Source organism: Aptenodytes patagonicus, chromosome 3 (assembly GCF_965638725.1).
Source record: "Aptenodytes patagonicus chromosome 3, bAptPat1.pri.cur, whole genome shotgun sequence".
Taxonomy (NCBI): Eukaryota; Metazoa; Chordata; class Aves; order Sphenisciformes; family Spheniscidae; genus Aptenodytes; species Aptenodytes patagonicus.
Genome location: NC_134951.1, coordinates 119,137,366 through 119,208,603, shown reverse-complemented (window position 1 = coordinate 119,208,603; position 71,238 = coordinate 119,137,366). Strand labels below are relative to the sequence as shown.

The 71,238-nt window shown below is 45.7% G+C and overlaps 1 protein-coding gene and 3 pseudogenes across 2 annotated transcripts in view; 2 read left to right on the top strand and 2 right to left on the bottom strand.

The window, feature by feature from the left end:
• Nucleotides 1-7,603, top strand: part of LOC143158685 (U6 snRNA (guanine-N(2))-methyltransferase THUMPD2-like) — a 9,173-nt gene extending 1,570 nt beyond the window's left edge. The window contains exons 2-8 of one of the 2 annotated variants that reach the window (XM_076334932.1): nt 261-338; nt 1,694-1,746; nt 2,066-2,153; nt 2,775-2,846; nt 3,373-3,487; nt 5,090-5,207; nt 6,772-7,603. In XM_076334932.1, the coding sequence (XP_076191047.1) occupies nt 261-338; nt 1,694-1,746; nt 2,066-2,153; nt 2,775-2,846; nt 3,373-3,487; nt 5,090-5,207; nt 6,772-7,114 (867 nt within the window). In that variant the 3' untranslated portion in view covers nt 7,115-7,603. The remainder of the gene's footprint in view (nt 1-260; nt 339-1,693; nt 1,747-2,065; nt 2,154-2,774; nt 2,847-3,372; nt 3,488-5,089; nt 5,208-6,771) is intronic. The other variant, XM_076334933.1, reaches the window with a different exon arrangement.
• Nucleotides 7,604-19,538: 11,935 nt separating this feature from the next.
• Nucleotides 19,539-33,630, top strand: LOC143158683 (U6 snRNA (guanine-N(2))-methyltransferase THUMPD2-like; annotated as a pseudogene).
• An 8,363-nt stretch (nt 33,631-41,993) lies between these two features.
• Nucleotides 41,994-56,267, bottom strand: LOC143158684 (U6 snRNA (guanine-N(2))-methyltransferase THUMPD2-like; annotated as a pseudogene).
• An 11,675-nt stretch (nt 56,268-67,942) lies between these two features.
• The window catches only part of LOC143158682 (U6 snRNA (guanine-N(2))-methyltransferase THUMPD2-like), a 13,755-nt pseudogene continuing 10,459 nt past the window's right edge, over nt 67,943-71,238 (bottom strand).

Here is a 71,238-nt window from a genome sequence, read left to right as displayed (position 1 = left end):
CAGGACTTGAACTTCAGCCTCCCGCGCTCCAGCTGAGCGATAGTCATTTTGTCCTGCGGTGTGTTTGTTCTACCCCTGGCTCGCTTGCTGTGCCCTGTTGTACCTCTTCTGGCCTTTGTACGACTTGTTCTCCTAGCGGGGGTAAAGAGGGACTCTTTCTTTTCCCGGGTATTCATGAGGGTTGTGCAGTCAAGGCTGTGACATGTGGTTTTCTTAAGTCTGTTGTTTTTACTGCCTGTGACTGTTCTTTCCCCTTGCAGGAGATCGGAAGAGCCCTTGGCATAGCGCTCATGAAGCAGTTTGGGTGGCGGGCTGATCTGCGGGACCCCGATCTGGAGGTAGTGGTGCTTGTCTGCCAGGTGGCCTGTTGCTGCTTCCAGAATTGCCCCCGGTATCTTTTGTTTTGTTCTCTGCTCCCGTTGCACTCAGGACCGTGGCCTCTCCCTGTTTGTCTTTCTGCCGCTGAATTTAACTAGAAATCATCTGGTAGCGCTGAGCAAAGCTTTTTGGTAGCCACTGTGCGCGTGCCTTCCAGAGCGCTTAAATAAATACCAGCATGGCCAGCATGGGCCTGTACGTGAGGGGAAGGAGCCATACGGGCGATGTCTCAGGATCCAGCACGCTTACACACTGCTGGACTCTGACTCTGTTGAAAATGGAGATCACCTGAGCCGTTGGGCAGGTAGTTTAGCCTCTGTAGGGGAAGAGAGCGAGCGGCAAGGTTGTGTTCTCGAGGAACTCGACTTGAGAATGCCGTCTATGGAAGAGCCCCCTCCTAGACCCTGTCCCTGACAAGCAGCTTGCTTAAGGCACCCTCCATGGTGCGAGCTGTCTGGAGACCTTGGAAAGGACTCACTGCTCTTGACAAGCTGTTTCTCCATCCCTGTGCTTGGCGTATGGCAGCTGCTCTCAGCGCTGACGCTGGGAGGTCTGAGGCCTTCTGTAAAAGCTCCGAGTTCATCTACTGGCTCTGGTTTTCCCAGGCTGTCCATCAAATATGGCTTTGTTGAGCCTCAGGTGGGGCTCTTGTTCTGGTCCAGATTTTTTGCTCTGAAACCATTCAAGTGCTGAGGACTGGGATATTTCAAAAGCATCACGTTTCTCGTTGGGCTTCCTGGGGAGGGACTGCAGCCATGCAAGACCTGTTGGGGAGCTCAGTCTTCCTTTGGCATGCTCTCTATGGGACAGGAGGACAATTTCTTTGAGCTGCCTATGCTTCTGGAAGGACTACCCACATTTGCCTTCCATCTGAAATACTGCTTAGCGGCACTTGTTTGTTTTGGTTTGTTTTGTTTTGTTTTTAAAAAAAAAAAAAGTGTGTGTGTGAGTAACTGAGTGCTAGTATGCAGTGAATAATCTTCTCCTGCTTAGAGTAAATGGTTTCATAATTAAAAATATCCATTCAGCGTTACAAAAATTGGTTCCCTTAAAGATTCAAGTGCTTGCTGATGGATTCCTGGCTGACAAAATTGCCCTCCCAGCTTGCTTAAATATTAAATCCTCTTTAAAGTGGCATTCAGATGACCTAGTGTGATTTCTTCCAATGAATCATAATTGTCTAAAGCATGTATTTTTGTTCTTAAAATCTAGGATCGGAAGTTCGTAGAAACATCTTCTGTGTCTGGTTTAAAAGAGTTAAAGCTATTGTCGTGTCAGGTTGAGAGCCTGTAATGTAATTTTTTTCCTCTTTCAGGTCTTTGTACATCTTAATGACATTCACTCTGTGGTGGGGATTCCTCTTTTCAGGTAGGCATTCTGCTCACCAGATTTGTCTTGGCAGTATCAGAACAGGCATAGCTTCTAAATAGTCTTGCTGTCCACTGTGAGTATTTATCTTCTGGTTGAAAGTTCACTGGACTGTCACATTAGTCTTGTGGTCTGTCTGGAGCTTACCTGAGCACGTAGGCCAGACTTTGCAGTGAGTTATGGATAAAAGCAGACTGTGGTTTCTGTCCGTTTGTCTGTCTGTCTGCAGATCTGTCCGGTTCATTTGTTCTTTCATTTTACGTGGGCTTTTCTGGGTGGCTGTACCATTATCTTAGGTTGATTTTTTTGCTGTCTGCAGGCTTCCGTTGGCAAACAGAGAGTATATCAAAACAGCAGGACTGCGGTCAACAATTGCGTGGGCCATGGCATCTCTGGCTGAAATCAGTGTAAGCGAACGTTCGTGGCAAAGATGTAGAGTCCTGAATGAAGCGGGGGGGGGTTGCTGCTCGTCAGAGATGGAGCTGGAAGCTTTGAAGAGGTGTGGTGATTTCAATGCTCCATGCTCTAATGCATGTGGACGGGGTTTGCCTTATCTGTGATCAGAGTGCACTGTCACCTGCTGTTCAGCCAGGTCCCTGCTGTAATCCCAGGTCCTTCTCAGCAGAGGTGTTACTCCTTGTACAGATATATGTCTAAATGGCAAGATTTTTTCACTGTCCAGGCTTCAAACCTTGTTTGGGGTGGTTCTCCCAAGGGAAAACAGAAGCAAGGGTGATGTTTTCCACAGATTAAGTTGGTACCAGTATCTGTCTGCAGTCCACTCATCGTTTTTTCCCCTAAATGTCCCCTCAAGGCTAGATGCATTGATGCATTGTCTTTAGTGAAACTACTAATGCTTTTTAACTATATTCTCTTACAAGCAAGTTTGGCCTGGTAAACCAGTGATCATTGTTACCTACACTGGAGTCAGTGGGAGTATGTAGGTGATGTGTACATCCCCGAGTAAGCTTTGTCCTGGGAGAGGAGTCTGTCTTGCTTGGGATGCAATAACCCCTTTATGTTTGCAGGCGGGGGCCTTTGTGCTGGATCCCATGTGTGGGCTAGGAACGATACTGCTGGAAGCTGCCAAAGAGTGGCCCGTGAGTATCACAGCCGCAAGAGGCAGGACCTTTGCAAGACGGCTTGTAGTTGCATCAAGAAAAATCTGTCGCGCAGTTATACCAAGGTCCATTACTGGAAAGCTGGAACCAAACTGATCTTTCTAGGCAGTTGCTAAAAGTGTTTTAGTACAAACTTTCCTCCACAGGAATGTGAAACCAAGTTCTACGTACTTGTGCAGGTGGGTGCTGTATCAGTATAAATCAGTAGTAGAGGCAGCGTGGCTGTCTGTAGCTAGCTAGGATCTTGTTGTTAGGACATAGCCTCAATACTTCTGTAAGTTACAAGTGTCTTGAGCAGAACGTGAAAGCAGTGAAGACAGCACAGGCTTCCCCCATTCTTCCGTCCTCGGGGTCTAGGTGTTGCTCTGCGTAGCGGTAGTAGATCGCCCAGCAAGGGGTTTGTCCTGGAAGAGTCGTTCTTCCAACAAGGCAGTTCTGAGAAGGGTTTATGAAATAAATAGACCTGTTTGTCAACCAAATGGCTTTTCTCTTTTTCTCTGAACAGGAAGCCTGTTACTGGGGTGCTGATATAAGTGATTCACAGCTGGAGGGTGCAGCTGTGAATATTAGGACTGCAGGCTTGATGGATAAGATTGAGTTACTTAGAGCTTCTGTGAAAGGTATGTCTGTAGGCTTTCCAAGTGAGACATGTTTGAAGTTTCTTGTGGTTCTGGGATTACACGGGTAGTGTAGGTTCTCTTGGGGGGATGTGTAGTAGAACTAACGCTCAGCAAATAGCTGAGTAGCGACTCTGTAGTGCTAGCAAACGGATAATTATTTGTTCTCCCCTCTACCCCCACCCCCACCCCCCCCATTTGGTAACTTAAATGTACCAAATGAGTAATAGTGGGGACCCATTAAGCTCAGTGTTGAATTGTTAATGTTTTGCAGTAGGTGTATTTTAGATGACGATGCCTTTTTCCTGGAGAGGGAATTTGTTTGCTCTCAGTTCATGAGCTAGTCTGGGGAAAAGGTAATAATTTTATGACCTTATTCTGGGCCTCAAAGCCCGAGTCTAAATTAGTCCTTTATGAAATTAATGACAGACGAAAGCTGGGTGTTTTTCCCTGTGCATGGGTGATGAAGCGTATGCATATTTTCTTACCTTGCAATGTCTACTTCTTACCAGAATGGTAAGAAACATTACTATTTCTTTTTCTGTAAGAATATAGAGAGCGAGCTTTATTTCTTACTTAAAAGCTGCGACTGGCCCCGGCTTCTAGGGTAATGGAAGGTACTTTGATGTCAAGCTTTTCTAATACTGAACAAGTAATTGGTGTCTTTGTCGCTGGTCAGAAGCTGTTACTTCTGCATGTTTTGAGAAGGACTGTAGGTAACTTGTCCTTCCACTTGTAGATAAAAATTGTTATAAAATTGTTGTGCTGCAAGCGTTGCTCCAAGGGTGGTCCAAGAACCCTCTCCAGCCAATTCTGGAAAGGCTGGCACAGAATCACAGCTGGGTTTGGGTGGGAAGGGACCGCTGGAGGTCTTTAGCCCTGTCATCTGCTCGGAGCAGGGCTAAGCCCAAAGCTGGGTCAGGTTGCTCAGGGCCTTGACCAGTCGAGTTTTGAGCATCCTGAGGGATGGAGAACCCATAGTCTCGTCCTTTCACATGCTGGCTACGCTCTGGCCAGCACAGCCTGGTACGTGGCCAGTCTTCATCACCACAAGGGTGCAGTGCTGCCTCATGGTCAAGAGAACTGACTATTCCCAGGATGCAGAAACTCCAGGGAGATACTTCAAAGACATTAGCTCCAACGGAATCCAAGCGATTGTGGCTGTAACCAGATTCTTGCGGGGGGAGAGAAGGGGGGGGTGGGGGGGGGTGGAGGGGTATTTAACGTGTGGTTCCTTGCCATTCATACGTGTGCGTCTGAACATCTGCGCCAAGTAAAGTGCGTGCAAGGTTAGCTCTTCTTTTGCATTTTGCTTGTAAAGATGTACTGTGAGTCGAGAAGCATCAGTTAGTTTGGACCCATGCAGTCCCCTGTTCGGAGAGTCTTGCTATTGGGGCAAACGTATTGCCAGTAACAGGGACTCTGCAAGCTAAACCACGCTCTCGTGCATTTGTCTCTTCCCAGTCTGCATTGGGTTGGTAGCTTCGTAGTGCCGTTTGTGAGGAAGGGTCCAGAAGGATCTTACAGTTTTGTAAGGTGAATGAGGGCATAGCTGCTGTTCATTTTTCCGATAGTTGGATGTAAAGACCTGCCTTTATTCTGCAGCATTGCCGTTGCCTTCAGAAAGCTTTGACACTGTGATTTCGGATATTCCGTTTGGGAAGAAGTTCAAGATCACAAAAGACATACAGCTCCTTCCGGATATTCTCCAGGAAATGGAGAGGTACGTGTGGCCTTTGACGTGCTTGGGGCTTGGTGTAAATGTCATGATGGTTTGCGATCCGAAGCGTTTAGTCAGCTTCAGGTTTGCTTTATTCCAAACACTCTCCAGCTCTGTAATCTGAGCCTGTGCAGGCTGTGAAAGTCTGAGTCCTTTGCTTGTCCCGTAAAGGCTGTTGTGGCTTGTCTTGCAAGCTGTGGAAGTGCTGATGGCAGCGCAAGCTGACAAGGAATGAGCTGCTTGTGTGAGCCACGCTCACAAAGGTCCTTTACAAGGCGTGATGGTGACAGAAAGGAGAAAGAGAAGAGGCTGACCTTGACAAACTTAAAGCCTGGCCAGGCAAATAAAGCATTAATCCTTTCTCAGTTGAGGACTGCTTGTGTATAAAATCATAGGCTTTCCTTTTGGGTTCACAACCAAGCTTTTACCAGCCTGCCTTGTCAGGAAGGATCTCAGCCCAGAAAAAGGGGGTATGCATTTTCCTTTCTGTCAGCGTGTACTGGCATGTCCAGCTAGCCACCTGGTCTGCTTTTAGATGCCTCCTTTCATCTCTCGCCCTGTCGTTTTGTGGCAGAGTTGAGCCAAGCTAATGGCGGGCCGCTTCTAACGGGCGGTTCAAACCATCTGCCCCTTTCTTTCTTTTTTTGGCTGAAAACAAGCCCTTCCTGTAGGATGGGTCTTCAGCGGGTGTTGGTCTCGCTCACCCGATGCAGGAATGGGGTGGGAAGATGGTGAGGAAGGTGAGGTAGCGCCACAGAACGGCAGGGCAATCTTAGGTCAGCTTACGCTGACCATTCCTCCCTTTGGCCGTGCTTGTCTTCTGGTCTCATTTGCTCTGTTGGGCCATCCTAAGCAAAGTATTTCCTTGGGAAGGTGGGGGCGAGGAAGGGACCATTACCAGGAGAGCCCCACCAGTAAGACTGTTCAGTCCAGTTGCTGTGAACAGAACCAGGATAGTCTTCCCCCCGCCCCCCCCCTTTCAAAGCCAAGTGTAACGTTTCCTCATGTACAAGGAAAAACGGATTGCAAACAATGGTAAATTTTCCTCTGTTTCCTGAGTTTGAAAGCCATTAAGGATCAGTGGAACATGGAAAGGTCAGACCTTTTAAAGTTTCCAAAGGGAAAGGCCAGCTTCAGGATTGCCTTATCAACCTGAAAAGCTCTTGCTGCCCTGGGAAGCTGTTCCTTTGCAGACTGGTGGAGGCTCATGCAACCCAAAAACGGGGTTTGAAGGTGATACTCTCCTCAGTCCTTGGAAGAGTACTAAGAGTGAAAAAACACATGGTCCATCTTCCCTGCTAACACAATGGAAAGAACTCCCGAGGTCGGAAATGTTTGGGAGTCAGGATAGGGCCCAGTTCTCCCATTTAGGAAGAGCTATGAAGATAGGGCATTTAAATTCCATTTGGAGACGTAGCTTACTGAGTTGAGCCATGACCCTTGACGTCTTTAGGTGTTTTATCGAACGCACCTGGCATCTGAAGTGTCAGCAGTGTCGAGTTCTGCACGGGTGAATGAATGCCAGGCAGGATGAACACCTAACCTTTATTTTTCCTGCAATTGCCAGAGTACTTCGTGTTGGAGGCACTATTGTATTGCTGCTGAGCCAAGATCTCCATAAGCGCATGGATGGCATTACCAAGAGTGCTGAAAATGCGTCTCCTAATGCCATTTCTGATGGCGCAAGTGAAGCCGCCACTGCAAAAGCCCTGATTGTTGATGGGAATTCTTCCTCCTTGGGGAATGGTGTTGAAGAATCCTTTCCGAGCAGCCGACAGAGACGTTTTGGGTCTCTGGTGCCAGATGGCGTCTATGGGGTTAGTCTGGGAAAGACTGATGCTTTCATATACAAATACAGGAAGATCTCTACTGCTGGGAATCAGCAGCTTTCCTGCACTGTGCCTACGTGAACCTGAATCCTGCTACACCTGAAGAGCGGCATGGCAGTGATCCGGTGGAGCCCTGCTGATCCGAACCCTGTGCCATTTGTTGGCTCACCTCACTTTCTTTGGATGTCCTAAGGTGTTGCTTCTCTCTCTTTGGTTTTTAGGAGAGGTGGAAGATGCCTACTAGTGTTTCAGATGTTTTTACCATAAAATACTGTAATGAGACACAGCCTCTCAGTATCGGGAGGAGTTTCTCTGGGAGGGAAAGACTTCATTTGCAGAACTGCAAAACCAAATGCGGTAGTATTAACTGTAAATGGATTTCCACCTTCAGCAATGTTTTTAGGAAGCACATCTTGTCTGAAGAAGTCCCCAGCTCTTTTTGAGGGCTGGATGTTTGCTTTACCATGCGCCTTGCAGTCTTGTATTTTATTTTAAAGCTTGTTTCCGATGAGTTTGAAATGTCGCTATTGAGATCTCTTGGAGTGGAAAATAAACTATTTTCTGTATTAATTCTTTGCAGCGTTTGCATGTGTCTGAGGGGTATGCTTTAGGTTTTTAGGGTGGAGAGACTTATTTCTATCAAAAGTAATGCTTTTCCTCACGTGATAATGTTACTCCAAGGGCACAATGTAGAAGATGGAAAATCTTGCCAAGCGGATGAACGATTCAAAGTGACTTCTGCCTGCAAAGAACCATATGGAAAAATTCTGCTGGAAAGAGAGAGGTCTTAGCAATTCTTTTAGTCTATGCAAAAGGGATTTGGGGAGGAATAAGTCTAATTCAAGGCTTTCCCGTGGCTGCTGAGCTGACAGGGAAGTATTTTTAGAGGGAATGACTGCAAATTGCTTTCAGATGTTATTTTGGACAAGCATTTGCAACTTGGCAAGCTGGGATGGACTCGTGCAGTGTGTTCCTCTGCCGGGATTAGTGTGGAGATAACAATTAGTAGTGTGTTTGGGCTTTTTTTTTTTTTCTTCTTTCTTTTTCTTTTTTGAAGTTTGTTGTGTGTAGCCTGTTGGAAGCATTACTTTATCCGTGTGCTTTCCACGGCAGAGCCTCTACTCTGGCAATCTTAGAGTTTGAAGTAAGAGCCTGTGGTGCGGACTGAACTACGGAGGCTCGAAGGGTATGAGGGTATGGGGCAGATTGATATGATCCTGCTGCTGGGAGTCCTGCTGTTTAGCTGGTACCTGGAAACGTGCTAGTGCACCGCAAGTACGGATTTGGGGCTTAAAGCAGTATTTTTATCATTATCTGCCCTCCCACCCAAGTTCAGCTTCCAAAGAGGCCTTGGAGAAGACAATGACGAATTCATCACAAGAAAGGTAACGGGTAACTTGTGCATGCCATTAGCTCTTTATCAGATACGCACAGTCAACAATAACGTGTCTCTTCTAACTAGCACCAGTGCAAGTTTGTTGTAGGAGATGAGGCTTCCTCTGGGTTGCTTAGGTCTTAAGGTATCCCAGGGACATAAACGCTGGCCGTAACACTGTTTTCAGTGCGGGTCTGAAAGAGAGATGAAGTTTGGGTTTTGAAAATTTTTTTCAGTGAAGCTATGTTGCCATGGTAGATAGCTAAAAAGTTCTTACTAGAAGAAAACACAGGACTTATCTCTGGACAAGGGAACAGAGTTTGTCTCCTCTCAAGACTGCTAAAGTTAGTGGTGAAACTGAGTTACTACTTTGTCAGACAGTTGATGTGTCTGTAACAAACCACAGACAGACGATCTGCTGGTAGTGGTTTTCTTGGGGTTGAGTATTCTTGAGTGTTGCATATCACGTATTCATTTGCACGGTTTTGTTTTCTGTGTCTCTGTAAACTTACTTGTCAACTAATTTAGCTTTGTCTAAAGTCTAGTTGAGAGACTGATTGCAAAATTGCTTTTCTGATTGCAGTGACGTGTCAGGAAAATTCTTGCATTTCGCCTTCTGTTTCTGTCAAACTTTCTCACGCAAAATGACACCTGCTAGAAAGGGTGAAAACTAGTTCTGCTGACGTACAAGTCATTTCTGTCTTTTGTGGTTTTGTATTTCACTGCTGCAGAGAATTTAGTTGTGTAGGGTGGTCAGCGAAGTGTAAAAGAATAGTTGTGGGTTTTTTTGGTTGTGAAAAAGAGACGCTGTCCTGTCCTGCTCAGTTTCAGGAAGTGTTTCTAGAGTTAAATGAGGTGGTTGCTTAATTTTGTTTGCTCTGTATTTACTTCATCTCTCATTTAGAAAGACTTCTCTGTGTCTTGGCATGAAATTGCCATTCTAATTGTGCCTGTTCCCAGGACCTCTGGGAATTTATGCCATTCTTGCGGGGTTTGAGTTCCAAGCGCTGCACGCGGTATTCTGACAGAGACCATGTTAATGATTTGTCTTGTTTGCCCCCATCCTAATACCTTTTGGTTTTGGTGGTAGCTGCACATTGATTTTAAGTATATTCCGAGGCGATTGTAGGTCCACTTCTTTTGTTCATATGATTAATTTATATCACAGCGTATCTTGGGGGGGGGGGAGGGGAGGGGAAATCATTGCTTGGGTTTAATAAAGGTTGAACTTCCTTTGCCGTCTGACAGGTCATTCATCTGGTGTGGGTGGACCCTGCCAAAGATTTTCAGCATCTTACAAAACGAAAGGCCCTTCTTTTACTTTCCTCTTTACTGAAATTCAAATAGTTGTGATCATTAGTGAGATTATCGTTCCTGCAAAGGTATCTGTTACACCATGTCTGCCTTGTTTCAGTTCTTTTCGTCATTTATGGCTTCAGCCAGTTAACAAATGAAGACACAGAGCTCCGTAGGGTGCACTTTGCTTGAGGTCTCATTTTAAAAAAGAAAAAGCCCGATTGTCTGCTCCCCAGCCTTTTGGCATGGGCATTGGTTTTGGTGAGGGAAGCCGTGTATCTTACCAGCTCAGCTGCTTCACGCGGAAACTCTCAGATTCCGTGGGTATCTCTGGGGAACACCCGGTGACTGCTAGTGCTTTCTGCTGCCAGCTGTGTTTCGGAGCGTCTGGTTTCTGGTAGCGCTCCTGTATGTTGCTGGAAGGGAATGCGTCCAGAACAGATGAACCCGAGGAGTCTCCTGTTTTGCAGAGTCCTACGAACAAATCTCTTCTCTCTGCATGCGTGCCCTTGCTCTCCTCTTTCCTGGGGTGATCCAGTAAGGCATCAATTCTTCTACAGCTTTGCTGCTTCTGAAATATTGAACCTGTGCCTTTTAGTTGTGTGCTTTTTGATAGGCGTTTTAGTCTTCCTTTCTTCTTGATTGACCTTACAGCTGTTGAAGCTCCTTTTGACTTTGCTAGGAATAAAAGTCTGTGCTTTGAAGGCTCTCTATTTCGGCTTTAATCGTCTTCTGAAGCTTGTCAGGCAGGCAGAGAGGGAGCATGTTTTGCCATCCCGTTTTCACTGCGCTGAGTAAGTACTACCGGGTTTAGTTTCCGTGACTGTGGTTTCCTTAACCAGGAATCCACGCCTTGCGTAGGGATTTTTGTTTGCCTTCGTTTCGCATCTTTTTGTTTAACATGACCTCTATCAAAGCATTGCTTTCTAAAATTGTAGCTCTGTCGGGTTTTGGCATCACGCCTCCTACCAGAATGCGGAACCTAATTCTTTTTAGCATAATTCTTAGTAGTTCAATTCCCGTTACTTACAGCTGTGACGTCGCAGGATGGACTGAACCGATACAACAGCTCACTGTTGCTCGAGAGGGGCGATTCCCTACCCTGCTCCTGGCTGTCTTGCCGCTTACCTCACGTTAGCTCTAGCGCTCAGCATGATGCCAGGGCTGGTGCGGTTAACTAACCTGGCAGAAAACTAGCCAAAAAAAGGGAGGCAGGTGGGTTTCTGCTGGCTTGGAGAGTTGAATCAGCTCCTGGGGGAGTCGTGGGGGTTTGAGAGAGGCTGAAGGGGAGGGCTGTAGGGCAAGGCGGTTGGGAAGCCGTTTGGGTGAGTTTTCCTGAAGAGCGGAGCTAGTCCGGGTCAGGAAGCCTGTCTGTGCCCTGGGTCCAGTTATCCCGTGAAGTAGCAACTTGTTTAGAGATCACTCGTCTGCATTTTGGTCAACAATTCACATAGGAAGTAGTCAAAACCAGAAGGGCCCTGTTGTTACTGTCTTAGACTTTGCTTTCTGGCCTAGTTTTTGTTGCAGCATTATACGCTTTATATTACCAGCTTCCATCTGAAGGACAAATATAAACGGGGCAAGAGATTTACCTCCTTGGACCTTGGGTTTTTCCGTCTACGCCGATTCAACTGCACGGACCTCTCCTTCTCATGAATCTGCTGCTGTGGCATATATTAGGGGCAGTGCTAAATACTAGCCTTCCTCCTCCTTTTCTTCTTTCCCCTCCTCTTCTTTTCAGACACACACCACGCACATCTCTTGCTCGGCTGGTGTTTCCCAGTGGAGCCCATCCGAGCACTGCCCCGCTCCATTGCTCTTTCCGTCTCCATTTCAGAGTAATAAGGTCTTTCCAGTTGTGGGGCATTTTGGTTAATGAATTTTTGTATAATGCAGTAACCTCCAAACCTGGATTTTTCTAGCTTTTATTTCTAGTGGGTGGCAGTTTTCTAGGTAACGTTTTGATCTGATATCCTACTGTTGTCACAGAGGCACTAGTAATTATTTCCTGTTTAATTAGGTAGGGCTTCTCCAGCTTGACTTAGCGGTTGGTGGATTTTTTTAAACGCCTCCCCAGATGTGGCAGTCCAGATCTCTGGAAGAGTATTGTTCTTTTAGCTACTGGCAGAATGAGGATCTCTATATGGTTTTCCAGAGCAGACATTGTATAAAAGCTGCACACATTTAGTAAAGTGTCTGCATGTAGATGCAGGCATTGTAGGCCAATCTTTGCTTCTGGAAAACCTGTGTGATGCATTCCCATTGACATAGTGAAATCTGCATGTGAAGGAATTAGTTTCAGGCTCCTGCTCATGGAAACATGGATGGGAGGGAGAACTTGGCTTTTTGCTGTTAACCTCATCATCAGAAAGGCTGGGAGTTAGAGCGCTTGTGGGGCAAGTGGAAACAAGAAATGAACGTGTGTTTTCTTACACGAGCCTCTTTGAAATTTTTGGTTGCATTTACCAACTCAAAAATACTCGTTTGAAGTTGTTCTTCAGCCCTCATTTATGCTCCTTATTAGTGCCCCAATCTCAAAACCCGTAAGTAACTTTAGCATAATCACGCTAAATGAAAGCATAAGGCGGCGTCCTCAACATACTGAGCTATTGTATGGTACGTGCGCACGCACCCTCAGTGTAAGAGTCGGAGCCAGCTCCAACCTGTCTTGACAAAGACTGAAGTACCGTATGTTTTTTTCAATCTCTCATTCCTCTGCAGAGCGTAGTGACCTACGGAGCCATAGCCAGAGCAACAAATTCCTGACAGCTGGGGACAATATTGTTAAACATAAATAAAATAAAATAAATTACCAAACTTTTTTTGCTAGACTAGCACTGTCCCTGAAGCCTGTGAAATTTTTCCAGCTTGGCTTCCACATCCCAGCTGAGTGCAGGCTACATAACTTCAGGATCTCCTCACTTGTATCCACTACAGTCGTGTCTCATTGATTACCTTACTAGTACATGTTGTCCCAAAACAGGTCTTCAAGTATTAACGAGACTCCCTGATGATCTCAGGTCTTCATGAAAGCTTCCGTAATTTTTCTTGTTAATCTTGGAGGTTGAAAAAAAAATGCTGACTTTGATGTGTTTGTTTCTTGCTATGAAAAGAATGTGTTGGGAAAAGAAATAAGGAACAAAAAAAAAATCTTAGTGCATGCTTCGGTGGTGCCACTTTCTCATCTGTTGCCTTCATTCTCTGGTACAGGTAAAAGGAACTCCTATTTTTGCTGTTCTTAATGTCTTTAGCGTCTTTGTTCCAGCATACGGTGATGAGTGGAGACCTTGCTACCATCGGTGGGGTGGGCAGATAATGACTTACAAGGAAGGCTGCCAGAGGAAAATTTATTTTTTAACTGCTCTTTCCATGGTCTGTCAAGTTTGGGCTAATGACTTGTATAGGACTCCCACTGGTCTCGGGATCTCTCCATAACCGCCTGCCTGGAAATTATTTGCAAATGCCAGTACTCCCAGCGCTGCAGAAGAGCATCGCCACACCAAGGAACAGTGGGAGGTTTGAGATCGGCTGTGCTAGGAACGGCCTGGGTAGATCTCTAAACGCAGGAATACACACTGCATTTATTTCCAGACTCTATTGCTGGCTATTTCTTATAGCCTTAGGGTTAGTTTTTCCCTCCACTTGTGGTTCCATAACCAGGTCTCAAGATGCCACGTTAAGAATCAATACCTTACAGTATTTGGCGAGTCTCGTGGCCAGTCATTAGAAGGTGTGAGCCCTTGAGCTCCTAAAGTGACTTAAATGAGACTATTAGCCACTGTAAAGGTGGGCACCTATCTGCATCATTAAATTCTGTAATCGTGGCCTTTTTTGATTTGAAAGTGGATGAGGGGAAAAGCAAAAGCAGGACTGGTCTCGCCTTCTGTGCCCTGTGTAGGGGAACGGCGGGCACGGCATTCAGTGCAGGGGTGGTCCAGCACAGTGCAGCTCTGGGTACCAAGACTGCCCTGGGGAGAGGAGAGGCTGTAGCTGAGCATCCTTCAGGAGCTGCTGCTTCAGTGCTGGGGAGCAGCTTTGCTGCCCTCTCCCCATAGCTGGGTACAGGGGCACGGAAGTATCCTGAAAGTACGGGGCAAATGGCTCCCCCGGTTTTCAGCTAGTAGTCAAATGCAATAGTTCTAGCAGAGAAATCATTATCATCATAATTTATGTTGCTTCTTAATGGCTTTTTAAAAATTCAGCTTCCTTGGTTGCTCAGTAGAACGTAGGCTTTAGCCTGACAGAGCCCCGTACAAAATGCAGTTTAGCTGCTGCGTAATTGCTGCTGAAGTTGGCCACAGAGCTGCTGTGTAGAAAACAAATTCAGGATGAGAAGTTTTGGTGGAAGACTGCTTCCTACAAATGTGTAGTGGAGAAGAACATGCTAGCTACAGAGTTCTTGCTGTTTGGTTCACTGGTGGATTATTTTAAATAAGTGTTTTGGATATAACAGAACTCCGTAATGATGCTTATCTCATGAAAATATATTGGGCTTGCAGCATAAAAAAAAAAAATGCATGGTGTATTTGGGAAAAAAAAATTCTGACCTTATATGAAACATCAACATACAAGGTGTTTTAATTTATTGGCTCCTCCTGAGGCTGTTTTTGCTTAATAAAAAAAAAAAAAAAACAAACCAACAACCAAGCCAACAAAACCCCAACAAGTGGTTTCACTGCTTTAGACCTTTGTGTATCATCTCAGTTGCTCTTTGAGTCCATGTTGTCAGAGAATGTCAGGTTGAGAACGCAGAGCCGATTGCTGTGTTCTGCTCTCTAAATATTCTTTTTTTTCTTTTAGGCTCGAAATGTCAACAGGGGTGAGCTAGCAGCGATTAAAGTAATAAAACTAGAGCCAGGTGAGTGTTTTCTAATTGAAATAGGCCACGGAACCGAAAATACTTTCATCCTTAAGATACAGTTGTACAAAATCAGTTGAGTCCACTTACTGAAAAGAAAGGATAAGTGTTGCCTTTTAGTATAGGACAGAAATACTTTCTTTCCCCCATCCCACGGGGGTGTGGGAGGAGCGAGCAAGTGGCTGTGTGGTGCTCACACCACTGATTCACGGATGGTGGCAAATGCCCTGTGGGGGTGGTCGCAGCAATGGAAGCGGAGCAATTGGCAGTGCAGAGGCAAACCCATCTGGGCTGCCGCACTGTGGCAAGGTATTGCTGCCCGGGTGGAGAACCTGGCTGTAAAAGTCCGTCACGTAGATGCTCACATACCCAAGAGTCGGGCCACTGAAGAACATCAAAACAACCAGCAGGTGGATCAGGCTGCTAAGATTGAAGTGGCTCAGGTGGATCTGGACTGGCAACATAAGGGTGAATCATTTCTAGCTCGGTGGGCCCATGACACCTCAGGTCACCAAGGAAGAGATGCAACATACAGGTGGGCTCGTGATCGAGGGGTGGACTTGACCATGGACACTATTGCGCGCAGGTTATCCATGAATGCGAAACATGCGCTGCAGTCAAGCAAGCCAAGCAGTTAAAGCCCCTCTGGTATGGAGGACGATGGCTGAAATATAAATATGGGGAGGCCTGACAGATTGATTATATCACACTCCCACAAACCCGCCAAGGCAAGCGCCACATGCTTACAATGGTGGAGGCAACCACCGGATGGCTGGAAACGTATCCCGTGCCCCCTGCCACCGGCCAGAACACTATCCTGGGCCTTGAAAAGCAAGTCCTATGACGACATGATAGACATGACGACAGAAAGAATTGAGTCAGACAACGGGACTCATTTCCAAAACAACCTCATAGACACCTGGGCCAAAGAGCATGGCATGGAGTGAGTATATCTCATCCCCTATCATGCACCAGCCTCCGGGAAAATTGAACGATACAATGGACTGTTAAAGACTATGCTGAGAGCAACGGGTGGCGGGACATTCAAACATTGGGATACGCATTTAGCAAAGGCCACCTGGTTAGTCAACACGAGGGGATCTGCCAATCGAGCTGGCCCTGCCCAGTCAGAACTTTTACGTATTGTAGATGGGAATAAAGTCCCTGTAGTGCACGTAAAAAAATATGTTGGGGAAAACAGTTTGGGTTATTCCTGCCTCGGGCAAAGGCAAACCCATCCGTGGGATTGCTTTTGCTCAAGGACCTGGGTGCACTTGGTGGATAGTGCGGAAGGATGGGGAAGTCCGATGTATACCTCAAGGGGATTTGATTTTGGGTGAGAACAGCCAATGATCTGAATTATGTGATGTTAAGTACTACATAATATTATATGCCACACTAATGTTATTACAGTAAGAATCGCCCAGATTAATGAAGAATAACTTCAGTGAAACCAAGCAAAGCACAGTGATCATGGTACCAGAACTGACTTCAACATGAAACAATCCAACACCACATACCGTCTCCATCTTTCCTGCCCTGGAAGATTATTACGACAGATGGAGCCCAAAGTCATGGACTAAATGAACACACCGAACACTTTAGAGGGATGGCCTGTAGACTAAGGGAATGATATCTCTGTGTATATATCAAAAAACAGGAAAAGGGGTGGTGATTAATGGAAATGTCTTGGAAAGTGGGGGACCTGGGCATGACGTGGATGGCATAGAATCAAGGGTGGATACTGTCCTGGTTTTGGCTGGGACAGAGTTAATTTTCTTCCTCGTAGCTGGTACAGTGCTGTGTTTTGGATTTAGTATGAGAGTAACGTTGATAACACACCGATGTTTTTGTTGTTGCTAAGTCGTGCTTATGCTAGTCAAGGACTTTTCAGCTTCCCATGCTCTACCCACTGGGAAGGCTGGAGGTGCACAAGAAGCTGGGAGGGGCACAGCCAGGACAGCTGACCCAAACTGGCCAAAGGGACATTCCATACCATGTGACGTCATGCTCAGTACATAAACTTGAGGGGAAGCTGGCCGGGGGGGGGGGGGGGGGGGGGGGCGGGTCGCTGCTCGGGGACTGGCTGGGCATCGGTCAGCAGGTGGTGAGCAATTGCGTTGTGCATCACTTGCTTTGTATATTCTTCTTATTATTACCACTATTAGTAGTATTTTATTTCAATTAATAAACTGTTTTTATCTCAAACCATGAGTTTTCTCGCTTTTACTCTTCCGATTCTTTCCCCATCGCACCGGGGGGCGGGGGAGGTGTGAGCGAGCGGCTGTGTGGTGCTCAGTTGCCGACTGAGGTTAAACCACAACAACTTCTAATTTAGATTATTTCTCCAACTTGAGGTCATTCCAAGACCCTGCTCTGTCCCCTCCAGGGCACTCTGACTCCTCCCACCCACACACTGTAATACCACTGCAACAGCCATACTCGCCGTTCCCTGCGCCACGTTTTCAGGCACGATGTTCACCCCCATCTCTAACCATCATTCTTCAGGAACTGTCACAGATCCAGGCTGGTTTCATATGACTGTAAGCACAAGCAACGTTTTCTGTTAGCACTTGGAAAACAGTATCGGGCCTCCCCATTCCCAAAGCAGACTTTAAGCTGATTAGTACACCACCCCCGGCTTCTTCCTTTCTCTGGTCTCTAGGACTGCATCCGGTAGACAGGATTTTCAAGAGCCACGTACACCCTGAGACTGGCTCTTGGCGTGTGGAAACTTCCAGGTGCTCCTTCAACTGTGCTCTTCTTGAAGTCCCAACCCCTTTGGCACCGGCCTTAGTGATACCGGTGAGCCATCTAATCGGAGTTGCCTTCTAAGCAAAAGCAGACGAAAAACAACTAATACACAACACAACCTTTTTTTTTTTTAAACGTCTTCTGAGAACTCTCCTTTCCTTAAGAGGAAATTTACAATTCTACACAATTTTCCTAGTTGTCTTCCTGCTACTTCTGCACCTAAACAATACATCCTTCTTGCCATTTAGCCTCCAGCTATTGCTAGATGACTATTTTGAGCCCAGCTTTTCTGCCTTTGTCCATACATACTTACTTGGGCCATTTTATACTCCTACTCTTTGGAGACTGACATGGCTTTTTTTTTTTTTTTTTTTTTCCCTCCGTTCACTTCTTTCCTGAGCCTCAGGTGCTAGAAGGGAATCTGCTAGATCACTCACCTCCTACGTTCTCAACTTGGATCCATGCTGTGCTTCCTTTCTGAAAACAGCTTAAGGAAATGACACATGATGAACAACGTCTTTCCTGAGCTGGGTGCAGCCTACCCGCTTCCCAGTTCAGCCTATTCTAGCACGCTGCTTTGCAATCTGCTGTCCATCCATCTTCTTCAGAGCCTAAATTTTGTGATCAAATTGCCTTCTGCCTTCACAGTATTGCCAACGCTCCGTATTGCCAGGAATCAAAGCCTAAGAAACCTCTATTGACAAGAAACGGATGCTGTTTGCAGCATGTCCCTAAACTTTTTTTAGATACCTTGTCTTGCAGCACTCTCTTAATTGTTCAAATAAGTTGGCACATTTAAACCAAATCCCAGATGCAGGGTAATTTTGCGATTTGAAGACGCCTTATCGTATCTGACTAGGTAGTGTCTGTACAAAGCTACTGCCGTGGCAGCATTGCCTTCTTTTATTTATCAACAGCTCTGCCGTTTCCACATGTTTATTTCCGCTGCTTTCTGATTTTGGCGAGTGTGCGTAACTGTTGCTCTACAAGCTTACACTGTCTCCCTTTGTCTTACACGTCCACAATTCCTGACTAGCCACATTCTATTAATATTCCAATCACGTGTTACTCTGCTCTTAAGTCGTACCTCTGAGTAAAATCATGTTCTTTCCTTTTCTTCCGAACCTCCAATTTTTGCATTCTTACCTCATCCAGAGATAACCTGACAGTGATTTCTTACAGATAATTGATCTTTTGAGCAATTCTTGTCATTATCTTTCATATGAAACTATAAACATATATTTTTTTTCCTCAGCTACAGACCCCAGTCCAAATCAAGCAGCGTTTATCTTAGCCATAAGCATTTCTTAGCAACCTCAGGTCAGAGCCCCAGGCACTCAAGCTATGCGCGGGGTGAACAAGCAAGAACACCAGTACCTGATGTGCTCCGATCACGTCTTCTATCAATTGCATTTTTCCACTAGCAGGAACGCTACTATTCCAAAATTATCGTAAGATTCACATTTTATACTCTATAGCAACTTTCACCCAAAGTTTTCAAAAACATTTACAGCATTAGTCGAGTTTCGCAAAGACAATTGACTTTTCTGGGTGAATTGTGCTACAGAGACACTGAACGACCTCCTAGAATAACGTCAGCCACGTGTGACACAGCCAATAATATAACTGAGAAAAGTGCTATGGCTGGCAATCGAAATGCTTTGCAGGACCGACCTAGCAGAAAAGCCTGAAAATGCCAACTGTCGATTTGAGCTGTAATCCACTATTATGCTTGCTAGTTTCTTGCTTATCGAACTTTGGGGAAAATTAATTACGTCCACGTTTACCCGTACCAGCAGAATTTCTTATCAGAATCACAGACTATGGTCCTGCAGAATGAATTATCTCTTGGAGGGGAGAGGTAAAAACAAAGATGCTAAATACGCTAAGAACAAAATCCCTCTTCTCAGACTAAGCTTACAAGAATAATAAGCTCAAGACCCGCTTAGCAAAGAAAAGCTGCTCTTCTTTCTTTCTTCACGGCACCATAGGTGGTATTTTGCAACAGAAGTAGGACTCCGGCAAAACACTGATTACTTCCGTCAAACTATATAGAGACGGTTATTTTTCCTACAGATGTAGGAGGGGCATACTATGTTTTTCCTCCCTGTACATTAATGCTTTTAGTGATGACACTTCTTTCCATGTCTTCCCACTCCAGCTCTGTCCGCTACGGTTTAATTCAGCCCCACAGCTCCAAAAGCTGCTCATTAAGCACAAGTCTGCCTTTTCTCCGGCGCTGTATTTATCAAGATGACCTTGAAACTTTCTCTGAAACCGTCTGCTCCATGTGGGGAGAAAAAGCTTACTGACCACCTCTTTCAAAGAGTTGTATTTGGAAGTGAGCTGATCAGCTTGCTAGAAAACCTACAAAGAAGTGTGTAGGAGAAGCCTGCGTAGTCCATAGCCGCAGCAGGTCATTCATCTAGGTAGCAACAATGTAGTGACAATTTAATGACAGCATAACTCTGACCTTTTCTTTTGCTTCCTCCCTTACAACCATCCCCGCCCCCCGGTAATTAGCCTCAGCTGATTTCTCAGAACACAGAGCACAGTCTCTCCAGGCAACTTGCAATCCTTCTGGTTAGCAATTAGACTAAAGATGTTAAAAACTAAACACGTCAAATGTGATGTAGACGGTACTCTTCCTTTCTTGGCTGGTGGAGTTTAAATACACTTTTATTAGAGGCAGCTCTCTCTGTTTGGAGGATTTCTTTACGAAATGCCCAGCCACACCTCGGAGACCTCGAGGAAGACAAGCCAGCTCCCCTTTCCACTTGATACGCAGCAATTCCACGTATTCATGCCTTGTTCAGGCCAGTGGAAGTGAAGACTGCATATCGCCAGACTTCAGCCTGCTCTGAAAAGCTCACTTTTAAATTGTTTTAGAAAGACTAGGAAGCTTCACAAGCGGAAGCTGAAACACAAAAGAAGGCTGGAAACAGGCCTGAAGGCTATTTAGAACTGGAGTCTATGCACAAACAACACATGCTGTTGACAGCAGCAAAGCAAGCTAGGTGCGCCTCTGGCTAGTGGAGGAGATATTCATACACAGTATTACAATTTACATTGTCAAAAGAGACTACAGCTTGCCTGTGCTACTACGTAATCCCCACTGAAGACTTGAAAATGAAGTAAGATGGCTACATATGTAGCTGACAGTGAAAGCTTCCCCCAAGTCAAACGCATTAACCTTCTTCTAGCCTTTGGTCCAAACAAGCCAGTATCTTATCTGAAACGTCGTAGTAAGTGTAAGACAAGCTCATCAGCACATGCACAGCTGTTCCTTGGAAGTTATTTAAAAGTCAATGCACTGCAGAAGAAATCTCTCAATCTTTCAAGAGCAATCAATCTAACTTTATGGAGTTACCTTAACCAGCTGTGGATGAACTATTTGGTCCTTTCATCCTATTACGACCCCTGCGTAAGGAAGGAGTAATCGATTTAGCCACATGCATCTTTCTTTAAAACATTTCTTTTCATGTCTGCTTCCAGAGAAGTACAGGTATGCCGACCCAGGAAGCCTGCAACGAATTTGATTCTAGCACTATCACTTGTAAAAAACCAAGCAGAGTTCTACTAAATTGAAATGACTACTGTCTCCTCAGGTGAGTACTATCAAGCATCTCCAACACTCTCAAACGGCCAAAACCAAAGCCGATCAGCTATGCCCATGCTGATTTGCCCACTCATCACCTAAGAACATACTCACCGTTCTTTGAAGTTTGCTGTCGGGTTCCTCTTTTGGTTACAAAAGAAAGGAAAGTTATGAGTCAGGACGGGGTACAGCCCAGCAGACGTGTTACTCATAGAGGGCGCTACAGTGAAAGACTGACCTATTAAAATAATTGCTGCAATGATTGTGCCGTATTTACAAGGATAAAAACTATCCTCCCACCCCAAAAATCCCTGTTTTGTATTGAATGCTTCCTGAAAGATTATCCAGATAAACTGTTCTAAATAGAATTATGAACGATTCCTTCCCTAGAAAAATGTCATCAAGGCTGGTATTTTTATTTTTAAACAGAAAATTGCCGTATTTCAAAGCATTTAATTATTTTACACCCTCGTTCCCATAAAGGCACTTTCTCCTTAATAATCATAGAATCATAGAATAGTTTGGGCTGGAAGGGACCTTTAGATTGGTCATCTAGTCCAATCCCCTGCAATCAGCAGAGGCATCTTCAAGTAGATCAGGCATTATAATGTCATAGCTTGTAATGTCAGAGATTATAATGTCATAACCCTGATTCTTTGAAGTAAATTATGGCATTGCGAGTTAAAGTGGAAAAAATCTCCAAGTCCAATAATCAAGAAAAAGTACCAAAAATGCAAAGTATCTCTTTGAATTCTTGAAGAACGGACAAAAAGTAAACAGTACAGCCCCCTCTGTTTTTCAACAAGTCTACTTACTGGAATACGAAAGACTAGAAAATTTTAGAATTAAAACCTCAGATTCAGCTTTAATTACTATTCCCTCCAATCCTCAAGAGAACACACAGGCAAAAATTTGTTCTCTCGGTAAGAAAACCAGTGGTCCAAAGAAAGATTAAAAAAAAAAGATGACAGGCATGCTTGCCATATTTGTTTTAGAGCATCCCGAGAATTTAAAATTGTATGTTACTTAAGGATTTCCTATCAAAAGAAAAATAAGAATAAATATTAAGTAAGAAGTCTTAAGATCTAAATCTGTACAGTTAAAACATAAAACGTTTCTGTGCGCACAGTTTGCTACGGGGACGGGAGAAAAGCTATAGAAATAATTTACTGTGGTATCCATTCGAAATGCTAAGAAACACGGCAGTAACGCCTAAATATATTCCCCGTTTCCATTGTAATGCTCCGGCTCTGAACGGGGCAAGCAGAATACAGAGAGCCAGTAATGCCACACTATAACATGTTTAATTCTAAATAAAAAAACTACTAAACTCATGAAAATATCCACTTGCCATACAGAATTTTTGTCAATATGGAAGATAGAGGAGCATACCAACCACATCAATTGTGTCTCACTTCAGCTGAAAAACATTTGACAGAATGAGTGCCATTCTGCAGTGGCCAAGCAAGCTTATCACAGAGGAGGGCAAGACCTCAAGCACAAGAAAAGCAAGAGCGCAGTGTAATACACAGCAAATCCAGTTCACCACCGTGTTCCACACTTAAAAAGCTCTGAACACGTTGTATTTTATGGATAATTTTCATTTCTTTTTTAAAATAAAATTCTGTGGCCGGTGCCTTACCGCAGTCTCTCAGCTTATGGACTGTAGGGTGGAAAAAACAAAGCAGGCCTATTGTTTCATCATTAAAAAACTATAGATGGCTGATCAAAACTAAGAGATGAGACAGCTTCCAAAGTTGTAAGATGATACGTGTTCCCCTCCTTCAGGCTGTGATCCAGGTCCTTAACACACCGATGGATCCTCCTCCTGCAGTTATCCGATGCTGCTCGACTGCTTTAACTTAGTCCAACTTCCATTGTGCTAATAGGCCTTGTCAGTAATCGGAGACTTTTCTCAGGGCTGCATGTTACAGTACTTTGAACCGGATTCATTTTTCGTGCAGAAAATTTAAGAAATTTCTCACTTTGGAAGAAAACCAGTTTGGTTATGCTGACTAGGCTTTAACAAGCGCTTCGGCTGTGTCACTTCTTAGAGCTGAGCTCGCAGCTTGGCCACACGCAACGGCTGTTCTGCCACAGCCGACAGGGCAATGCAGCAGGGATATAGGGAACCAAAGGGCAGGGCTGTGGGAACTGGCGGGGGGAGGTTATGTTCAACTAATATCCTACCCAAAACCTCCTCTTGTAAGGAAATGCTGCGGTGACAAGCAAAGAGGGGAGCGTCCACCCGTATTGCTCTGCGGGTGTCTATCAGCTGCTGGTAAGCTTTATGCTGAAATGGCCAGGGCTGAGTTTTATGAGCCTTCGTCTGAGGGGAAAAAATGATTCCTGAGAGAGAAGGTGAGAGAGACTCGCCTTGTTGAGCGTGCAGCTCTTTGAGGAAAACTCTGTGGTGTGGCCAAAGAGGATTTTCGGTCCTGTTGTGAAATTGTTCCATCCCTATGCCATTATTAAACTGTTTTTATCTCAACCCACAAGTTTTTCTCACTTGTGCTCTTCCAATTCTCTCCCCCATCCCACCGGGGCGGGGGGGGGGTGATTGAGCGGCTGTGTGGTGCTCAGTTGCCAACGGAGGTTAAACCATGACGCTTACCAGCTTGTGTTCTGCTGGCACTGTACGTATATGTGTATGTGTAAGACACCTTCCCCCCCACCCCACCCCCCAAAAAAAAAAGAAGAAAACAAACACCCCACCCTGAAACTGAAGTCCAGTTCTGGACACCTTGAATGCATTTTACTGATGAGTCATTTTCCTTTAGGCAGAGTGGACCCAGACGTATATGCTGTGTCACTTAACTGTTCAGTACACAGATTTCTTGTAAATCTCAGCTACTCGGGTCACATTCTTTTTCAGTGTTGGAGTAAGAATTTCAAGTAAGATGGATTGGTATCTGTGTGCTGGTGGGATTTTATTTGGGAGATCGCAGATGGCCTTCAGCTTTGAGGATCAAATTCAACCATGATCCTGAAATTTAAAATGAGAAAGAAAAACACCTTCCCCCCCCCTCCCCTGACCAGCTTCAAGGTTTGTAAGTGAATTGGCCTCTATATTCCTCGTGCCTCTCTTGTCGTAGCTAGCTCAAGAGGACTACCCACGGGTGTAAGTTTAGGTGTGTGTTGGAGACTTTGCAGGATTGAAGGCAGGTTGATGAACGGCAAGGAGAGATTTCCCCTCCAAACGAATGAACTTGTGGCTTTTCTGAGCTGCATCAAAGTGGTTCGTGTTCATGTCTGTCTTCCAATCCCGGAAAGTGTCCCTCATCTCTAATGCTGGACCGAGTGCTTTTTGGGCAGGATGGCATGGTAGGCTGGTCCTCCGTCCCTGGGAATGACTCTCGGAGGTGGTGGTCTGGTTTTCTAGAGCTGCTGAATTCTTCTGCAGAGCTCAACTCCTGCGCGATTTAATCTTGGTTCTGCAGAGCTTGTAATCGGGGGGATGCCTGGGTCTCTGCTGGTGGGGTACGTGGGTGTTGAGAGCTCAGCTGTGCCTGTGATGTCTGCTGCTGCTGTGGTTCCTGGATTCCCACATGAATGAAATCTGAACACAGTCTCTGTTAACAGCTGTTCTCAGTCTTTAGGAAAATCAGGTGCTGAGACTGAACTACTTAACCTGAAACTGCTTTTTCTTCCAGGGAAAATGCTGCAAGAGATTAAAAGCCTTGTCGCTGGGGAACCAAAGTATTGGCTGGACGTTATTTCTATTTGGCGAAACCTTCGTGGGAGCGAGGGGAAAAAAGACGATGTCTCTCAAGAAAACCGATTGCCCCTGAAGAGAAAATCAGAAGAAGAGAGAAACATTGCAACTAAAAGGCAGAAAGCAGAACAAGTGAGAGAGCCTGTGCCTGGGGAATGTCAAGTGGAAGCTGGAGAGAGGTGTGTGGTACCAGAGAGAAAGAGCGATCAGGACTGCCGGACTGAAAGCAAGACTTCCTTAGAAGACCCTTCCAGAAGCAGTGGAGAGAAACCTATTGCGAATGAGCAGCTTAGGTTCAGTTTCAGAGTCTCCTGTCGTTGTAGTGGGTGGAGCGAGTGCCAAAATACTTCCCTCACAGGTATGCTAAAGTACCTCTGTTTTAAAAGAATTCAGCAAAGGTGAAGGGAGGTGCGTAGTTTGTCGTTTCAATTGCGTGTTGCGTGTTTCAGAATAAGAGACTGATCGAAGCTTTTTCCGTATTTTCTCAAAAAAGCCCTTAACCTGCGTTTACCTTAAACGGGTGGAAATACAAGGGCTGTTGTTAATTTCTGGGCACTGTTGCCCTGAATGTTTTTCAAATCAATGCCTTTTATTGTGGATGAGTAAAGGTAAGAGGTTGAGGTGGCTGGGCTTGTGGAGCCTGGGGAGCGATCTGCTAGTACTTTACAGCTAGTTCAAGGGCCATTGCAAAGACAGTGGACCCAGACTCCTCTCGGTTGCGGCAGACAGCGTAAAAGAAGGGCAAAAGCCAGAACTTGCAGCTTCGGTGGGCTCTGGTTGGGTATTGGGGAGAACTTGTTCCCCAGGCGGGTGGTGCAGCCCTGGGAGGTGTCCTGGGAGGGGGGGGGGTGGATTTTGGTCCTTGGGAGAGAGTGGTGGCATAGAGACCTCCAGGGGCCCTTTCCGTCCAGCCCTCTTCTCATCTAGAAGATCTTTCTACTGTGAGGAAAACTTAAAAAATTAAAGGAGAAACACTGTGTAGCTGCAATTTATGTAGATTTCTCTTACTTGAAGGTAACAGTAGTTCAACTAGATTCTGCCCCCCACCCCCCCCCAAGCTAGTACCTTGGGAAGGTGGGACACGTGAGCCTGCCAGCACTAATGTTTGCTTAAATTTGTGCTGTGTGTTTGAACTCTCATAATCTGAAGGTAGTCAGAGCTTTCTAGATTGCATGAAAGCATTAACATTGTGAGCTGCAGTTGTGCATTCATAGGTTTTCTCTTAGGTAATCTAGTTTACAGCCATCGGAAATATTTTGTGCGTGTCAGAGAGAATCCTGAGATGATGACCAGTTTTGCTGTACCTTGGGCAGGACTTGAACTTCAGCCTCCCGCGCTCCAGCTGAGCGATAGTCATTTTGTCCTGCGGTGTGTTTGTTCTACCCCTGGCTCGCTTGCTGTGCCCTGTTGTACCTCTTCTGGCCTTTGTACGACTTGTTCTCCTAGCGGGGGTAAAGAGGGACTCTTTCTTTTCCCGGGTATTCATGAGGGTTGTGCAGTCAAGGCTGTGACGTGTGGTTTTCTTAAGTCTGTTGTTTTTACTGCCTGTGACTGTTCTTTCCCCTTGCAGGAGATCGGAAGAGCCCTTGGCATAGCGCTCGTGAAGCAGTTTGGGTGGCGGGCTGATCTGCGGGACCCCGATCTGGAGGTAGCGGTGCTTGTCTGCCAGGTGGCCTGTTGCTGCTTCCAGAATTGCCCCCGGTATCTTTTGTTTTGTTCTCTGCTCCCGTTGCACTCAGGACCGTGGCCTCTCCCTGTTTGTCTTTCTGCCGCTGAATTTAACTAGAAATCATCTGGTAGCGCTGAGCAAAGCTTTTTGGTAGCCACTGTGCGCGTGCCTTCCAGAGCGCTTAAATAAATACCAGCATGGCCAGCATGGGCCTGTACGTGAGGGGAAGGAGCCATACGGGCGATGTCTCAGGATCCAGCACGCTTACACACTGCTGGACTCTGACTCTGTTGAAAATGGAGATCACCTGAGCCGTTGGGCAGGTAGTTTAGCCTCTGTAGGGGAAGAGAGCGAGCGGCAAGGTTGTGTTCTCGAGGAACTCGACTTGAGAATGCCGTCTATGGAAGAGCCCCCTCCTAGACCCTGTCCCTGACAAGCAGCTTGCTTAAGGCACCCTCCATGGTGCGAGCTGTCTGGAGACCTTGGAAAGGACTCACTGCTCTTGACAAGCTGTTTCTCCATCCCTGTGCTTGGCGTATGGCAGCTGCTCTCAGCGCTGACGCTGGGAGGTCTGAGGCCTTCTGTAAAAGCTCCGAGTTCATCTACTGGCTCTGGTTTTCCCAGGCTGTCCATCAAATATGGCTTTGTTGAGCCTCAGGTGGGGCTCTTGTTCTGGTCCAGATTTTTTGCTCTGAAACCATTCAAGTGCTGAGGACTGGGATATTTCAAAAGCATCACGTTTCTCGTTGGGCTTCCTGGGGAGGGACTGCAGCCATGCAAGACCTGTTGGGGAGCTCAGTCTTCCTTTGGCATGCTCTCTATGGGACAGGAGGACAATTTCTTTGAGCTGCCTATGCTTCTGGAAGGACTACCCACATTTGCCTTCCATCTGAAATACTGCTTAGCGGCACTTGTTTGTTTTGGTTTGTTTTGTTTTGTTTTAAAAAAAAAAAAAAGTGTGTGTGTGAGTAACTGAGTGCTAGTATGCAGTGAATAATCTTCTCCTGCTTAGAGTAAATGGTTTCATAATTAAAAATATCCATTCAGCATTACAAAAATTGGTTCCCTTAAAGATTCAAGTGCTTGCTGATGGATTCCTGGCTGACAAAATTGCCCTCCCAGCTTGCTTAAATATTAAATCCTCTTTAAAGTGGCATTCAGATGACCTAGTGTGATTTCTTCCAATGAATCATAATTGTCTAAAGCATGTATTTTTGTTCTTAAAATCTAGGATCAGAAGTTCGTAGAAACATCTTCTGTGTCTGGTTTAAAAGAGTTAAAGCTATTGTCGTGTCAGGTTGAGAGCCTGTAATGTAATTTTTTTCCTCTTTCAGGTCTTTGTACATCTTAATGACATTCACTCTGTGGTGGGGATTCCTCTTTTCAGGTAGGCATTCTGCTCACCAGATTTGTCTTGGCAGTATCAGAACAGGCATAGCTTCTAAATAGTCTTGCTGTCCACTGTGAGTATTTATCTTCTGGTTGAAAGTTCACTGGACTGTCACATTAGTCTTGTGGTCTGTCTGGAGCTTACCTGAGCACGTAGGCCAGACTTTGCAGTGAGTTATGGATAAAAGCAGACTGTGGTTTCTGTCCGTTTGTCTGTCTGTCTGCAGATCTGTCCGGTTCATTTGTTCTTTCATTTTACGTGGGCTTTTCTGGGTGGCTGTACCATTATCTTAGGTTGATTTTTTTGCTGTCTGCAGGCTTCCGTTGGCAAACAGAGAGTATATCAAAACAGCAGGACTGCGGTCAACAATTGCGTGGGCCACGGCATCTCTGGCTGAAATCAGTGTAAGCGAACGTTCGTGGCAAAGATGTAGAGTCCTGAATGAAGCGGGGGGGGGGGGTTGCTGCTCGTCAGAGATGGAGCTGGAAGCTTTGAAGAGGTGTGGTGATTTCAATGCTCCATGCTCTAATGCATGTGGACGGGGTTTGCCTTATCTGTGATCAGAGTGCACTGTCACCTGCTGTTCAGCCAGGTCCCTGCTGTAATCCCAGGTCCTTCTCAGCAGAGGTGTTACTCTTTGTACAGATATATGTCTAAATGGCAAGATTTTTTCACTGTCCAGGCTTCAAACCTTGTTTGGGGTGGTTCTCCCAAGGGAAAACAGAAGCAAGGGTGATGTTTTCCACAGATTAAGTTGGTACCAGTATCTGTCTGCAGTCCACTCATCGTTTTTTCCCCTAAATGTCCCCTCAAGGCTAGATGCATTGATGCATTGTCTTTAGTGAAACTACTAATGCTTTTTAACTATATTCTCTTACAAGCAAGTTTGGCCTGGTAAACCAGTGATCATTGTTACCTACACTGGAGTCAGTGGGAGTATGTAGGTGATGTGTACATCCCCGAGTAAGCTTTGTCCTGGGAGAGGAGTCTGTCTTGCTTGGGATGCAATAACCCCTTTATGTTTGCAGGCGGGGGCCTTTGTGCTGGATCCCATGTGTGGGCTAGGAACGATACTGCTGGAAGCTGCCAAAGAGTGGCCCGTGAGTATCACAGCCGCAAGAGGCAGGACCTTTGCAAGACGGCTTGTAGTTGCATCAAGAAAAATCTGTCGCGCAGTTATACCAAGGTCCATTACTGGAAAGCTGGAACCAAACTGATCTTTCTAGGCAGTTGCTAAAAGTGTTTTAGTACAAACTTTCCTCCACAGGAATGTGAAACCAAGTTCTACGTACTTGTGCAGGTGGGTGCTGTATCAGTATAAATCAGTAGTAGAGGCAGCGTGGCTGTCTGTAGCTAGCTAGGATCTTGTTGTTAGGACATAGCCTCAATACTTCTGTAAGTTACAAGTGTCTTGAGCAGAACGTGAAAGCAGTGAAGACAGCACAGGCTTCCCCCATTCTTCCGTCCTCGGGGTCTAGGTGTTGCTCTGCGTAGCGGTAGTAGATCGCCCAGCAAGGGGTTTGTCCTGGAAGAGTCGTTCTTCCAACAAGGCAGTTCTGAGAAGGGTTTATGAAATAAATAGACCTGTTTGTCAACCAAATGGCTTTTCTCTTTTTCTCTGAACAGGAAGCCTGTTACTGGGGTGCTGATATAAGTGATTCACAGCTGGAGGGTGCAGCTGTGAATATTAGGACTGCAGGCTTGATGGATAAGATTGAGTTACTTAGAGCTTCTGTGAAAGGTATGTCTGTAGGCTTTCCAAGTGAGACATGTTTGAAGTTTCTTGTGGTTCTGGGATTACACGGGTAGTGTAGGTTCTCTTGGGGGGATGTGTAGTAGAACTAACGCTCAGCAAATAGCTGAGTAGCGACTCTGTAGTGCTAGCAAACGGATAATTATTTGTTCTCCCCTCTACCCCCACCCCCACCCCCCCCATTTGGTAACTTAAATGTACCAAATGAGTAATAGTGGGGACCCATTAAGCTCAGTGTTGAATTGTTAATGTTTTGCAGTAGGTGTATTTTAGATGACGATGCCTTTTTCCTGGAGAGGGAATTTGTTTGCTCTCAGTTCATGAGCTAGTCTGGGGAAAAGGTAATAATTTTATGACCTTATTCTGGGCCTCAAAGCCCGAGTCTAAATTAGTCCTTTATGAAATTAATGACAGACGAAAGCTGGGTGTTTTTCCCTGTGCATGGGTGATGAAGCGTATGCATATTTTCTTACCTTGCAATGTCTACTTCTTACCAGAATGGTAAGAAACATTACTATTTCTTTTTCTGTAAGAATATAGAGAGCGAGCTTTATTTCTTACTTAAAAGCTGCGACTGGCCCCGGCTTCTAGGGTAATGGAAGGTACTTTGATGTCAAGCTTTTCTAATACTGAACAAGTAATTGGTGTCTTTGTCGCTGGTCAGAAGCTGTTACTTCTGCATGTTTTGAGAAGGACTGTAGGTAACTTGTCCTTCCACTTGTAGATAAAAATTGTTATAAAATTGTTGTGCTGCAAGCGTTGCTCCAAGGGTGGTCCAAGAACCCTCTCCAGCCAATTCTGGAAAGGCTGGCACAGAATCACAGCTGGGTTTGGGTGGGAAGGGACCGCTGGAGGTCTTTAGCCCTGTCATCTGCTCGGAGCAGGGCTAAGCCCAAAGCTGGGTCAGGTTGCTCAGGGCCTTGACCAGTCGAGTTTTGAGCATCCTGAGGGATGGAGAACCCATAGTCTCGTCCTTTCACATGCTGGCTACGCTCTGGCCAGCACAGCCTGGTACGTGGCCAGTCTTCATCACCACAAGGGTGCAGTGCTGCCTCATGGTCAAGAGAACTGACTATTCCCAGGATGCAGAAACTCCAGGGAGATACTTCAAAGACATTAGCTCCAACGGAATCCAAGCGATTGTGGCTGTAACCAGATTCTTGCGGGGGGAGAGAAGGGGGGGGTGGGGGGGGGTGGAGGGGTATTTAACGTGTGGTTCCTTGCCATTCATACGTGTGCGTCTGAACATCTGCGCCAAGTAAAGTGCGTGCAAGGTTAGCTCTTCTTTTGCATTTTGCTTGTAAAGATGTACTGTGAGTCGAGAAGCATCAGTTAGTTTGGACCCATGCAGTCCCCTGTTCGGAGAGTCTTGCTATTGGGGCAAACGTATTGCCAGTAACAGGGACTCTGCAAGCTAAACCACGCTCTCGTGCATTTGTCTCTTCCCAGTCTGCATTGGGTTGGTAGCTTCGTAGTGCCGTTTGTGAGGAAGGGTCCAGAAGGATCTTACAGTTTTGTAAGGTGAATGAGGGCATAGCTGCTGTTCATTTTTCCGATAGTTGGATGTAAAGACCTGCCTTTATTCTGCAGCATTGCCGTTGCCTTCAGAAAGCTTTGACACTGTGATTTCGGATATTCCGTTTGGGAAGAAGTTCAAGATCACAAAAGACATACAGCTCCTTCCGGATATTCTCCAGGAAATGGAGAGGTACGTGTGGCCTTTGACGTGCTTGGGGCTTGGTGTAAATGTCATGATGGTTTGCGATCCGAAGCGTTTAGTCAGCTTCAGGTTTGCTTTATTCCAAACACTCTCCAGCTCTGTAATCTGAGCCTGTGCAGGCTGTGAAAGTCTGAGTCCTTTGCTTGTCCCGTAAAGGCTGTTGTGGCTTGTCTTGCAAGCTGTGGAAGTGCTGATGGCAGCGCAAGCTGACAAGGAATGAGCTGCTTGTGTGAGCCACGCTCACAAAGGTCCTTTACAAGGCGTGATGGTGACAGAAAGGAGAAAGAGAAGAGGCTGACCTTGACAAACTTAAAGCCTGGCCAGGCAAATAAAGCATTAATCCTTTCTCAGTTGAGGACTGCTTGTGTATAAAATCATAGGCTTTCCTTTTGGGTTCACAACCAAGCTTTTACCAGCCTGCCTTGTCAGGAAGGATCTCAGCCCAGAAAAAGGGGGTATGCATTTTCCTTTCTGTCAGCGTGTACTGGCATGTCCAGCTAGCCACCTGGTCTGCTTTTAGATGCCTCCTTTCATCTCTCGCCCTGTCGTTTTGTGGCAGAGTTGAGCCAAGCTAATGGCGGGCCGCTTCTAACGGGCGGTTCAAACCATCTGCCCCTTTCTTTCTTTTTTTGGCTGAAAACAAGCCCTTCCTGTAGGATGGGTCTTCAGCGGGTGTTGGTCTCGCTCACCCGATGCAGGAATGGGGTGGGAAGATGGTGAGGAAGGTGAGGTAGCGCCACAGAACGGCAGGGCAATCTTAGGTCAGCTTACGCTGACCATTCCTCCCTTTGGCCGTGCTTGTCTTCTGGTCTCATTTGCTCTGTTGGGCCATCCTAAGCAAAGTATTTCCTTGGGAAGGTGGGGGCGAGGAAGGGACCATTACCAGGAGAGCCCCACCAGTAAGACTGTTCAGTCCAGTTGCTGTGAACAGAACCAGGATAGTCTTCCCCCCGCCCCCCCCCTTTCAAAGCCAAGTGTAACGTTTCCTCATGTACAAGGAAAAACGGATTGCAAACAATGGTAAATTTTCCTCTGTTTCCTGAGTTTGAAAGCCATTAAGGATCAGTGGAACATGGAAAGGTCAGACCTTTTAAAGTTTCCAAAGGGAAAGGCCAGCTTCAGGATTGCCTTATCAACCTGAAAAGCTCTTGCTGCCCTGGGAAGCTGTTCCTTTGCAGACTGGTGGAGGCTCATGCAACCCAAAAACGGGGTTTGAAGGTGATACTCTCCTCAGTCCTTGGAAGAGTACTAAGAGTGAAAAAACACATGGTCCATCTTCCCTGCTAACACAATGGAAAGAACTCCCGAGGTCGGAAATGTTTGGGAGTCAGGATAGGGCCCAGTTCTCCCATTTAGGAAGAGCTATGAAGATAGGGCATTTAAATTCCATTTGGAGACGTAGCTTACTGAGTTGAGCCATGACCCTTGACGTCTTTAGGTGTTTTATCGAACGCACCTGGCATCTGAAGTGTCAGCAGTGTCGAGTTCTGCACGGGTGAATGAATGCCAGGCAGGATGAACACCTAACCTTTATTTTTCCTGCAATTGCCAGAGTACTTCGTGTTGGAGGCACTATTGTATTGCTGCTGAGCCAAGATCTCCATAAGCGCATGGATGGCATTACCAAGAGTGCTGAAAATGCGTCTCCTAATGCCATTTCTGATGGCGCAAGTGAAGCCGCCACTGCAAAAGCCCTGATTGTTGATGGGAATTCTTCCTCCTTGGGGAATGGTGTTGAAGAATCCTTTCCGAGCAGCCGACAGAGACGTTTTGGGTCTCTGGTGCCAGATGGCGTCTATGGGGTTAGTCTGGGAAAGACTGATGCTTTCATATACAAATACAGGAAGATCTCTACTGCTGGGAATCAGCAGCTTTCCTGCACTGTGCCTACGTGAACCTGAATCCTGCTACACCTGAAGAGCGGCATGGCAGTGATCCGGTGGAGCCCTGCTGATCCGAACCCTGTGCCATTTGTTGGCTCACCTCACTTTCTTTGGATGTCCTAAGGTGTTGCTTCTCTCTCTTTGGTTTTTAGGAGAGGTGGAAGATGCCTACTAGTGTTTCAGATGTTTTTACCATAAAATACTGTAATGAGACACAGCCTCTCAGTATCGGGAGGAGTTTCTCTGGGAGGGAAAGACTTCATTTGCAGAACTGCAAAACCAAATGCGGTAGTATTAACTGTAAATGGATTTCCACCTTCAGCAATGTTTTTAGGAAGCACATCTTGTCTGAAGAAGTCCCCCGCTCTTTTTTTGTTTTGTGAACATTCTAAAGTGTTCGGTGTGTTGATTTAGTCCATGACTTTGGGCTCCATCTGTCGTAATAATCTTCCAGGGCAGGAAAGATGGAGACGGTATGTGGTGTTGGATTGTTTCATGTTGAAGTCAGTTCTGGTACCATGATCACTGTGCTTTGCTTGGTTTCACTGAAGTTATTCTTCATTAATCTGGGCGATTCTTACTGTAATAACATTAGTGTGGCATATAATATTATGTAGTACTTAACATCACATAATTCAGATCATTGGCTGTTCTCACCCAAAATCAAATCCCCTTGAGGTATACATCGGACTTCCCCATCCTTCCGCACTATCCACCAAGTGCACCCAGGTCCTTGAGCAAAAGCAATCCCATGGACGGGTTTGCCTTTGCCCGAGGCAGGAATAACCCAAACTGTTTTCCCCAACATATTTTTTTACGTGCACTACAGGGACTTTATTCCCATCTACAATACGTAAAAGTTCTGACTGGGCAGGGCCAGCTCGATTGGCAGATCCCCTCGTGTTGACTAACCAGGTGGCCTTTGCTAAATGCGTATCCCAATGTTTGAATGTCCCGCCACCCGTTGCTCTCAGCATAGTCTTTAACAGTCCATTGTATCGTTCAATTTTCCCGGAGGCTGGTGCATGATAGGGGATGAGATATACTCACTCCATGCCATGCTCTTTGGCCCAGGTGTCTATGAGGTTGTTTTGGAAATGAGTCCCGTTGTCTGACTCAATTCTTTCTGTCGTCATGTCTATCATGTCGTCATAGGACTTGCTTTTCAAGGCCCAGGATAGTGTTCTGGCCGGTGGCAGGGGGCACGGGATACGTTTCCAGCCATCCGGTGGTTGCCTCCACCATTGTAAGCACGTGGCGCTTGCCTTGGCGGGTTTGTGGGAGTGTGATATAATCAATCTGTCAGGCCTCCCCATATTTATATTTCAGCCATCGTCCTCCATACCAGAGGGGCTTTAACTGCTTGGCTTGCTTGACTGCAGCGCATGTTTCGCATTCATGGATAACCTGCGCGCAATAGTGTCCATGGTCAAGTCCACCCCTCGATCACGAGCCCACCTGTATGTTGCATCTCTTCCTTGGTGACCTGAGGTGTCATGGGCCCACCGAGCTAGAAATGATTCACCCTTATGTTGCCAGTCCAGATCCACCTGAGCCACTTCAATCTTAGCAGCCTGATCCACCTGCTGGTTGTTTTGATGTTCTTCAGTGGCCCGACTCTTGGGTATGTGAGCATCTACGTGACGGACTTTTACAGCCAGGTTCTCCACCCGGGCAGCAATACCTTGCCACAGTGCGGCAGCCCAGATGGGTTTGCCTCTGCACTGCCAATTGCTCCGCTTCCATTGCTGCGACCACCCCCACAGGGCATTTGCCACCATCCGTGAATCAGTGGTGTGAGCACCACACAGCCACTTGCTCGCTCCTCCCACACCCCCGTGGGATGGGGGAAAGAAAGTATTTCTGTCCTATACTAAAAGGCAACACTTATCCTTTCTTTTCAGTAAGTGGACTCAACTGATTTTGTACAACTGTATCTTAAGGATGAAAGTATTTTCGGTTCCGTGGCCTATTTCAATTAGAAAACACTCACCTGGCTCTAGTTTTATTACTTTAATCGCTGCTAGCTCACCCCTGTTGACATTTCGAGCCTAAAAGAAAAAAAAGAATATTTAGAGAGCAGAACACAGCAATCGGCTCTGCGTTCTCAACCTGACATTCTCTGACAACATGGACTCAAAGAGCAACTGAGATGATACACAAAGGTCTAAAGCAGTGAAACCACTTGTTGGGGTTTTGTTGGCTTGGTTGTTGGTTTGTTTTTTTTTTTTTTTATTAAGCAAAAACAGCCTCAGGAGGAGCCAATAAATTAAAACACCTTGTATGTTGATGTTTCATATAAGGTCAGAATTTTTTTTTCCAAATACACCATGCATTTTTTTTTTTTATGCTGCAAGCCCAATATATTTTCATGAGATAAGCATCATTACGGAGTTCTGTTATATCCAAAACACTTATTTAAAATAATCCACCAGTGAACCAAACAGCAAGAACTCTGTAGCTAGCATGTTCTTCTCCACTACACGTTTGTAGGAAGCAGTCTTCCACCAAAACTTCTCATCCTGAATTTGTTTTCTACACAGCAGCTCTGTGGCCAACTTCAGCAGCAATTACGCAGCAGCTAAACTGCATTTTGTACGGGGCTCTGTCAGGCTAAAGCCTACGTTCTACTGAGCAACCAAGGAAGCTGAATTTTTAAAAAGCCATTAAGAAGCAACATAAATTATGATGATAATGATTTCTCTGCTAGAACTATTGCATTTGACTACTAGCTGAAAACCGGGGGAGCCATTTGCCCCGTACTTTCAGGATACTTCCGTGCCCCTGTACCCAGCTATGGGGAGAGGGCAGCAAAGCTGCTCCCCAGCACTGAAGCAGCAGCTCCTGAAGGATGCTCAGCTACAGCCTCTCCTCTCCCCAGGGCAGTCTTGGTACCCAGAGCTGCACTGTGCTGGACCACCCCTGCACTGAATGCCGTGCCCGCCGTTCCCCTACACAGGGCACAGAAGGCGAGACCAGTCCTGCTTTTGCTTTTCCCCTCATCCACTTTCAAATCAAAAAAGGCCACGATTACAGAATTTAATGATGCAGATAGGTGCCCACCTTTACAGTGGCTAATAGTCTCATTTAAGTCACTTTAGGAGCTCAAGGGCTCACACCTTCTAATGACTGGCCACGAGACTCGCCAAATACTGTAAGGTATTGATTCTTAACGTGGCATCTTGAGACCTGGTTATGGAACCACAAGTGGAGGGAAAAACTAACCCTAAGGCTATAAGAAATAGCCAGCAATAGAGTCTGGAAATAAATGCAGTGTGTATTCCTGCGTTTAGAGATCTACCCAGGCCGTTCCTAGCACAGCCGATCTCAAACCTCCCACTGTTCCTTGGTGTGGCGATGCTCTTCTGCAGCGCTGGGAGTACTGGCATTTGCAAATAATTTCCAGGCAGGCGGTTATGGAGAGATCCCGAGACCAGTGGGAGTCCTATACAAGTCATTAGCCCAAACTTGACAGACCATGGAAAGAGCAGTTAAAAAATAAATTTTCCTCTGGCAGCCTTCCTTGTAAGTCATTATCTGCCCACCCCACCGATGGTAGCAAGGTCTCCACTCATCACCGTATGCTGGAACAAAGACGCTAAAGACATTAAGAACAGCAAAAATAGGAGTTCCTTTTACCTGTACCAGAGAATGAAGGCAACAGATGAGAAAGTGGCACCACCGAAGCATGCACTAAGATTTTTTTTTTGTTCCTTATTTCTTTTCCCAACACATTCTTTTCATAGCAAGAAACAAACACATCAAAGTCAGCATTTTTTTTTCAACCTCCAAGATTAACAAGAAAAATTACGGAAGCTTTCATGAAGACCTGAGATCATCAGGGAGTCTCGTTAATACTTGAAGACCTGTTTTGGGACAACATGTACTAGTAAGGTAATCAATGAGACACGACTGTAGTGGATACAAGTGAGGAGATCCTGAAGTTATGTAGCCTGCACTCAGCTGGGATGTGGAAGCCAAGCTGGAAAAATTTCACAGGCTTCAGGGACAGTGCTAGTCTAGCAAAAAAAGTTTGGTAATTTATTTTATTTTATTTATGTTTAACAATATTGTCCCCAGCTGTCAGGAATTTGTTGCTCTGGCTATGGCTCCGTAGGTCACTACGCTCTGCAGAGGAATGAGAGATTGAAAAAAACATACGGTACTTCAGTCTTTGTCAAGACAGGTTGGAGCTGGCTCCGACTCTTACACTGAGGGTGCGTGCGCACGTACCATACAATAGCTCAGTATGTTGAGGACGCCGCCTTATGCTTTCATTTAGCGTGATTATGCTAAAGTTACTTACGGGTTTTGAGATTGGGGCACTAATAAGGAGCATAAATGAGGGCTGAAGAACAACTTCAAACGAGTATTTTTGAGTTGGTAAATGCAACCAAAAATTTCAAAGAGGCTCGTGTAAGAAAACACACGTTCATTTCTTGTTTCCACTTGCCCCACAAGCGCTCTAACTCCCAGCCTTTCTGATGATGAGGTTAACAGCAAAAAGCCAAGTTCTCCCTCCCATCCATGTTTCCATGAGCAGGAGCCTGAAACTAATTCCTTCACATGCAGATTTCACTATGTCAATGGGAATGCATCACACAGGTTTTCCAGAAGCAAAGATTGGCCTACAATGCCTGCATCTACATGCAGACACTTTACTAAATGTGTGCAGCTTTTATACAATGTCTGCTCTGGAAAACCATATAGAGATCCTCATTCTGCCAGTAGCTAAAAGAACAATACTCTTCCAGAGATCTGGACTGCCACATCTGGGGAGGCGTTTAAAAAAATCCACCAACCGCTAAGTCAAGCTGGAGAAGCCCTACCTAATTAAACAGGAAATAATTACTAGTGCCTCTGTGACAACAGTAGGATATCAGATCAAAACGTTACCTAGAAAACTGCCACCCACTAGAAATAAAAGCTAGAAAAATCCAGGTTTGGAGGTTACTGCATTATACAAAAATTCATTAACCAAAATGCCCCACAACTGGAAAGACCTTATTACTCTGAAATGGAGACGGAAAGAGCAATGGAGCGGGGCAGTGCTCGGATGGGCTCCACTGGGAAACACCAGCCGAGCAAGAGATGTGCGTGGTGTGTGTCTGAAAAGAAGAGGAGGGGAAAGAAGAAAAGGAGGAGGAAGGCTAGTATTTAGCACTGCCCCTAATATATGCCACAGCAGCAGATTCATGAGAAGGAGAGGTCCGTGCAGTTGAATCGGCGTAGACGGAAAAACCCAAGGTCCAAGGAGGTAAATCTCTTGCCCCGTTTATATTTGTCCTTCAGATGGAAGCTGGTAATATAAAGCGTATAATGCTGCAACAAAAACTAGGCCAGAAAGCAAAGTCTAAGACAGTAACAACAGGGCCCTTCTGGTTTTGACTACTTCCTATGTGAATTGTTGACCAAAATGCAGACGAGTGATCTCTAAACAAGTTGCTACTTCACGGGATAACTGGACCCAGGGCACAGACAGGCTTCCTGACCCGGACTAGCTCCGCTCTTCAGGAAAACTCACCCAAACGGCTTCCCAACCGCCTTGCCCTACAGCCCTCCCCTTCAGCCTCTCTCAAACCCCCACGACTCCCCCAGGAGCTGATTCAACTCTCCAAGCCAGCAGAAACCCACCTGCCTCCCTTTTTTTGGCTAGTTTTCTGCCAGGTTAGTTAACCGCACCAGCCCTGGCATCATGCTGAGCGCTAGAGCTAACGTGAGGTAAGCGGCAAGACAGCCAGGAGCAGGGTAGGGAATCGCCCCTCTCGAGCAACAGTGAGCTGTTGTATCGGTTCAGTCCATCCTGCGACGTCACAGCTGTAAGTAACGGGAATTGAACTACTAAGAATTATGCTAAAAAGAATTAGGTTCCGCATTCTGGTAGGAGGCGTGATGCCAAAACCCGACAGAGCTACAATTTTAGAAAGCAATGCTTTGATAGAGGTCATGTTAAACAAAAAGATGCGAAACGAAGGCAAACAAAAATCCCTACGCAAGGCGTGGATTCCTGGTTAAGGAAACCACAGTCACGGAAACTAAACCCGGTAGTACTTACTCAGCGCAGTGAAAACGGGATGGCAAAACATGCTCCCTCTCTGCCTGCCTGACAAGCTTCAGAAGACGATTAAAGCCGAAATAGAGAGCCTTCAAAGCACAGACTTTTATTCCTAGCAAAGTCAAAAGGAGCTTCAACAGCTGTAAGGTCAATCAAGAAGAAAGGAAGACTAAAACGCCTATCAAAAAGCACACAACTAAAAGGCACAGGTTCAATATTTCAGAAGCAGCAAAGCTGTAGAAGAATTGATGCCTTACTGGATCACCCCAGGAAAGAGGAGAGCAAGGGCACGCATGCAGAGAGAAGAGATTTGTTCGTAGGACTCTGCAAAACAGGAGACTCCTCGGGTTCATCTGTTCTGGACGCATTCCCTTCCAGCAACATACAGGAGCGCTACCAGAAACCAGACGCTCCGAAACACAGCTGGCAGCAGAAAGCACTAGCAGTCACCGGGTGTTCCCCAGAGATACCCACGGAATCTGAGAGTTTCCGCGTGAAGCAGCTGAGCTGGTAAGATACACGGCTTCCCTCACCAAAACCAATGCCCATGCCAAAAGGCTGGGGAGCAGACAATCGGGCTTTTTCTTTTTTAAAATGAGACCTCAAGCAAAGTGCACCCTACGGAGCTCTGTGTCTTCATTTGTTAACTGGCTGAAGCCATAAATGACGAAAAGAACTGAAACAAGGCAGACATGGTGTAACAGATACCTTTGCAGGAACGATAATCTCACTAATGATCACAACTATTTGAATTTCAGTAAAGAGGAAAGTAAAAGAAGGGCCTTTCGTTTTGTAAGATGCTGAAAATCTTTGGCAGGGTCCACCCACACCAGATGAATGACCTGTCAGACGGCAAAGGAAGTTCAACCTTTATTAAACCCAAGCAATGATTTCCCCTCCCCTCCCCCCCCCCCAAGATACGCTGTGATATAAATTAATCATATGAACAAAAGAAGTGGACCTACAATCGCCTCGGAATATACTTAAAATCAATGTGCAGCTACCACCAAAACCAAAAGGTATTAGGATGGGGGCAAACAAGACAAATCATTAACATGGTCTCTGTCAGAATACCGCGTGCAGCGCTTGGAACTCAAACCCCGCAAGAATGGCATAAATTCCCAGAGGTCCTGGGAACAGGCACAATTAGAATGGCAATTTCATGCCAAGACACAGAGAAGTCTTTCTAAATGAGAGATGAAGTAAATACAGAGCAAACAAAATTAAGCAACCACCTCATTTAACTCTAGAAACACTTCCTGAAACTGAGCAGGACAGGACAGCGTCTCTTTTTCACAACCAAAAAAACCCACAACTATTCTTTTACACTTCGCTGACCACCCTACACAACTAAATTCTCTGCAGCAGTGAAATACAAAACCACAAAAGACAGAAATGACTTGTACGTCAGCAGAACTAGTTTTCACCCTTTCTAGCAGGTGTCATTTTGCGTGAGAAAGTTTGACAGAAACAGAAGGCGAAATGCAAGAATTTTCCTGACACGTCACTGCAATCAGAAAAGCAATTTTGCAATCAGTCTCTCAACTAGACTTTAGACAAAGCTAAATTAGTTGACAAGTAAGTTTACAGAGACACAGAAAACAAAACCGTGCAAATGAATACGTGATATGCAACACTCAAGAATACTCAACCCCAAGAAAACCACTACCAGCAGATCGTCTGTCTGTGGTTTGTTACAGACACATCAACTGTCTGACAAAGTAGTAACTCAGTTTCACCACTAACTTTAGCAGTCTTGAGAGGAGACAAACTCTGTTCCCTTGTCCAGAGATAAGTCCTGTGTTTTCTTCTAGTAAGAACTTTTTAGCTATCTACCATGGCAACATAGCTTCACTGAAAAAAATTTTCAAAACCCAAACTTCATCTCTCTTTCAGACCCGCACTGAAAACAGTGTTACGGCCAGCGTTTATGTCCCTGGGATACCTTAAGACCTAAGCAACCCAGAGGAAGCCTCATCTCCTACAACAAACTTGCACTGGTGCTAGTTAGAAGAGACACGTTATTGTTGACTGTGCGTATCTGATAAAGAGCTAATGGCATGCACAAGTTACCCGTTACCTTTCTTGTGATGAATTCGTCATTGTCTTCTCCAAGGCCTCTTTGGAAGCTGAACTTGGGTGGGAGGGCAGATAATGATAAAAATACTGCTTTAAGCCCCAAATCCGTACTTGCGGTGCACTAGCACGTTTCCAGGTACCAGCTAAACAGCAGGACTCCCAGCAGCAGGATCATATCAATCTGCCCCATACCCTCATACCCTTCGAGCCTCCGTAGTTCAGTCCGCACCACAGGCTCTTACTTCAAACTCTAAGATTGCCAGAGTAGAGGCTCTGCCGTGGAAAGCACACGGATAAAGTAATGCTTCCAACAGGCTACACACAACAAACTTCAAAAAAGAAAAAGAAAGAAGAAAAAAAAAAAAGCCCAAACACACTACTAATTGTTATCTCCACACTAATCCCGGCAGAGGAACACACTGCACGAGTCCATCCCAGCTTGCCAAGTTGCAAATGCTTGTCCAAAATAACATCTGAAAGCAATTTGCAGTCATTCCCTCTAAAAATACTTCCCTGTCAGCTCAGCAGCCACGGGAAAGCCTTGAATTAGACTTATTCCTCCCCAAATCCCTTTTGCATAGACTAAAAGAATTGCTAAGACCTCTCTCTTTCCAGCAGAATTTTTCCATATGGTTCTTTGCAGGCAGAAGTCACTTTGAATCGTTCATCCGCTTGGCAAGATTTTCCATCTTCTACATTGTGCCCTTGGAGTAACATTATCACGTGAGGAAAAGCATTACTTTTGATAGAAATAAGTCTCTCCACCCTAAAAACCTAAAGCATACCCCTCAGACACATGCAAACGCTGCAAAGAATTAATACAGAAAATAGTTTATTTTCCACTCCAAGAGATCTCAATAGCGACATTTCAAACTCATCGGAAACAAGCTTTAAAATAAAATACAAGACTGCAAGGCGCATGGTAAAGCAAACATCCAGCCCTCAAAAAGAGCTGGGGACTTCTTCAGACAAGATGTGCTTCCTAAAAACATTGCTGAAGGTGGAAATCCATTTACAGTTAATACTACCGCATTTGGTTTTGCAGTTCTGCAAATGAAGTCTTTCCCTCCCAGAGAAACTCCTCCCGATACTGAGAGGCTGTGTCTCATTACAGTATTTTATGGTAAAAACATCTGAAACACTAGTAGGCATCTTCCACCTCTCCTAAAAACCAAAGAGAGAGAAGCAACACCTTAGGACATCCAAAGAAAGTGAGGTGAGCCAACAAATGGCACAGGGTTCGGATCAGCAGGGCTCCACCGGATCACTGCCATGCCGCTCTTCAGGTGTAGCAGGATTCAGGTTCACGTAGGCACAGTGCAGGAAAGCTGCTGATTCCCAGCAGTAGAGATCTTCCTGTATTTGTATATGAAAGCATCAGTCTTTCCCAGACTAACCCCATAGACGCCATCTGGCACCAGAGACCCAAAACGTCTCTGTCGGCTGCTCGGAAAGGATTCTTCAACACCATTCCCCAAGGAGGAAGAATTCCCATCAACAATCAGGGCTTTTGCAGTGGCGGCTTCACTTGCGCCATCAGAAATGGCATTAGGAGACGCATTTTCAGCACTCTTGGTAATGCCATCCATGCGCTTATGGAGATCTTGGCTCAGCAGCAATACAATAGTGCCTCCAACACGAAGTACTCTGGCAATTGCAGGAAAAATAAAGGTTAGGTGTTCATCCTGCCTGGCATTCATTCACCCGTGCAGAACTCGACACTGCTGACACTTCAGATGCCAGGTGCGTTCGATAAAACACCTAAAGACGTCAAGGGTCATGGCTCAACTCAGTAAGCTACGTCTCCAAATGGAATTTAAATGCCCTATCTTCATAGCTCTTCCTAAATGGGAGAACTGGGCCCTATCCTGACTCCCAAACATTTCCGACCTCGGGAGTTCTTTCCATTGTGTTAGCAGGGAAGATGGACCATGTGTTTTTTCACTCTTAGTACTCTTCCAAGGACTGAGGAGAGTATCACCTTCAAACCCCGTTTTTGGGTTGCATGAGCCTCCACCAGTCTGCAAAGGAACAGCTTCCCAGGGCAGCAAGAGCTTTTCAGGTTGATAAGGCAATCCTGAAGCTGGCCTTTCCCTTTGGAAACTTTAAAAGGTCTGACCTTTCCATGTTCCACTGATCCTTAATGGCTTTCAAACTCAGGAAACAGAGGAAAATTTACCATTGTTTGCAATCCGTTTTTCCTTGTACATGAGGAAACGTTACACTTGGCTTTGAAAGGGGGGGGGCGGGGGGAAGACTATCCTGGTTCTGTTCACAGCAACTGGACTGAACAGTCTTACTGGTGGGGCTCTCCTGGTAATGGTCCCTTCCTCGCCCCCACCTTCCCAAGGAAATACTTTGCTTAGGATGGCCCAACAGAGCAAATGAGACCAGAAGACAAGCACGGCCAAAGGGAGGAATGGTCAGCGTAAGCTGACCTAAGATTGCCCTGCCGTTCTGTGGCGCTACCTCACCTTCCTCACCATCTTCCCACCCCATTCCTGCATCGGGTGAGCGAGACCAACACCCGCTGAAGACCCATCCTACAGGAAGGGCTTGTTTTCAGCCAAAAAAAGAAAGAAAGGGGCAGATGGTTTGAACCGCCCGTTAGAAGCGGCCCGCCATTAGCTTGGCTCAACTCTGCCACAAAACGACAGGGCGAGAGATGAAAGGAGGCATCTAAAAGCAGACCAGGTGGCTAGCTGGACATGCCAGTACACGCTGACAGAAAGGAAAATGCATACCCCCTTTTTCTGGGCTGAGATCCTTCCTGACAAGGCAGGCTGGTAAAAGCTTGGTTGTGAACCCAAAAGGAAAGCCTATGATTTTATACACAAGCAGTCCTCAACTGAGAAAGGATTAATGCTTTATTTGCCTGGCCAGGCTTTAAGTTTGTCAAGGTCAGCCTCTTCTCTTTCTCCTTTCTGTCACCATCACGCCTTGTAAAGGACCTTTGTGAGCGTGGCTCACACAAGCAGCTCATTCCTTGTCAGCTTGCGCTGCCATCAGCACTTCCACAGCTTGCAAGACAAGCCACAACAGCCTTTACGGGACAAGCAAAGGACTCAGACTTTCACAGCCTGCACAGGCTCAGATTACAGAGCTGGAGAGTGTTTGGAATAAAGCAAACCTGAAGCTGACTAAACGCTTCGGATCGCAAACCATCATGACATTTACACCAAGCCCCAAGCACGTCAAAGGCCACACGTACCTCTCCATTTCCTGGAGAATATCCGGAAGGAGCTGTATGTCTTTTGTGATCTTGAACTTCTTCCCAAACGGAATATCCGAAATCACAGTGTCAAAGCTTTCTGAAGGCAACGGCAATGCTGCAGAATAAAGGCAGGTCTTTACATCCAACTATCGGAAAAATGAACAGCAGCTATGCCCTCATTCACCTTACAAAACTGTAAGATCCTTCTGGACCCTTCCTCACAAACGGCACTACGAAGCTACCAACCCAATGCAGACTGGGAAGAGACAAATGCACGAGAGCGTGGTTTAGCTTGCAGAGTCCCTGTTACTGGCAATACGTTTGCCCCAATAGCAAGACTCTCCGAACAGGGGACTGCATGGGTCCAAACTAACTGATGCTTCTCGACTCACAGTACATCTTTACAAGCAAAATGCAAAAGAAGAGCTAACCTTGCACGCACTTTACTTGGCGCAGATGTTCAGACGCACACGTATGAATGGCAAGGAACCACACGTTAAATACCCCTCCACCCCCCCCCACCCCCCCCTTCTCTCCCCCCGCAAGAATCTGGTTACAGCCACAATCGCTTGGATTCCGTTGGAGCTAATGTCTTTGAAGTATCTCCCTGGAGTTTCTGCATCCTGGGAATAGTCAGTTCTCTTGACCATGAGGCAGCACTGCACCCTTGTGGTGATGAAGACTGGCCACGTACCAGGCTGTGCTGGCCAGAGCGTAGCCAGCATGTGAAAGGACGAGACTATGGGTTCTCCATCCCTCAGGATGCTCAAAACTCGACTGGTCAAGGCCCTGAGCAACCTGACCCAGCTTTGGGCTTAGCCCTGCTCCGAGCAGATGACAGGGCTAAAGACCTCCAGCGGTCCCTTCCCACCCAAACCCAGCTGTGATTCTGTGCCAGCCTTTCCAGAATTGGCTGGAGAGGGTTCTTGGACCACCCTTGGAGCAACGCTTGCAGCACAACAATTTTATAACAATTTTTATCTACAAGTGGAAGGACAAGTTACCTACAGTCCTTCTCAAAACATGCAGAAGTAACAGCTTCTGACCAGCGACAAAGACACCAATTACTTGTTCAGTATTAGAAAAGCTTGACATCAAAGTACCTTCCATTACCCTAGAAGCCGGGGCCAGTCGCAGCTTTTAAGTAAGAAATAAAGCTCGCTCTCTATATTCTTACAGAAAAAGAAATAGTAATGTTTCTTACCATTCTGGTAAGAAGTAGACATTGCAAGGTAAGAAAATATGCATACGCTTCATCACCCATGCACAGGGAAAAACACCCAGCTTTCGTCTGTCATTAATTTCATAAAGGACTAATTTAGACTCGGGCTTTGAGGCCCAGAATAAGGTCATAAAATTATTACCTTTTCCCCAGACTAGCTCATGAACTGAGAGCAAACAAATTCCCTCTCCAGGAAAAAGGCATCGTCATCTAAAATACACCTACTGCAAAACATTAACAATTCAACACTGAGCTTAATGGGTCCCCACTATTACTCATTTGGTACATTTAAGTTACCAAATGGGGGGGGTGGGGGTGGGGGTAGAGGGGAGAACAAATAATTATCCGTTTGCTAGCACTACAGAGTCGCTACTCAGCTATTTGCTGAGCGTTAGTTCTACTACACATCCCCCCAAGAGAACCTACACTACCCGTGTAATCCCAGAACCACAAGAAACTTCAAACATGTCTCACTTGGAAAGCCTACAGACATACCTTTCACAGAAGCTCTAAGTAACTCAATCTTATCCATCAAGCCTGCAGTCCTAATATTCACAGCTGCACCCTCCAGCTGTGAATCACTTATATCAGCACCCCAGTAACAGGCTTCCTGTTCAGAGAAAAAGAGAAAAGCCATTTGGTTGACAAACAGGTCTATTTATTTCATAAACCCTTCTCAGAACTGCCTTGTTGGAAGAACGACTCTTCCAGGACAAACCCCTTGCTGGGCGATCTACTACCGCTACGCAGAGCAACACCTAGACCCCGAGGACGGAAGAATGGGGGAAGCCTGTGCTGTCTTCACTGCTTTCACGTTCTGCTCAAGACACTTGTAACTTACAGAAGTATTGAGGCTATGTCCTAACAACAAGATCCTAGCTAGCTACAGACAGCCACGCTGCCTCTACTACTGATTTATAGATACAGCCCCCACCTGCACAAGTACGTAGAACTTGGTTTCACATTCCTGTGGAGGAAAGTTTGTACTAAAACACTTTTAGCAACTGCCTAGAAAGATCAGTTTGGTTCCAGCTTTCCAGTAATGGACCTTGGTATAACTGCGCGACAGATTTTTCTTGATGCAACTACAAGCCGTCTTGCAAAGGTCCTGCCTCTTGCGGCTGTGATACTCACGGGCCACTCTTTGGCAGCTTCCAGCAGTATCGTTCCTAGCCCACACATGGGATCCAGCACAAAGGCCCCCGCCTGCAAACATAAAGGGGTTATTGCATCCCAAGCAAGACAGACTCCTCTCCCAGGACAAAGCTTACTCGGGGATGTACACATCACCTACATACTCCCACTGACTCCAGTGTAGGTAACAATGATCACTGGTTTACCAGGCCAAACTTGCTTGTAAGAGAATATAGTTAAAAAGCATTAGTAGTTTCACTAAAGACAATGCATCAATGCATCTAGCCTTGAGGGGACATTTAGGGGAAAAAACGATGAGTGGACTGCAGACAGATACTGGTACCAACTTAATCTGTGGAAAACATCACCCTTGCTTCTGTTTTCCCTTGGGAGAACCACCCCAAACAAGGTTTGAAGCCTGGACAGTGAAAAAATCTTGCCATTTAGACATATATCTGTACAAAGAGTAACACCTCTGCTGAGAAGGACCTGGGATTACAGCAGGGACCTGGCTGAACAGCAGGTGACAGTGCACTCTGATCACAGATAAGGCAAACCCCGTCCACATGCATTAGAGCATGGAGCATTGAAATCACCACACCTCTTCAAAGCTTCCAGCTCCATCTCTGACGAGCAGCAACCCCCCCCCCCCCCGCTTCATTCAGGACTCTACATCTTTGCCACGAACGTTCGCTTACACTGATTTCAGCCAGAGATGCCGTGGCCCACGCAATTGTTGACCGCAGTCCTGCTGTTTTGATATACTCTCTGTTTGCCAACGGAAGCCTGCAGACAGCAAAAAAATCAACCTAAGATAATGGTACAGCCACCCAGAAAAGCCCACGTAAAATGAAAGAACAAATGAACCGGACAGATCTGCAGACAGACAGACAAACGGACAGAAACCACAGTCTGCTTTTATCCATAACTCACTGCAAAGTCTGGCCTACGTGCTCAGGTAAGCTCCAGACAGACCACAAGACTAATGTGACAGTCCAGTGAACTTTCAACCAGAAGATAAATACTCACAGTGGACAGCAAGACTATTTAGAAGCTATGCCTGTTCTGATACTGCCAAGACAAATCTGGTGAGCAGAATGCCTACCTGAAAAGAGGAATCCCCACCACAGAGTGAATGTCATTAAGATGTACAAAGACCTGAAAGAGGAAAAAAATTACATTACAGGCTCTCAACCTGACACGACAATAGCTTTAACTCTTTTAAACCAGACACAGAAGATGTTTCTACGAACTTCCGATCCTAGATTTTAAGAACAAAAATACATGCTTTAGACAATTATGATTCATTGGAAGAAATCACACTAGGTCATCTGAATGCCACTTTAAAGAGGATTTAATATTTAAGCAAGCTGGGAGGGCAATTTTGTCAGCCAGGAATCCATCAGCAAGCACTTGAATCTTTAAGGGAACCAATTTTTGTAACGCTGAATGGATATTTTTAATTATGAAACCATTTACTCTAAGCAGGAGAAGATTATTCACTGCATACTAGCACTCAGTTACTCACACACACTTTTTTTTTTTTAAAACAAAACAAAACAAACCAAAACAAACAAGTGCCGCTAAGCAGTATTTCAGATGGAAGGCAAATGTGGGTAGTCCTTCCAGAAGCATAGGCAGCTCAAAGAAATTGTCCTCCTGTCCCATAGAGAGCATGCCAAAGGAAGACTGAGCTCCCCAACAGGTCTTGCATGGCTGCAGTCCCTCCCCAGGAAGCCCAACGAGAAACGTGATGCTTTTGAAATATCCCAGTCCTCAGCACTTGAATGGTTTCAGAGCAAAAAAATCTGGACCAGAACAAGAGCCCCACCTGAGGCTCAACAAAGCCATATTTGATGGACAGCCTGGGAAAACCAGAGCCAGTAGATGAACTCGGAGCTTTTACAGAAGGCCTCAGACCTCCCAGCGTCAGCGCTGAGAGCAGCTGCCATACGCCAAGCACAGGGATGGAGAAACAGCTTGTCAAGAGCAGTGAGTCCTTTCCAAGGTCTCCAGACAGCTCGCACCATGGAGGGTGCCTTAAGCAAGCTGCTTGTCAGGGACAGGGTCTAGGAGGGGGCTCTTCCATAGACGGCATTCTCAAGTCGAGTTCCTCGAGAACACAACCTTGCCGCTCGCTCTCTTCCCCTACAGAGGCTAAACTACCTGCCCAACGGCTCAGGTGATCTCCATTTTCAACAGAGTCAGAGTCCAGCAGTGTGTAAGCGTGCTGGATCCTGAGACATCGCCCGTATGGCTCCTTCCCCTCACGTACAGGCCCATGCTGGCCATGCTGGTATTTATTTAAGCGCTCTGGAAGGCACGCGCACAGTGGCTACCAAAAAGCTTTGCTCAGCGCTACCAGATGATTTCTAGTTAAATTCAGCGGCAGAAAGACAAACAGGGAGAGGCCACGGTCCTGAGTGCAACGGGAGCAGAGAACAAAACAAAAGATACCGGGGGCAATTCTGGAAGCAGCAACAGGCCACCTGGCAGACAAGCACCGCTACCTCCAGATCGGGGTCCCGCAGATCAGCCCGCCACCCAAACTGCTTCACGAGCGCTATGCCAAGGGCTCTTCCGATCTCCTGCAAGGGGAAAGAACAGTCACAGGCAGTAAAAACAACAGACTTAAGAAAACCACACGTCACAGCCTTGACTGCACAACCCTCATGAATACCCGGGAAAAGAAAGAGTCCCTCTTTACCCCCGCTAGGAGAACAAGTCGTACAAAGGCCAGAAGAGGTACAACAGGGCACAGCAAGCGAGCCAGGGGTAGAACAAACACACCGCAGGACAAAATGACTATCGCTCAGCTGGAGCGCGGGAGGCTGAAGTTCAAGTCCTGCCCAAGGTACAGCAAAACTGGTCATCATCTCAGGATTCTCTCTGACACGCACAAAATATTTCCGATGGCTGTAAACTAGATTACCTAAGAGAAAACCTATGAATGCACAACTGCAGCTCACAATGTTAATGCTTTCATGCAATCTAGAAAGCTCTGACTACCTTCAGATTATGAGAGTTCAAACACACAGCACAAATTTAAGCAAACATTAGTGCTGGCAGGCTCACGTGTCCCACCTTCCCAAGGTACTAGCTTGGGGGGGGGGTGGGGGGCAGAATCTAGTTGAACTACTGTTACCTTCAAGTAAGAGAAATCTACATAAATTGCAGCTACACAGCGTTTCTCCTTTAATTTTTTAAGTTTTCCTCACAGTAGAAAGATCTTCTAGATGAGAAGAGGGCTGGACGGAAAGGGCCCCTGGAGGTCTCTATGCCACCACTCTCTCCCAAGGACCAAAATCCACCCCCCCCCCTCCCAGGACACCTCCCAGGGCTGCACCACCCGCCTGGGGAACAAGTTCTCCCCAATACCCAACCAGAGCCCACCGAAGCTGCAAGTTCTGGCTTTTGCCCTTCTTTTACGCTGTCTGCCGCAACCGAGAGGAGTCTGGGTCCACTGTCTTTGCAATGGCCCTTGAACTAGCTGTAAAGTACTAGCAGATCGCTCCCCAGGCTCCACAAGCCCAGCCACCTCAACCTCTTACCTTTACTCATCCACAATAAAAGGCATTGATTTGAAAAACATTCAGGGCAACAGTGCCCAGAAATTAACAACAGCCCTTGTATTTCCACCCGTTTAAGGTAAACGCAGGTTAAGGGCTTTTTTGAGAAAATACGGAAAAAGCTTCGATCAGTCTCTTATTCTGAAACACGCAACACGCAATTGAAACGACAAACTACGCACCTCCCTTCACCTTTGCTAAATTCTTTTAAAACAGAGGTACTTTAGCATACCTGTGAGGGAAGTATTTTGGCACTCGCTCCACCCACTACAACGACAGGAGACTCTGAAACTGAACCTAAGCTGCTCATTCGCAATAGGTTTCTCTCCACTGCTTTTGGAAGGGTCTTCTAAGGAAGTCTTGCTTTCAGTCCGGCAGTCCTGATCGCTCTTTCTCTCTGGTACCACACACCTCTCTCCAGCTTCCACTTGACATTCCCCAGGCACAGGCTCTCTCACTTGTTCTGCTTTCTGCCTTTTAGTTGCAATGTTTCTCTCTTCTTCTGATTTTCTCTTCAGGGGCAATCGGTTTTCTTGAGAGACATCGTCTTTTTTCCCCTCGCTCCCACGAAGGTTTCGCCAAATAGAAATAACGTCCAGCCAATACTTTGGTTCCCCAGCGACAAGGCTTTTAATCTCTTGCAGCATTTTCCCTGGAAGAAAAAGCAGTTTCAGGTTAAGTAGTTCAGTCTCAGCACCTGATTTTCCTAAAGACTGAGAACAGCTGTTAACAGAGACTGTGTTCAGATTTCATTCATGTGGGAATCCAGGAACCACAGCAGCAGCAGACATCACAGGCACAGCTGAGCTCTCAACACCCACGTACCCCACCAGCAGAGACCCAGGCATCCCCCCGATTACAAGCTCTGCAGAACCAAGATTAAATCGCACAGGAGTTGAGCTCTGCAGAAGAATTCAGCAGCTCTAGAAAACCAGACCACCACCTCTGAGAGTCATTCCCAGGGACGGAGGACCAGCCTACCATGCCATCCTGCCCAGAAAGCACTCGGTCCAGCATTAGAGATGAGGGACACTTTCCGGGATTGGAAGACAGACATGAACACGAACCACTTTGATGCAGCTCAGAAAAGCCACAAGTTCATTCGTTTGGAGGGGAAATCTCTCCTTGCTGTTCATCAACCTGCCTTCAATCCTGCAAAGTCTCCAACACACACCTAAACTTACACCCGTGGGTAGTCCTCTTGAGCTAGCTACGACAAGAGAGGCACGAGGAATATAGAGGCCAATTCACTTACAAACCTTGAAGCTGGTCAGGGGAGGGGGGGGGAAGGTGTTTTTCTTTCTCATTTTAAATTTCAGGATCATGGTTGAATTTGATCCTCAAAGCTGAAGGCCATCTGCGATCTCCCAAATAAAATCCCACCAGCACACAGATACCAATCCATCTTACTTGAAATTCTTACTCCAACACTGACAAAGAATGTGACCCGAGTAGCTGAGATTTACAAGAAATCTGTGTACTGAACAGTTAAGTGACACAGCATATACGTCTGGGTCCACTCTGCCTAAAGGAAAATGACTCATCAGTAAAATGCATTCAAGGTGTCCAGAACTGGACTTCAGTTTCAGGGTGGGGTGTTTGTTTTCTTCTTTTTTTTGGGGGGGTGGGGTGGGGGGGAAGGTGTCTTACACATACACATATACGTACAGTGCCAGCAGAACACAAGCTGGTAAGCGTCATGGTTTAACCTCCGTTGGCAACTGAGCACCACACAGCCGCTCACTCACCCCCCCCCCCCCCCCCCCCCCCCCCCCGCCCCGGTGGGATGGGGGAGAGAATTGGAAGAGCACAAGTGAGAAAAACTTGTGGGTTGAGATAAAAACAGTTTAATAATGGCATAGGGATGGAACAATTTCACAACAGGACCGAAAATCCTCTTTGGCCACACCACAGAGTTTTCCTCAAAGAGCTGCACGCTCAACAAGGCGAGTCTCTCTCACCTTCTCTCTCAGGAATCATTTTTTCCCCTCAGACGAAGGCTCATAAAACTCAGCCCTGGCCATTTCAGCATAAAGCTTACCAGCAGCTGATAGACACCCGCAGAGCAATACGGGTGGACGCTCCCCTCTTTGCTTGTCACCGCAGCATTTCCTTACAAGAGGAGGTTTTGGGTAGGATATTAGTTGAACATAACCTCCCCCCGCCAGTTCCCACAGCCCTGCCCTTTGGTTCCCTATATCCCTGCTGCATTGCCCTGTCGGCTGTGGCAGAACAGCCGTTGCGTGTGGCCAAGCTGCGAGCTCAGCTCTAAGAAGTGACACAGCCGAAGCGCTTGTTAAAGCCTAGTCAGCATAACCAAACTGGTTTTCTTCCAAAGTGAGAAATTTCTTAAATTTTCTGCACGAAAAATGAATCCGGTTCAAAGTACTGTAACATGCAGCCCTGAGAAAAGTCTCCGATTACTGACAAGGCCTATTAGCACAATGGAAGTTGGACTAAGTTAAAGCAGTCGAGCAGCATCGGATAACTGCAGGAGGAGGATCCATCGGTGTGTTAAGGACCTGGATCACAGCCTGAAGGAGGGGAACACGTATCATCTTACAACTTTGGAAGCTGTCTCATCTCTTAGTTTTGATCAGCCATCTATAGTTTTTTAATGATGAAACAATAGGCCTGCTTTGTTTTTTCCACCCTACAGTCCATAAGCTGAGAGACTGCGGTAAGGCACCGGCCACAGAATTTTATTTTAAAAAAGAAATGAAAATTATCCATAAAATACAACGTGTTCAGAGCTTTTTAAGTGTGGAACACGGTGGTGAACTGGATTTGCTGTGTATTACACTGCGCTCTTGCTTTTCTTGTGCTTGAGGTCTTGCCCTCCTCTGTGATAAGCTTGCTTGGCCACTGCAGAATGGCACTCATTCTGTCAAATGTTTTTCAGCTGAAGTGAGACACAATTGATGTGGTTGGTATGCTCCTCTATCTTCCATATTGACAAAAATTCTGTATGGCAAGTGGATATTTTCATGAGTTTAGTAGTTTTTTTATTTAGAATTAAACATGTTATAGTGTGGCATTACTGGCTCTCTGTATTCTGCTTGCCCCGTTCAGAGCCGGAGCATTACAATGGAAACGGGGAATATATTTAGGCGTTACTGCCGTGTTTCTTAGCATTTCGAATGGATACCACAGTAAATTATTTCTATAGCTTTTCTCCCGTCCCCGTAGCAAACTGTGCGCACAGAAACGTTTTATGTTTTAACTGTACAGATTTAGATCTTAAGACTTCTTACTTAATATTTATTCTTATTTTTCTTTTGATAGGAAATCCTTAAGTAACATACAATTTTAAATTCTCGGGATGCTCTAAAACAAATATGGCAAGCATGCCTGTCATCTTTTTTTTTTAATCTTTCTTTGGACCACTGGTTTTCTTACCGAGAGAACAAATTTTTGCCTGTGTGTTCTCTTGAGGATTGGAGGGAATAGTAATTAAAGCTGAATCTGAGGTTTTAATTCTAAAATTTTCTAGTCTTTCGTATTCCAGTAAGTAGACTTGTTGAAAAACAGAGGGGGCTGTACTGTTTACTTTTTGTCCGTTCTTCAAGAATTCAAAGAGATACTTTGCATTTTTGGTACTTTTTCTTGATTATTGGACTTGGAGATTTTTTCCACTTTAACTCGCAATGCCATAATTTACTTCAAAGAATCAGGGTTATGACATTATAATCTCTGACATTACAAGCTATGACATTATAATGCCTGATCTACTTGAAGATGCCTCTGCTGATTGCAGGGGATTGGACTAGATGACCAATCTAAAGGTCCCTTCCAGCCCAAACTATTCTATGATTCTATGATTATTAAGGAGAAAGTGCCTTTATGGGAACGAGGGTGTAAAATAATTAAATGCTTTGAAATACGGCAATTTTCTGTTTAAAAATAAAAATACCAGCCTTGATGACATTTTTCTAGGGAAGGAATCGTTCATAATTCTATTTAGAACAGTTTATCTGGATAATCTTTCAGGAAGCATTCAATACAAAACAGGGATTTTTGGGGTGGGAGGATAGTTTTTATCCTTGTAAATACGGCACAATCATTGCAGCAATTATTTTAATAGGTCAGTCTTTCACTGTAGCGCCCTCTATGAGTAACACGTCTGCTGGGCTGTACCCCGTCCTGACTCATAACTTTCCTTTCTTTTGTAACCAAAAGAGGAACCCGACAGCAAACTTCAAAGAACGGTGAGTATGTTCTTAGGTGATGAGTGGGCAAATCAGCATGGGCATAGCTGATCGGCTTTGGTTTTGGCCGTTTGAGAGTGTTGGAGATGCTTGATAGTACTCACCTGAGGAGACAGTAGTCATTTCAATTTAGTAGAACTCTGCTTGGTTTTTTACAAGTGATAGTGCTAGAATCAAATTCGTTGCAGGCTTCCTGGGTCGGCATACCTGTACTTCTCTGGAAGCAGACATGAAAAGAAATGTTTTAAAGAAAGATGCATGTGGCTAAATCGATTACTCCTTCCTTACGCAGGGGTCGTAATAGGATGAAAGGACCAAATAGTTCATCCACAGCTGGTTAAGGTAACTCCATAAAGTTAGATTGATTGCTCTTGAAAGATTGAGAGATTTCTTCTGCAGTGCATTGACTTTTAAATAACTTCCAAGGAACAGCTGTGCATGTGCTGATGAGCTTGTCTTACACTTACTACGACGTTTCAGATAAGATACTGGCTTGTTTGGACCAAAGGCTAGAAGAAGGTTAATGCGTTTGACTTGGGGGAAGCTTTCACTGTCAGCTACATATGTAGCCATCTTACTTCATTTTCAAGTCTTCAGTGGGGATTACGTAGTAGCACAGGCAAGCTGTAGTCTCTTTTGACAATGTAAATTGTAATACTGTGTATGAATATCTCCTCCACTAGCCAGAGGCGCACCTAGCTTGCTTTGCTGCTGTCAACAGCATGTGTTGTTTGTGCATAGACTCCAGTTCTAAATAGCCTTCAGGCCTGTTTCCAGCCTTCTTTTGTGTTTCAGCTTCCGCTTGTGAAGCTTCCTAGTCTTTCTAAAACAATTTAAAAGTGAGCTTTTCAGAGCAGGCTGAAGTCTGGCGATATGCAGTCTTCACTTCCACTGGCCTGAACAAGGCATGAATACGTGGAATTGCTGCGTATCAAGTGGAAAGGGGAGCTGGCTTGTCTTCCTCGAGGTCTCCGAGGTGTGGCTGGGCATTTCGTAAAGAAATCCTCCAAACAGAGAGAGCTGCCTCTAATAAAAGTGTATTTAAACTCCACCAGCCAAGAAAGGAAGAGTACCGTCTACATCACATTTGACGTGTTTAGTTTTTAACATCTTTAGTCTAATTGCTAACCAGAAGGATTGCAAGTTGCCTGGAGAGACTGTGCTCTGTGTTCTGAGAAATCAGCTGAGGCTAATTACCGGGGGGCGGGGATGGTTGTAAGGGAGGAAGCAAAAGAAAAGGTCAGAGTTATGCTGTCATTAAATTGTCACTACATTGTTGCTACCTAGATGAATGACCTGCTGCGGCTATGGACTACGCAGGCTTCTCCTACACACTTCTTTGTAGGTTTTCTAGCAAGCTGATCAGCTCACTTCCAAATACAACTCTTTGAAAGAGGTGGTCAGTAAGCTTTTTCTCCCCACATGGAGCAGACGGTTTCAGAGAAAGTTTCAAGGTCATCTTGATAAATACAGCGCCGGAGAAAAGGCAGACTTGTGCTTAATGAGCAGCTTTTGGAGCTGTGGGGCTGAATTAAACCGTAGCGGACAGAGCTGGAGTGGGAAGACATGGAAAGAAGTGTCATCACTGAAAGCATTAACGTACAGGGAGGAAAAACGTAGTATGCCCCTCCTACATTTGTAGGAAAAATAACTGTCTCTATATAGTTTGACGGAAGTAATCAGTGTTTTGCCGGAGTCCTACTTCTGTTGCAAAGTACCACCTATGGTGCCGTGAAGAAAGAAAGAAGAGCAGCTTTTCTTTGCTAAGCGGGTCTTGAGCTTATTATTCTTGTAAGCTTAGTCTGAGAAGAGGGATTTTGTTCTTAGCGTATTTAGCATCTTTGTTTTTACCTCTCCCCTCCAAGAGATAATTCATTCTGCAGGACCATAGTCTGTGATTCTGATAAGAAATTCTGCTGGTACGGGTAAACGTGGACGTAATTAATTTTCCCCAAAGTTCGATAAGCAAGAAACTAGCAAGCATAATAGTGGATTACAGCTCAAATCGACAGTTGGCATTTTCAGGCTTTTCTGCTAGGTCGGTCCTGCAAAGCATTTCGATTGCCAGCCATAGCACTTTTCTCAGTTATATTATTGGCTGTGTCACACGTGGCTGACGTTATTCTAGGAGGTCGTTCAGTGTCTCTGTAGCACAATTCACCCAGAAAAGTCAATTGTCTTTGCGAAACTCGACTAATGCTGTAAATGTTTTTGAAAACTTTGGGTGAAAGTTGCTATAGAGTATAAAATGTGAATCTTACGATAATTTTGGAATAGTAGCGTTCCTGCTAGTGGAAAAATGCAATTGATAGAAAATGTGATCGGAGCACATCAGGTACTGGTGTTCTTGCTTGTTCACCCCGCGCATAGCTTGAGTGCCTGGGGCTCTGACCTGAGGTTGCTAAGAAATGCTTATGGCTAAGATAAAGGCTGCTTGATTTGGACTGGGGTCTGTAGCTGAGGAAAAAAAATATATGTTTATAGTTTCATATGAAAGATGATGACAAGAATTGCTCAAAAGATCAATTATCTGTAAGAAATCACTGTCAGGTTATCTCTGGATGAGGTAAGAATGCAAAAATTGGAGGTTCGGAAGAAAAGGAATGAACATGATTTTACTCAGAGGTACGACTTAAGAGCAGAGTAACACGTGATTGGAATATTAATAGAATGTGGCTAGTCAGGAATTGTGGACGTGTAAGACAAAGGGAGACAGTGTAAGCTTGTAGAGCAACAGTTACGCACACTCGCCAAAATCAGAAAGCAGCGGAAATAAACATGTGGAAACGGCAGAGCTGTTGATAAATAAAAGAAGGCAATGCTGCCACGGCAGTAGCTTTGTACAGACACTACCTAGTCAGATACGATAAGGCGTCTTCAAATCGCAAAATTACCCTGCATCTGGGATTTGGTTTAAATGTGCCAACTTATTTGAACAATTAAGAGAGTGCTGCAAGACAAGGTATCTAAAAAAAGTTTAGGGACATGCTGCAAACAGCATCCGTTTCTTGTCAATAGAGGTTTCTTAGGCTTTGATTCCTGGCAATACGGAGCGTTGGCAATACTATGAAGGCAGAAGGCAATTTGATCACAAAATTTAGGCTCTGAAGAAGATGGATGGACAGCAGATTGCAAAGCAGCGTGCTAGAATAGGCTGAACTGGGAAGCGGGTAGGCTGCACCCAGCTCAGGAAAGACGTTGTTCATCATGTGTCATTTCCTTAAGCTGTTTTCAGAAAGGAAGCACAGCATGGATCCAAGTTGAGAACGTAGGAGGTGAGTGATCTAGCAGATTCCCTTCTAGCACCTGAGGCTCAGGAAAGAAGTGAACGGAGGGAAAAAAAAAAAAAAAAAGCCATGTCAGTCTCCAAAGAGTAGGAGTATAAAATGGCCCAAGTAAGTATGTATGGACAAAGGCAGAAAAGCTGGGCTCAAAATAGTCATCTAGCAATAGCTGGAGGCTAAATGGCAAGAAGGATGTATTGTTTAGGTGCAGAAGTAGCAGGAAGACAACTAGGAAAATTGTGTAGAATTGTAAATTTCCTCTTAAGGAAAGGAGAGTTCTCAGAAGACGTTTAAAAAAAAAAAAGGTTGTGTTGTGTATTAGTTGTTTTTCGTCTGCTTTTGCTTAGAAGGCAACTCCGATTAGATGGCTCACCGGTATCACTAAGGCCGGTGCCAAAGGGGTTGGGACTTCAAGAAGAGCACAGTTGAAGGAGCACCTGGAAGTTTCCACACGCCAAGAGCCAGTCTCAGGGTGTACGTGGCTCTTGAAAATCCTGTCTACCGGATGCAGTCCTAGAGACCAGAGAAAGGAAGAAGCCGGGGGTGGTGTACTAATCAGCTTAAAGTCTGCTTTGGGAATGGGGAGGCCCGATACTGTTTTCCAAGTGCTAACAGAAAACGTTGCTTGTGCTTACAGTCATATGAAACCAGCCTGGATCTGTGACAGTTCCTGAAGAATGATGGTTAGAGATGGGGGTGAACATCGTGCCTGAAAACGTGGCGCAGGGAACGGCGAGTATGGCTGTTGCAGTGGTATTACAGTGTGTGGGTGGGAGGAGTCAGAGTGCCCTGGAGGGGACAGAGCAGGGTCTTGGAATGACCTCAAGTTGGAGAAATAATCTAAATTAGAAGTTGTTGTGGTTTAACCTCAGTCGGCAACTGAGCACCACACAGCCGCTCGCTCACACCTCCCCCGCCCCCCGGTGCGATGGGGAAAGAATCGGAAGAGTAAAAGCGAGAAAACTCATGGTTTGAGATAAAAACAGTTTATTAATTGAAATAAAATACTACTAATAGTGGTAATAATAAGAAGAATATACAAAGCAAGTGATGCACAACGCAATTGCTCACCACCTGCTGACCGATGCCCAGCCAGTCCCCGAGCAGCGACCCGCCCCCCCCCCCCCCCCCCCCCGGCCAGCTTCCCCTCAAGTTTATGTACTGAGCATGACGTCACATGGTATGGAATGTCCCTTTGGCCAGTTTGGGTCAGCTGTCCTGGCTGTGCCCCTCCCAGCTTCTTGTGCACCTCCAGCCTTCCCAGTGGGTAGAGCATGGGAAGCTGAAAAGTCCTTGACTAGCATAAGCACGACTTAGCAACAACAAAAACATCGGTGTGTTATCAACGTTACTCTCATACTAAATCCAAAACACAGCACTGTACCAGCTATGAGGAAGAAAATTAACTCTGTCCCAGCCAAAACCAGGACAGTATCCACCCTTGATTCTATGCCATCCACGTCATGCCCAGGTCCCCCACTTTCCAAGACATTTCCATTAATCACCACCCCTTTTCCTGTTTTTTGATATATACACAGAGATATCATTCCCTTAGTCTACAGGCCATCCCTCTAAAGTGTTCGGTGTGTTCATTTAGTCCATGACTTTGGGCTCCATCTGTCGTAATAATCTTCCAGGGCAGGAAAGATGGAGACGGTATGTGGTGTTGGATTGTTTCATGTTGAAGTCAGTTCTGGTACCATGATCACTGTGCTTTGCTTGGTTTCACTGAAGTTATTCTTCATTAATCTGGGCGATTCTTACTGTAATAACATTAGTGTGGCATATAATATTATGTAGTACTTAACATCACATAATTCAGATCATTGGCTGTTCTCACCCAAAATCAAATCCCCTTGAGGTATACATCGGACTTCCCCATCCTTCCGCACTATCCACCAAGTGCACCCAGGTCCTTGAGCAAAAGCAATCCCATGGACGGGTTTGCCTTTGCCCGAGGCAGGAATAACCCAAACTGTTTTCCCCAACATATTTTTTTACGTGCACTACAGGGACTTTATTCCCATCTACAATACGTAAAAGTTCTGACTGGGCAGGGCCAGCTCGATTGGCAGATCCCCTCGTGTTGACTAACCAGGTGGCCTTTGCTAAATGCGTATCCCAATGTTTGAATGTCCCGCCACCCGTTGCTCTCAGCATAGTCTTTAACAGTCCATTGTATCGTTCAATTTTCCCGGAGGCTGGTGCATGATAGGGGATGAGATATACTCACTCCATGCCATGCTCTTTGGCCCAGGTGTCTATGAGGTTGTTTTGGAAATGAGTCCCGTTGTCTGACTCAATTCTTTCTGTCGTCATGTCTATCATGTCGTCATAGGACTTGCTTTTCAAGGCCCAGGATAGTGTTCTGGCCGGTGGCAGGGGGCACGGGATACGTTTCCAGCCATCCGGTGGTTGCCTCCACCATTGTAAGCACGTGGCGCTTGCCTTGGCGGGTTTGTGGGAGTGTGATATAATCAATCTGTCAGGCCTCCCCATATTTATATTTCAGCCATCGTCCTCCATACCAGAGGGGCTTTAACTGCTTGGCTTGCTTGACTGCAGCGCATGTTTCGCATTCATGGATAACCTGCGCGCAATAGTGTCCATGGTCAAGTCCACCCCTCGATCACGAGCCCACCTGTATGTTGCATCTCTTCCTTGGTGACCTGAGGTGTCATGGGCCCACCGAGCTAGAAATGATTCACCCTTATGTTGCCAGTCCAGATCCACCTGAGCCACTTCAATCTTAGCAGCCTGATCCACCTGCTGGTTGTTTTGATGTTCTTCAGTGGCCCGACTCTTGGGTATGTGAGCATCTACGTGACGGACTTTTACAGCCAGGTTCTCCACCCGGGCAGCAATACCTTGCCACAGTGCGGCAGCCCAGATGGGTTTGCCTCTGCACTGCCAATTGCTCCGCTTCCATTGCTGCGACCACCCCCACAGGGCATTTGCCACCATCCGTGAATCAGTGGTGTGAGCACCACACAGCCACTTGCTCGCTCCTCCCACACCCCCGTGGGATGGGGGAAAGAAAGTATTTCTGTCCTATACTAAAAGGCAACACTTATCCTTTCTTTTCAGTAAGTGGACTCAACTGATTTTGTACAACTGTATCTTAAGGATGAAAGTATTTTCGGTTCCGTGGCCTATTTCAATTAGAAAACACTCACCTGGCTCTAGTTTTATTACTTTAATCGCTGCTAGCTCACCCCTGTTGACATTTCGAGCCTAAAAGAAAAAAAAGAATATTTAGAGAGCAGAACACAGCAATCGGCTCTGCGTTCTCAACCTGACATTCTCTGACAACATGGACTCAAAGAGCAACTGAGATGATACACAAAGGTCTAAAGCAGTGAAACCACTTGTTGGGGTTTTGTTGGCTTGGTTGTTGGTTTGTTTTTTTTTTTTTTTATTAAGCAAAAACAGCCTCAGGAGGAGCCAATAAATTAAAACACCTTGTATGTTGATGTTTCATATAAGGTCAGAATTTTTTTTTCCCAAATACACCGTGCATTTTTTTTTTTTATGCTGCAAGCCCAATATATTTTAATGAGATAAGCATCATTACGGAGTTCTGTTATATCCAAAACACTTATTTAAAATAATCCACCAGTGAACCAAACAGCAAGAACTCTGTAGCTAGCATGTTCTTCTCCACTACACGTTTGTAGGAAGCAGTCTTCCACCAAAACTTCTCATCCTGAATTTGTTTTCTACACAGCAGCTCTGTGGCCAACTTCAGCAGCAATTACGCAGCAGCTAAACTGCATTTTGTACGGGGCTCTGTCAGGCTAAAGCCTACGTTCTACTGAGCAACCAAGGAAGCTGAATTTTTAAAAAGCCATTAAGAAGCAACATAAATTATGATGATAATGATTTCTCTGCTAGAACTATTGCATTTGACTACTAGCTGAAAACCGGGGGAGCCATTTGCCCCGTACTTTCAGGATACTTCCGTGCCCCTGTACCCAGCTATGGGGAGAGGGCAGCAAAGCTGCTCCCCAGCACTGAAGCAGCAGCTCCTGAAGGATGCTCAGCTACAGCCTCTCCTCTCCCCAGGGCAGTCTTGGTACCCAGAGCTGCACTGTGCTGGACCACCCCTGCACTGAATGCCGTGCCCGCCGTTCCCCTACACAGGGCACAGAAGGCGAGACCAGTCCTGCTTTTGCTTTTCCCCTCATCCACTTTCAAATCAAAAAAGGCCACGATTACAGAATTTAATGATGCAGATAGGTGCCCACCTTTACAGTGGCTAATAGTCTCATTTAAGTCACTTTAGGAGCTCAAGGGCTCACACCTTCTAATGACTGGCCACGAGACTCGCCAAATACTGTAAGGTATTGATTCTTAACGTGGCATCTTGAGATCTGGTTATGGAACCACAAGTGGAGGGAAAAACTAACCCTAAGGCTATAAGAAATAGCCAGCAATAGAGTCTGGAAATAAATGCAGTGTGTATTCCTGCGTTTAGAGATCTACCCAGGCCGTTCCTAGCACAGCCGATCTCAAACCTCCCACTGTTCCTTGGTGTGGCGATGCTCTTCTGCAGCGCTGGGAGTACTGGCATTTGCAAATAATTTCCAGGCAGGCGGTTATGGAGAGATCCCGAGACCAGTGGGAGTCCTATACAAGTCATTAGCCCAAACTTGACAGACCATGGAAAGAGCAGTTAAAAAATAAATTTTCCTCTGGCAGCCTTCCTTGTAAGTCATTATCTGCCCACCCCACCGATGGTAGCAAGGTCTCCACTCATCACCGTATGCTGGAACAAAGACGCTAAAGACATTAAGAACAGCAAAAATAGGAGTTCCTTTTACCTGTACCAGAGAATGAAGGCAACAGATGAGAAAGTGGCACCACCGAAGCATGCACTAAGATTTTTTTTTGTTCCTTATTTCTTTTCCCAACACATTCTTTTCATAGCAAGAAACAAACACATCAAAGTCAGCATTTTTTTTTCAACCTCCAAGATTAACAAGAAAAATTACGGAAGCTTTCATGAAGACCTGAGATCATCAGGGAGTCTCGTTAATACTTGAAGACCTGTTTTGGGACAACATGTACTAGTAAGGTAATCAATGAGACACGACTGTAGTGGATACAAGTGAGGAGATCCTGAAGTTATGTAGCCTGCACTCAGCTGGGATGTGGAAGCCAAGCTGGAAAAATTTCACAGGCTTCAGGGACAGTGCTAGTCTAGCAAAAAAAGTTTGGTAATTTATTTTATTTTATTTATGTTTAACAATATTGTCCCCAGCTGTCAGGAATTTGTTGCTCTGGCTATGGCTCCGTAGGTCACTACGCTCTGCAGAGGAATGAGAGATTGAAAAAAACATACGGTACTTCAGTCTTTGTCAAGACAGGTTGGAGCTGGCTCCGACTCTTACACTGAGGGTGCGTGCGCACGTACCATACAATAGCTCAGTATGTTGAGGACGCCGCCTTATGCTTTCATTTAGCGTGATTATGCTAAAGTTACTTACGGGTTTTGAGATTGGGGCACTAATAAGGAGCATAAATGAGGGCTGAAGAACAACTTCAAACGAGTATTTTTGAGTTGGTAAATGCAACCAAAAATTTCAAAGAGGCTCGTGTAAGAAAACACACGTTCATTTCTTGTTTCCACTTGCCCCACAAGCGCTCTAACTCCCAGCCTTTCTGATGATGAGGTTAACAGCAAAAAGCCAAGTTCTCCCTCCCATCCATGTTTCCATGAGCAGGAGCCTGAAACTAATTCCTTCACATGCAGATTTCACTATGTCAATGGGAATGCATCACACAGGTTTTCCAGAAGCAAAGATTGGCCTACAATGCCTGCATCTACATGCAGACACTTTACTAAATGTGTGCAGCTTTTATACAATGTCTGCTCTGGAAAACCATATAGAGATCCTCATTCTGCCAGTAGCTAAAAGAACAATACTCTTCCAGAGATCTGGACTGCCACATCTGGGGAGGCGTTTAAAAAAATCCACCAACCGCTAAGTCAAGCTGGAGAAGCCCTACCTAATTAAACAGGAAATAATTACTAGTGCCTCTGTGACAACAGTAGGATATCAGATCAAAACGTTACCTAGAAAACTGCCACCCACTAGAAATAAAAGCTAGAAAAATCCAGGTTTGGAGGTTACTGCATTATACAAAAATTCATTAACCAAAATGCCCCACAACTGGAAAGACCTTATTACTCTGAAATGGAGACGGAAAGAGCAATGGAGCGGGGCAGTGCTCGGATGGGCTCCACTGGGAAACACCAGCCGAGCAAGAGATGTGCGTGGTGTGTGTCTGAAAAGAAGAGGAGGGGAAAGAAGAAAAGGAGGAGGAAGGCTAGTATTTAGCACTGCCCCTAATATATGCCACAGCAGCAGATTCATGAGAAGGAGAGGTCCGTGCAGTTGAATCGGCGTAGACGGAAAAACCCAAGGTCCAAGGAGGTAAATCTCTTGCCCCGTTTATATTTGTCCTTCAGATGGAAGCTGGTAATATAAAGCGTATAATGCTGCAACAAAAACTAGGCCAGAAAGCAAAGTCTAAGACAGTAACAACAGGGCCCTTCTGGTTTTGACTACTTCCTATGTGAATTGTTGACCAAAATGCAGACGAGTGATCTCTAAACAAGTTGCTACTTCACGGGATAACTGGACCCAGGGCACAGACAGGCTTCCTGACCCGGACTAGCTCCGCTCTTCAGGAAAACTCACCCAAACGGCTTCCCAACCGCCTTGCCCTACAGCCCTCCCCTTCAGCCTCTCTCAAACCCCCACGACTCCCCCAGGAGCTGATTCAACTCTCCAAGCCAGCAGAAACCCACCTGCCTCCCTTTTTTTGGCTAGTTTTCTGCCAGGTTAGTTAACCGCACCAGCCCTGGCATCATGCTGAGCGCTAGAGCTAACGTGAGGTAAGCGGCAAGACAGCCAGGAGCAGGGTAGGGAATCGCCCCTCTCGAGCAACAGTGAGCTGTTGTATCGGTTCAGTCCATCCTGCGACGTCACAGCTGTAAGTAACGGGAATTGAACTACTAAGAATTATGCTAAAAAGAATTAGGTTCCGCATTCTGGTAGGAGGCGTGATGCCAAAACCCGACAGAGCTACAATTTTAGAAAGCAATGCTTTGATAGAGGTCATGTTAAACAAAAAGATGCGAAACGAAGGCAAACAAAAATCCCTACGCAAGGCGTGGATTCCTGGTTAAGGAAACCACAGTCACGGAAACTAAACCCGGTAGTACTTACTCAGCGCAGTGAAAACGGGATGGCAAAACATGCTCCCTCTCTGCCTGCCTGACAAGCTTCAGAAGACGATTAAAGCCGAAATAGAGAGCCTTCAAAGCACAGACTTTTATTCCTAGCAAAGTCAAAAGGAGCTTCAACAGCTGTAAGGTCAATCAAGAAGAAAGGAAGACTAAAACGCCTATCAAAAAGCACACAACTAAAAGGCACAGGTTCAATATTTCAGAAGCAGCAAAGCTGTAGAAGAATTGATGCCTTACTGGATCACCCCAGGAAAGAGGAGAGCAAGGGCACGCATGCAGAGAGAAGAGATTTGTTCGTAGGACTCTGCAAAACAGGAGACTCCTCGGGTTCATCTGTTCTGGACGCATTCCCTTCCAGCAACATACAGGAGCGCTACCAGAAACCAGACGCTCCGAAACACAGCTGGCAGCAGAAAGCACTAGCAGTCACCGGGTGTTCCCCAGAGATACCCACGGAATCTGAGAGTTTCCGCGTGAAGCAGCTGAGCTGGTAAGATACACGGCTTCCCTCACCAAAACCAATGCCCATGCCAAAAGGCTGGGGAGCAGACAATCGGGCTTTTTCTTTTTTAAAATGAGACCTCAAGCAAAGTGCACCCTACGGAGCTCTGTGTCTTCATTTGTTAACTGGCTGAAGCCATAAATGACGAAAAGAACTGAAACAAGGCAGACATGGTGTAACAGATACCTTTGCAGGAACGATAATCTCACTAATGATCACAACTATTTGAATTTCAGTAAAGAGGAAAGTAAAAGAAGGGCCTTTCGTTTTGTAAGATGCTGAAAATCTTTGGCAGGGTCCACCCACACCAGATGAATGACCTGTCAGACGGCAAAGGAAGTTCAACCTTTATTAAACCCAAGCAATGATTTCCCCTCCCCTCCCCCCCCCCCAAGATACGCTGTGATATAAATTAATCATATGAACAAAAGAAGTGGACCTACAATCGCCTCGGAATATACTTAAAATCAATGTGCAGCTACCACCAAAACCAAAAGGTATTAGGATGGGGGCAAACAAGACAAATCATTAACATGGTCTCTGTCAGAATACCGCGTGCAGCGCTTGGAACTCAAACCCCGCAAGAATGGCATAAATTCCCAGAGGTCCTGGGAACAGGCACAATTAGAATGGCAATTTCATGCCAAGACACAGAGAAGTCTTTCTAAATGAGAGATGAAGTAAATACAGAGCAAACAAAATTAAGCAACCACCTCATTTAACTCTAGAAACACTTCCTGAAACTGAGCAGGACAGGACAGCGTCTCTTTTTCACAACCAAAAAAACCCACAACTATTCTTTTACACTTCGCTGACCACCCTACACAACTAAATTCTCTGCAGCAGTGAAATACAAAACCACAAAAGACAGAAATGACTTGTACGTCAGCAGAACTAGTTTTCACCCTTTCTAGCAGGTGTCATTTTGCGTGAGAAAGTTTGACAGAAACAGAAGGCGAAATGCAAGAATTTTCCTGACACGTCACTGCAATCAGAAAAGCAATTTTGCAATCAGTCTCTCAACTAGACTTTAGACAAAGCTAAATTAGTTGACAAGTAAGTTTACAGAGACACAGAAAACAAAACCGTGCAAATGAATACGTGATATGCAACACTCAAGAATACTCAACCCCAAGAAAACCACTACCAGCAGATCGTCTGTCTGTGGTTTGTTACAGACACATCAACTGTCTGACAAAGTAGTAACTCAGTTTCACCACTAACTTTAGCAGTCTTGAGAGGAGACAAACTCTGTTCCCTTGTCCAGAGATAAGTCCTGTGTTTTCTTCTAGTAAGAACTTTTTAGCTATCTACCATGGCAACATAGCTTCACTGAAAAAAATTTTCAAAACCCAAACTTCATCTCTCTTTCAGACCCGCACTGAAAACAGTGTTACGGCCAGCGTTTATGTCCCTGGGATACCTTAAGACCTAAGCAACCCAGAGGAAGCCTCATCTCCTACAACAAACTTGCACTGGTGCTAGTTAGAAGAGACACGTTATTGTTGACTGTGCGTATCTGATAAAGAGCTAATGGCATGCACAAGTTACCCGTTACCTTTCTTGTGATGAATTCGTCATTGTCTTCTCCAAGGCCTCTTTGGAAGCTGAACTTGGGTGGGAGGGCAGATAATGATAAAAATACTGCTTTAAGCCCCAAATCCGTACTTGCGGTGCACTAGCACGTTTCCAGGTACCAGCTAAACAGCAGGACTCCCAGCAGCAGGATCATATCAATCTGCCCCATACCCTCATACCCTTCGAGCCTCCGTAGTTCAGTCCGCACCACAGGCTCTTACTTCAAACTCTAAGATTGCCAGAGTAGAGGCTCTGCCGTGGAAAGCACACGGATAAAGTAATGCTTCCAACAGGCTACACACAACAAACTTCAAAAAAGAAAAAGAAAGAAGAAAAAAAAAAAAAGCCCAAACACACTACTAATTGTTATCTCCACACTAATCCCGGCAGAGGAACACACTGCACGAGTCCATCCCAGCTTGCCAAGTTGCAAATGCTTGTCCAAAATAACATCTGAAAGCAATTTGCAGTCATTCCCTCTAAAAATACTTCCCTGTCAGCTCAGCAGCCACGGGAAAGCCTTGAATTAGACTTATTCCTCCCCAAATCCCTTTTGCATAGACTAAAAGAATTGCTAAGACCTCTCTCTTTCCAGCAGAATTTTTCCATATGGTTCTTTGCAGGCAGAAGTCACTTTGAATCGTTCATCCGCTTGGCAAGATTTTCCATCTTCTACATTGTGCCCTTGGAGTAACATTATCACGTGAGGAAAAGCATTACTTTTGATAGAAATAAGTCTCTCCACCCTAAAAACCTAAAGCATACCCCTCAGACACATGCAAACGCTGCAAAGAATTAATACAGAAAATAGTTTATTTTCCACTCCAAGAGATCTCAATAGCGACATTTCAAACTCATCGGAAACAAGCTTTAAAATAAAATACAAGACTGCAAGGCGCATGGTAAAGCAAACATCCAGCCCTCAAAAAGAGCTGGGGACTTCTTCAGACAAGATGTGCTTCCTAAAAACATTGCTGAAGGTGGAAATCCATTTACAGTTAATACTACCGCATTTGGTTTTGCAGTTCTGCAAATGAAGTCTTTCCCTCCCAGAGAAACTCCTCCCGATACTGAGAGGCTGTGTCTCATTACAGTATTTTATGGTAAAAACATCTGAAACACTAGTAGGCATCTTCCACCTCTCCTAAAAACCAAAGAGAGAGAAGCAACACCTTAGGACATCCAAAGAAAGTGAGGTGAGCCAACAAATGGCACAGGGTTCGGATCAGCAGGGCTCCACCGGATCACTGCCATGCCGCTCTTCAGGTGTAGCAGGATTCAGGTTCACGTAGGCACAGTGCAGGAAAGCTGCTGATTCCCAGCAGTAGAGATCTTCCTGTATTTGTATATGAAAGCATCAGTCTTTCCCAGACTAACCCCATAGACGCCATCTGGCACCAGAGACCCAAAACGTCTCTGTCGGCTGCTCGGAAAGGATTCTTCAACACCATTCCCCAAGGAGGAAGAATTCCCATCAACAATCAGGGCTTTTGCAGTGGCGGCTTCACTTGCGCCATCAGAAATGGCATTAGGAGACGCATTTTCAGCACTCTTGGTAATGCCATCCATGCGCTTATGGAGATCTTGGCTCAGCAGCAATACAATAGTGCCTCCAACACGAAGTACTCTGGCAATTGCAGGAAAAATAAAGGTTAGGTGTTCATCCTGCCTGGCATTCATTCACCCGTGCAGAACTCGACACTGCTGACACTTCAGATGCCAGGTGCGTTCGATAAAACACCTAAAGACGTCAAGGGTCATGGCTCAACTCAGTAAGCTACGTCTCCAAATGGAATTTAAATGCCCTATCTTCATAGCTCTTCCTAAATGGGAGAACTGGGCCCTATCCTGACTCCCAAACATTTCCGACCTCGGGAGTTCTTTCCATTGTGTTAGCAGGGAAGATGGACCATGTGTTTTTTCACTCTTAGTACTCTTCCAAGGACTGAGGAGAGTATCACCTTCAAACCCCGTTTTTGGGTTGCATGAGCCTCCACCAGTCTGCAAAGGAACAGCTTCCCAGGGCAGCAAGAGCTTTTCAGGTTGATAAGGCAATCCTGAAGCTGGCCTTTCCCTTTGGAAACTTTAAAAGGTCTGACCTTTCCATGTTCCACTGATCCTTAATGGCTTTCAAACTCAGGAAACAGAGGAAAATTTACCATTGTTTGCAATCCGTTTTTCCTTGTACATGAGGAAACGTTACACTTGGCTTTGAAAGGGGGGGGGCGGGGGAAGACTATCCTGGTTCTGTTCACAGCAACTGGACTGAACAGTCTTACTGGTGGGGCTCTCCTGGTAATGGTCCCTTCCTCGCCCCCACCTTCCCAAGGAAATACTTTGCTTAGGATGGCCCAACAGAGCAAATGAGACCAGAAGACAAGCACGGCCAAAGGGAGGAATGGTCAGCGTAAGCTGACCTAAGATTGCCCTGCCGTTCTGTGGCGCTACCTCACCTTCCTCACCATCTTCCCACCCCATTCCTGCATCGGGTGAGCGAGACCAACACCCGCTGAAGACCCATCCTACAGGAAGGGCTTGTTTTCAGCCAAAAAAAGAAAGAAAGGGGCAGATGGTTTGAACCGCCCGTTAGAAGCGGCCCGCCATTAGCTTGGCTCAACTCTGCCACAAAACGACAGGGCGAGAGATGAAAGGAGGCATCTAAAAGCAGACCAGGTGGCTAGCTGGACATGCCAGTACACGCTGACAGAAAGGAAAATGCATACCCCCTTTTTCTGGGCTGAGATCCTTCCTGACAAGGCAGGCTGGTAAAAGCTTGGTTGTGAACCCAAAAGGAAAGCCTATGATTTTATACACAAGCAGTCCTCAACTGAGAAAGGATTAATGCTTTATTTGCCTGGCCAGGCTTTAAGTTTGTCAAGGTCAGCCTCTTCTCTTTCTCCTTTCTGTCACCATCACGCCTTGTAAAGGACCTTTGTGAGCGTGGCTCACACAAGCAGCTCATTCCTTGTCAGCTTGCGCTGCCATCAGCACTTCCACAGCTTGCAAGACAAGCCACAACAGCCTTTACGGGACAAGCAAAGGACTCAGACTTTCACAGCCTGCACAGGCTCAGATTACAGAGCTGGAGAGTGTTTGGAATAAAGCAAACCTGAAGCTGACTAAACGCTTCGGATCGCAAACCATCATGACATTTACACCAAGCCCCAAGCACGTCAAAGGCCACACGTACCTCTCCATTTCCTGGAGAATATCCGGAAGGAGCTGTATGTCTTTTGTGATCTTGAACTTCTTCCCAAACGGAATATCCGAAATCACAGTGTCAAAGCTTTCTGAAGGCAACGGCAATGCTGCAGAATAAAGGCAGGTCTTTACATCCAACTATCGGAAAAATGAACAGCAGCTATGCCCTCATTCACCTTACAAAACTGTAAGATCCTTCTGGACCCTTCCTCACAAACGGCACTACGAAGCTACCAACCCAATGCAGACTGGGAAGAGACAAATGCACGAGAGCGTGGTTTAGCTTGCAGAGTCCCTGTTACTGGCAATACGTTTGCCCCAATAGCAAGACTCTCCGAACAGGGGACTGCATGGGTCCAAACTAACTGATGCTTCTCGACTCACAGTACATCTTTACAAGCAAAATGCAAAAGAAGAGCTAACCTTGCACGCACTTTACTTGGCGCAGATGTTCAGACGCACACGTATGAATGGCAAGGAACCACACGTTAAATACCCCTCCACCCCCCCCACCCCCCCCTTCTCTCCCCCCGCAAGAATCTGGTTACAGCCACAATCGCTTGGATTCCGTTGGCGCTAATGTCTTTGAAGTATCTCCCTGGAGTTTCTGCATCCTGGGAATAGTCAGTTCTCTTGACCATGAGGCAGCACTGCACCCTTGTGGTGATGAAGACTGGCCACGTACCAGGCTGTGCTGGCCAGAGCGTAGCCAGCATGTGAAAGGACGAGACTATGGGTTCTCCATCCCTCAGGATGCTCAAAACTCGACTGGTCAAGGCCCTGAGCAACCTGACCCAGCTTTGGGCTTAGCCCTGCTCCGAGCAGATGACAGGGCTAAAGACCTCCAGCGGTCCCTTCCCACCCAAACCCAGCTGTGATTCTGTGCCAGC